Source organism: Triturus cristatus, chromosome 2_2 (assembly GCF_964204655.1).
Source record: "Triturus cristatus chromosome 2_2, aTriCri1.1, whole genome shotgun sequence".
Classification (NCBI taxonomy): domain Eukaryota; kingdom Metazoa; phylum Chordata; class Amphibia; order Caudata; family Salamandridae; genus Triturus; species Triturus cristatus.
In genome coordinates, this window is record NC_140582.1 from 1045534691 (window position 1) to 1045606779 (window position 72089).

A 72089-nucleotide genomic window follows, 5' to 3' on the forward strand; every position below is an offset into this window, starting at 1 on the left:
TCAAGCTATGCAGGGCCATGCAAGGTGGCCTTGCGTGGCTTGATAAATCTTACTTTAGTGTTGCGTCGCCCTTACGCCCCATTTGCGTGGTGCAAGGGCAACGCAACACATTGATAAACATGCCGCAGAATGTTTACTTACATGGTAGCCATAAAAAACTGGATGTTCAACTTGTTTAACACCAGTATTCCACTGCCGTTTAACACCAGTATGCCACTGCCTGATGGAATCGGGCCCTCCCCTAAACCTGTCAGTTGTAAATAAAATTTGGGAGTGATCTTTGAGCCAAACTTGTTTACAACTCCTATTATGTCAGTGATCAAAGCCACTCATTTACACTCATTCACACAATTCAAACACAAAATAGCATTTGCTCAAGCGATCATGTCCTCAATACTCAACTAGTCAATCAATTTACTTCAATCTCTCAGACAAATAAACTGTAAGATGTGGAAAATAGAGGTATTAGAGTAGTCTTCAATTTGTTGAATTTGATCACACCTCCAGGCTGCAGAGGTCAGTATACAATAGATGTGCAGGTACAGTGTGGAACGCATTACACTGTCTGACTCCTGAACATATTCCAAGTGTTTTCAATTTGCTTCTACTCAGAGAACACTGCTCTCATCAATGGGCCCCAAACGTTTGGTCCCCAAGTGGCACTACTTCAAACTGGGTCAAAGTGGTTGGTAGGAGCTTTTTCCATTTGTCGCACCAGCTTTCTGATTCTCTGTGTGTTATGATGACTCTTCATGGGTTCAAGAAAGATTTGGAAATGTTTTATTTAAATTTAGAATGAAGTGATATCCTGGAGTGCTGGTATGCTAATCTACGTGTACGTGGAACATCATGTTTGTTGTTGTGCTGCTATATTTGATTGTGTATATTTACAATATCAAGAAAAAGATGGGTTAAGGCCAACCATGTTGAGTGTGCAATAAGAAATATATTTCAATTTAATCTAATTAAATACTCAGGTTTCAATGCCCAAATATCGGGGATCTTGGGTATGAGTTTCAATTTGAGATGGTCAGGCATGTGCACACATGATGAGTGGTATAATCCTAAAGTGAAATATGAGGCGAGAGGCTAAGCAAGGGGCGTAACGAAGACTATGGAGCAGAATCCCCCAGGTAGGTGTATCCACTTGCATACTAACTACTAGTGCTTAGTTTGTAAAACATTAAGGTCTGGGGTCCAGCGTTTTACTCAGAGGCCCTTGGCCAATAATACGAATATTGGAGGTGCCAAATATCAAGGATGCTTAGACCTGATTCCACCTCATGCCTCTTTCATCCACCACAGACACTCCATGTGCCCTTAATTCACTCTTGCAGGTTCTTTTTAATCTCTGTTTTCTTCTTTTGTCACTGTTTTTACGTCTTTTTCTTCCTCTTTTTTCCCCTTTTGTGTTTTTCTTTCACTTGCTCTGAAGGAAAGCCTGAGTGGGACAAATAAGTGCCCGCCTCAAGAACAAGTGTAGGAGGGCTCCACCTGCAACCACTGGCTCAAAATAAGCACTGTTAATTACCCTCTTTGCATGGGTGTTGATTCACCAAAATGCCGGAAGTGACTTCACATGTCTTTTGGCCTTTGTGACATCACAGGAAGTGACATCATGTGGCCCTTGACCCTGATTTTTTTTTACCAGAATGCATGTCACTCGACCCTAACATCAACACAGTTCACATCGCTGAAGTACCATAATAACTGCATGGTTAGTATAACTGCATAAAACAGACAAATGTCTATTTTAGATACCATCTATACTATGGCGCTGACTTGATCTTATAAAGTTCTTGTCCTGAATTGTAGTGAGCAGGCAAAGCGATTAATCCAGACCTCCTCTTGTGTGTTTCTATCCTTAGAGAATGGAGTGAAATCCTCAGTTTTCAGTTTAATAAAGGTTTATTAAAGTAAATAGCAAAAGGTACAACTTACAACAACGATTAGAAGAAAACTACAAATTTAGTGTAAAATATATATGTCCATAGTGAAATCAATACCTAATACAATGACTATTATTTAACAATAAAATAAGAACAGTAATAAAAACGTAGGTACCTTAGTAAAATAGCATTTTATGTTTTATAAATAAAAGGGAGAAAGAGAGGAGAGAAGAAAAGAAAAGAAGGAAAGAATAATCAACATCTGTACTAGATATAATCAGTACTGAAATCCATTAACTAACATCATAAATGTTCGGACAACAAAATGGCAATATTATAATATCCTGATATGAACAATATACAAAGAGTAAATCGCAAAAACTAATGGCGGCTGAAAAGCAAAAGTATTGACCTTGCTACACAACACAGGTGAGGATAAATAACTAGTAAGTGTATACCAAAAGGCCTCATTTCGAAGAAATTGGTGAGAGGTGGTGGCAGAAGCTCTATGCAGCCTATGATGATAACAGAGAAGGTTTCACCAGCCAGAAAAGGTGACCTTAGTTGCATCTTTCTAGTTAGAAGTGATAACTTGAAAGCCAAAGGCAAGTAATAAATCCACCAATAACCCCAACTTATGTGCACCAAACCAATTTGCAGAGGTACTTCCCAAAAATATAGAGTGAATCTCAAAAGGAAAAGTAATAAAATAGATGGAGGAGATTGATTCTCAAACCTTTATCCAAAAAGAGGTAAAGTTAGGACAAAGAAAAAAGGAATGTAAATAGGTGTCATGGATGTTAGTGCAGGTCCTTTAATCAGGAGATCAATTAGGACTGTATTTGGAGGGAGACAATGGGGTTAAATACAACCTCTGATAGAAATAATATAAAGTCTGAGTAGTGCTAGCATTACATTATGTGCATTGTATCTGTGTCCAGATAGAATTCCAAGTATGTAATGAAAATGTGTGCTGCAAATCCAATTCCCATAAAAGTTCAACCTTACTCTTGGGGCGGTTAGGAAGAGAAGAATGAAGATATTTGTATATATGGGAGGCCCAAACGTAAGGGGAGGGTAGACAATGGCTCTAATAAAGGATCCAATGAAGGAGAGGAAGATTGAGAAAGAAGAGAATACTGTTGAGTTAAAACCATTCTTAAAGAGAAGGGAGGTAGCGGATAGGCCAAATTTGGATTGGACTTCGTGAGAAGAAAGAAATGTTTAACTTGGACTATCCCTTTGGTAATCCAGTACTTCCAAGAAATAGTACAGCTACAAAGTTTAATAGATTTTTTATGCCATAAAGAAGAATCAAGGAACACTTGCAGAGATGAAAGGGATTTGGTGAGGACTGGGTAAATAGTCGATATAGATTGTAAAATGGTGGGAGATTTAAATAAAGGAGGGGGATGCGAAAGATAAGCTAACAAAGGAAAAGGAAAGGGGTGAATCAAGGAGTCCTCCAGTTTACGTCAAACAGATATAGGAGTATCTTCAGAAGGAGAGAGATGTAGTAAAACTTGACATATTAGAAAAGAAGAGTGGTACTGTCAGAAGTTCGGAAAATTAACACCATCCCTATCCTAGGGGAGAAAAAGAAGATAAAGAGATACGGGCTTTCCGACTATTCCATAGGAATTTACTTAAGGAACTATTAAGAGTTTTAAAAATTGTCAATGGAAGATTCACTCATAACATGGACATAAAATTGATAACAGGGAGCATCATCACTTTGATTGCGTCCAACCTACCCCGCCAAGATAAGTATAAGGGTGACCATTTCCCTGACATATGAACAACTTTCAGTGGGACATCATCCAAATTGAGTTGAACAGTTTTAGCGATTGAGGAAGAGTATTTAACTTCCATCCAAGTAATTTGGTTGGCGTTCCATTTAAAACCCACATCTGCAAACATGTTTTCTAAGCAATATTTGTTTAAAGGGAGATCCTCAGATTTTATCAAGTTTAACTTATAACCTGATAAGGTAGCATAAGTACATAAAAGGTCAGTAAAAGCAGATAGAAAAACTGGGGGATCAGGGATGTATAGCAAAATGTTATCAGCATAAGCTGTGAATTTGATTTCAGTGGTTTTGTGAATGAAACCCCAGAAAAGGGGAGAGTGTCGTAAAGAGTGAAGAAAAGGTTCAGGAGATAATATAAAAAGCAAAGGAGAAAGAGGACAACCTTGACGAGTGCCCCTTTGAAGGGTAAAATATGAGGATTGGAATCCATTAACAAAAACCGAGGTAGTAGGGGAGGAATAAAGCAGCTTATAAAAGACATAATAACAGGGCCAAAACCATGCCATTTAAGAGCCCACATCATAAAAAGCCAATGGAGGCGATTAAAGGCTTTTTCGGCATTCAGGGTGATGGCTGCCAAGGGTGAGGAACACTTAGAGGCAAGATGTATAATGTTGAGAAAGGATCTGGAGTTATCAGCCAAAGTTCTACCCCTAACAAATCCGTTTTTTTCAAAACTGATCAGATCGGGAATCCCCTGATTAAGGCGTAGGGCCAACACCTTAGCAAAGATTAAAGATTTTGCAATCTAGATTTATTGGAGGAAAAGGTCGATAATTAGCACAGGAGGAATGGTTTTTGTCCTTCTTTTGGATTAAACAGATCATTGCTTCCAGAAATGTGCCACGGGCCTCGTTGTGAGAAATAAAGTGTTGAAAGAGAAAAAGGAAAAGTGGGAGAAGAGTCTGAGAAAAGCAAGAACAAAATTCAGCAGTAAAGCCACCATGGTCAGGAGCCTTATCCTTAGGTAGCTGAGCTAAAGCTACCTTAACCTTGGAAAGAGATAAGTCCTGATCCAGAAAGGAATGGTCAGGAGAGGGGGAAGAACGGGGAGGTAGAGAGTAAAAAAACAAAGCAAGGCAATGTCCAAAGGAGAGGACTCAGGGGTGTATACATTTTTATAGAAATCTGTGACACACTGTAATATCTCTTCATCTTTGAAATGATTAATACCTTTATCATATATGATATTAACTATTTTGGATTTTTGAGATTTGACTTTCAAGTAATTTGCTAGCAGTTTACCAGCTCTATTGCATCCACCGTAAAATTTAGAATTGAGCTTTAGTAACGTCCCAGAGGCTTCCTCTGTCGATTTCTTATTAAAGTTAAACTTAGCCTGAACTAATTGTTTAAAGGTATCTTCATTATTGGAAGTGTAGTAAGCATGCTCAGGTTTCTTAATAGATGAAAATAGGGATGAGGACTCCTTAAGAAGTTTTTTCCTCTTGACAGCCATGTACTCAATGGCATCCCATACAGTGTGGAATGGTATGTCTGGGCTAATGTTGGTAAGAAAAAATTCTGATAGAAAATGTTTAAATTGTTCTATAAAAATAGGCTCTTTAAGTAGATAATTGTTAAAGCGCCATCTACGGGGTTTAGAGGGTTCAAAAGAGAGATCTAGATCAATAAAGACTGGTGTGTGATCAGATATAAGTATGGATCCAATTTTGGCATGAGTTAAATTGGTGAGAAGATGAGGAGTCACAGAAATGTAATCGATTCTAGATTTTGAATTGTATGTGGGAGAATAGAAGGTGCATTCCAAATTATCAGGGTTATGTATCCTCCATGCATCTACCAAACCTCTTGAATGGATAGTGTTTGCGAAAGGTTTTTGTATTTTATTTGGGATATATCTAGAGGAAGATTTCCTGTCAATGAAAGGGACCACAATCTGATTACAGTCTCCACCCACCAAGAGATTGGAGTTGGAACAGGAATGTAAGGTATGAGACATGGACTGTCAAAACTGTGCATCCATTGTTAAGGAGGGAAAGAGGGGTACCATTAATAACATGGTGAAGAAAAAGCCATCTGCCATCAACATCCCTCTCCTCCTTTTCTATAGTTAAGGAAAGAGACTTGTGAAATGATGTCACCACTCCATTCTTTCTCTCCTTAGCAGGAGAACAATAAACATGACCCACCCGATGCTTTTTAAGAGAGCTTATATAATCTTCAGTAAGATGGGTTTCTTGTGACATTGCGATTTTATACGGTAATCTAGATTAATGAGTAAGCACTCTTTGTTTCTTAGTGGGATTGCGTAGACCTTTAACATTTCAAGATACAATATGAACATTACCAGTCATAGTGGGAAGGAAAGATTATTAGGAGCAACCATGAGTATTCGAAAATTGATAACAATAAGAATTTAGCATGCAAAAATATTGAACCAACATGGAAACAATGTGCAATAAAAATAAGTATGAAATACAGATGTTTAAAGGGTAAAAAACAAGGAGAGAGAAATGAATATAGAAGATAAGAGAGACATAAAGAGATAAAGAGGAGTGAAAAGAACTACAATCCAAAATATAGAAGACTAGAAAAAGAGACCAAGGATAAAAAAGTAAAAGAAAGAGGAAAGAAAAGAAGGTAAGAATAGTAGAAAAAGAGATGTTGACAAAAAGCCAAGAGACTTCAGTCAAAGAAGACAAAGTACACTTCCAGTGAGAAGGAAATAACATGCAGAGTGGGAATACTCGAGAGGAAGACAGGCAGCAGAATCAGCAAAGTCGAAGAGAAGCAACAGAGGCCACTAAGAAAAACAATGAATATATTTAAAATAAGAAACAGCAGTTACAAATTAATAGTATGTGGAATTAAGCCAAATGGTACAAAACAGGAAATGTGCATATTTAATGAAGGAAGTAACACTTACCAACAAATGAAGAGGAACTATACACATTGGGACTAGGAAGGGAGGCACAGGGAGGAGGACACATCAAGGAACGTAATCTGTGCTAGACATAAGACATGTGTAAAGGAGAAACAGCAGAGTTATTTAGGCAGGAACAGCTCAAAAAAAGCAAACAAGCAACAACCACCAAGTTAAAACAAGAGAGTGAAGGCAGTAACTATCAGTTCCTGAAAAATAAAGATATGTTATGAGAATAAGAGCTGAGACATATTAAGAAAGTCTATATTCAGGATTTCCCGAAGTCCATCTCTTCACCTTTGTGACGAAAAATAAACGGCTTTTAATCTTCTGGGCGGTCAAATGAGTAAGTCTTTTCTTTGTAGGTGACTTTAAAAAAACAGGGATGTACCTGACCATATCTAGCAATCATTGAACGAAGGGCAGGATGAAAGGAAAGGAACTCCTTACGACGAGAGGCAGTAGCACGGGCCACATCCTGGAAGAAGAAAACCTTCTGGCCAAACCATAACATTTGCTTTCTCTGCTTGGCCGCAGAAATTACCATTAACATTTCACTATATTCCCAAAAAAGGATAATTATCCCTCTGGAGGGACTGGCTGATGATGGAAAAGATGACCCGCCAGGTTTGGGGCCAATGCGGTGCGTATGCTACAAGTTAAGACTTGTACCTTCCTTAAGGCCAACTATTTTGGGAATATGAATCCTAAGAAAGGCTAGCATATAAGATCCCACCGCCCCTTCCGGAATACCATAAATTCTGAGATTATTGCGTCTGTTGCGGTTCTCCTAATCTTCCGTTTGTTGTTTAAGAAGAACTATTTCTTTGGACACCGCATCAATTTTACTGGTCACATCTTGAACATCACTAATCTTTTGCTCTACGACCGACACTCTAGATTCTAAACTAGACCATTTCTCCTCTAGTCTCTGAAGAGTAGCGTCAGTGTTGATAACAAAAGGTTTCAAAAGCTTTATTTCCTCCATAAGGTCATCCAGAGTTAGAGGCAATGGAGATTTTGTAGGAGAACAGGGCTCCTTCTTTTGAGGCAGTAATGGTGGAATCTTTACCGACAGAGGACATGTTCGTAGATGTAACAGTGTCAAAGAACAGCTTATTTGGATCCAAAAAGGAGCGTTCGGGTGCGCAAACTCTCCAATTCATTCTGTGGAACCGCGTGTACTGCTGCACCGAGTACACAATAGGTCCTGGTCCAGGTGCGGAGCTTCACGAAACCGCAGCCATCTTGCGGGCAGATAAGCCACGTCCCCCAAAATCCTCAGTTTTAAAGCACAATTCTCACATATATATGCCAATGGCTCTTAAAGGGCACTCAATAAATAATCAAATCATTTCATGGTGTGCCATTCCAATGTGGCCTGACATACTCCAGGAGTTGATTCCATTTCTTTTTTAAAAATGTGGTTAGGGTGCCCTCGTATGTCAAACATTACTTCCATTTTGCCCAGGTCAGCATTTATTCATGGGTGTCCCCTTATTCCATGGGTGCCACCTTTTACTAAAAATGACATAAAATATACCAGTGGCAGAATTTTGCCATTTATGCTGTCCGTATGCCATAGGTCAAAAATGACCTCAGTATGTAATGGCCAGCATTTTGTCATGGTTGGCGTCCTCTCACATGCCAGTTTGTCCACCTTTACGCCAAGAATTGTCTTAATTGTGTTAGTACTCGCATTCTGCCACTGGTGTGCATAGGCAAACAATTTCCTCAAGTATTCCAGTATTTTCCAACAGGTGCCCTATTTGCCATGAATTACGTCTAGTATGCTAGTACCAGCAATATGCCATTGGTGCTTTTAATGCCAATAATTTCCCCCAGTCTCCGTATTTTATCACAGGTGTCTGTCATACTAAGAAATTACACATGTATGTCACTGCCAGTATGTTTCCTTGGGTGTCTCTGTAAGACCATATTTACCGTCAGTATGCCAGGGCCAACAACAAACTCACAAGCATCACATTCTTTCTCACACTCATGTTCACTCACACACACTGATTCTCACTCACAACCTCTTACACCCCTCTTTCACTTATTCTTATTCGTTCTTACTCATTCACATGCATTGACTCTTAGTCTCACTCATTCATGCTTTCTTACATCCTGGTCCAGGTTTACTAATGTTTTGCACCGGGTTCATGTGACTTTCATGGTGCAAACCCAACACAAAGGTGCCGATTCTGATCCGTTAAAAAAATTCCCCGTACGAATCGTATCCGGATTTTTTTACGTACGAATCGTACAAGTCCCGTACAAACTGGCAAGTACGATTCGTATGTTAAAAAATCCATACGAATCGCATTGGGAAAATTCCCCGACACATCCTCGGGTCGCAAAAAGTGTCCGACACGTCCCCGGACAGTTTTACGTACGGATCGGGAAACTGAAGTCCGAGCGCGCAAGTACGATCCGTCCCGTCCGTCAGAATGCACAACCATATGGAAAAAACACCATACGGAGCGAACTCCCATGGCAACCATGGAGACGTCCGAACATGTGCCCGCATACGCGCCGAACACCCCCCCAGCCCACCCCCCAAGTACGCGCCATACCCCCAGCCCCCCATGTACGCGCCATACCCTAGCCCCCCATAGGTACGGAGCGTACCCCCACCCCCGTAGGTATGGTGCGGACCCCCACCCCCATAGGTACGGTGCGGACACCCACCCCCGAAGGTACGGTGCGGACCCCCACCCCCGTAGGTACGGTGCAAACCCCCACCCCCGTAGGTACGGTGCGGACCCCCAGCGCATATGTACGGTGCGGACCCCCACCCCCGTAGGTACGGTGCGGACACCCAGCGCATAGGTATGGTGCGGGCACCCACCCCCGTAGGTACGGTGCGGACCCCCACCCCCGTAGGTACGGTGCGGACCCCCAGCGCGTAGGTACGGTGCGGACCCCCACCCCCGTAGGTACAGTGCGGACCGCACCCCCGTAGGTATGGTGCGGACCCCCACCCCCGTAGGTACGGTGCGGACCCCCAGCGCGTAGGTACGGTGAGGACCCCCACACCTGTAGGTACGGTGCTGACCCCCACCCCCGTAGGTACAGTGCAGACCCCCACCCCCGTAGGTACGGTGCGGACCCCCAGCGCTACACTAGTACTCGCTGGGGTTCCGCACCGTACCTACGGGGGTGGGGGTCCGCACCGTACATACGGGGGTGGGGGTCCGCACCGTACCTACGGGGGGCTGGGGGTACGCTCCAGACGTACAGGGGGGCTGGGGGTACGCTCCGGATGTACGGGGGGCTGGGGGTACGGTGCAGACGTACGGGGGCTGGAGGTACGGTGCGGACGTGTAGGGATGGGGGTACGGTGCGTACCGGGCCCCCTTTTCGTCGTGCATCGCGGTGTACTTAGCTTTTCCGCCACTTTTTGGGTCCCGTAAAAATTTTGCCGTGCGAAGTGCTGTGGGTACGAATCGTACTTGCTGATCCGCAAAACGCTGCCTGACTCCGTGCGAATGTCGCGTACGCGGTGTGCCGGATCCGATTTGTGGTTATCTTTTAGCCAGTCGGTGTTTTTTACGATTCGTACGGAAATGGTGTTTCCGTACGAATCGTACTTGCGGGTTTGTAAGGTGTTTTTCCCGGGTACGAGTCGGACGGAGAAAACGCTCCGTCCGACGGTTCGTACCCGGGTTTTACAGGATCGGAATCGGCCCCAAAGTGTGAGGGTGGGATTTACTATCCGGGACAAATCAAAATTTGTATTGGATAGTATCCCACAGTAACGCAAAGTTATGCTATGCACTGCTTTCGGTTATTTTGTATCAAGGGGCATTTCATGGGTGGTGCATGAGTTCCCATGCAACCACCCATGGGTTTAGACACAAATCCCTTTCTATAAACATTGATAGAGGGGAATTTGGTCTAAAATCTGACGCCTCCTTGAGAAAGACGTAACAAGGAGAAACATTTTAATTTCTCTTTGTTTTTCTAACTTTGCATGCGTGCATGTGTGCACTACATTGTACAACACACATACAAGGTGTGAAAAGCCTACAAACATACATTTTGGACGGTAGGGACTCCTTTCAGTATACAGCCTATGCTCAGACAACGCACACAGCCCTGCACTATGATACAAAGGTGTGTGCTTAGGCGCATGGCTGCTGAAAGTGTGCTATTGCACAGAAAGAGAAAAAAGACACCACATTTTAGTATATATGGCACATTTTTTCTTCTTGTCCTTTGACGAAAGGCAGCTAAGCAGCTTCGGTGCAGCATTGCTGTGCATCAAAGAATAATAAATCTGGACCTCAATCTCACACAGTCTCACTCAATCTGACTCACTGTCATTGATTCTCACTCACTTTCACTCACTCACACATGCTTGCACATACAGACACTCTAGCTAACACATACTCACAATTTCTCTCACTTACACACTCTCACCCGCAAGCACGCACACAACATAAATTTAAAACCATTTTTACACAGCTGCCACCAATGGTCCTAAGTGTACTCCACTTTTTATTATACTAATAGTGAATAAATGAATTCACTATTAGTATAATAAAAAGTAGAATATTATTGACTATTAGTATAATGAAAAACAGACAATAAGGAATGCGCAGATGCTCCTGTGTTCTTGGCACTGATTTTGCCGTCTTTGAGGCCAGGGATCGCGAAGCAAGTGCCAGAGGTTGCAAGGGGCGAGCCTTGGGTCACAGATTCAATCCCTGGTGACCCCTAAATGACGTCCATGCATCTTTGGTACTCTTTCAGGCGCTCAGTATTTGGCTGCTTTATGCTCATGGCCCTCTTCTCTTCTTTATCCTTGTCACTATGACCTTCAGCACAGACAGGACGTGTCATCAGCACACGGTGACCTAGATGGTGTGGATAGCACAGAGGTAGTACTTGTACCAAAGACACAACAAAAAATGCAAATAAAAGGATGTCTAGAGTGGTCACCCTCAGTAAGTGTGATGTCCCACTCAATCCCTTCTAAAGTGAATGTTGTAGTGGCATCCAGTAGAGGCTATTTCTAGACTTGGCCTTTTCATCCTACAAATTACTGCTTTGAGGCACGTTAGTGTAATTTGTTCAACAGAAGTAAAGCATAACTACAGAATCCACTCAGGTATCACACAAAAACAGAGGGCTGAAGACAGTATCGATGATGATGTGGAGTGATGTGGTCAACCTACAGGTAAACAATAAGTGAAAAGGAGACACACCTAGGCGCCTGTTATGAGGCTTTCACCTCCCAGCACCCATCTCCACAATGGCCCCATCAGGATACAAATTCACGTTGTCGAGGCCTCTCTTATAGAGTTTCTCAGTGGTCAATTTTTTGGCATCTGCAATTTAATTTTTCATTGTTAAGGGATTTTGTATTGTACTACCTTTTGGTTTATTTAGTTCACTTTGCACTTATCCTCTTACCAGAGTTATCAACTTTTATGACTTCAGTGCAGACTGACTATGATTATTAGATTGCTATCATGTCCTCTTTCTGCTTGTACGTTAGCATTAGTTCAAAAACATTTAAAAGGAGCGTTCTTTTTAGGTCAAGCCTGAGCAGTGCATGCGCTGCTCTGCGAGGCATGCCGTATTCAGGTAGGGACTTGAAGCTCCGCCCACTCTCCGCCCATATTTGTAATTGGCTTGTGTCATTGTCCGCTGTAAACTGTGGCTGTTCATTAGTCAATAGGCTTAGTAGTCCCTCCTAAGTACCGCCTTGTCTCATATTGTAACCTGCCATGGCGACACCCCCTGTTACGTGTGTTGTTACTCGGTAGGCTTTAATTACAGCCTCTAATTTTTCTCAAATAGCTTTGTCCTACCTGCTGTTGCAGGCAGGACACCCTCTCTCCTAATATTTAAAAAAAAAAATTTATAGCACGGGCACCAAACGCATTTGCGAGAGTTTAAGCTATTGGCATTGTAAATGACAATGCCTTTTATTTATCAGTTTTAAAAACAACACATAAATATAAGACATGGGCCATATGTAGGAAGGCAAATTGCGATAGCAAATGCTGAAATTCGCTGAATTTCGGCGTTTGCGATCGCAATTTGGGCAGTGTGCTATGTAGCACACAAAAACCACATGCAAAATAAGGAATCACAAAATTTGCGATTCCTTATTTTGTTAATGCATTTAAGCAATCCCAAATTGCGATTCCTTAAATGCAATGTAGGAAGCACCCAAGTTGTGCAATTTTGGCTTAAGGAATCGCATATTACCACCAACCTCAGGTTGGTGGTAATTTGCGATTTCCTTGAAAAATGCACTTTTTTGTATTTTTCAAAGTGCCATGTGGCGCACATACATGCCCTTAGCGCATGTATGTGCGCCACATGTGCACACATGTTTATTTCAGGGGTGCAAAAGGGTGCCCTATTGACACCCTTGCAACCTTGAAATTGCATTCTCAATTTGCAATTCTCTAATTGAGAATCGCAAATTGAGAATGTCTTCCTATTCATTCCTATGGGCCTTCTAGCCCATAGGAATGAATGGCAAGGTATTCCTTATTAGCGAATCTCAATTTGGGATTCGCAAATAAGGAATAGATGGGAATCGCAAAATATTTTGCTAATACTACCTACATTCCGTTTTGCAATTCTCTAATTGCGATTCCCTAAAATTGCAATTAGAGAATCGCAAAACACGTTGTACCTACATATGGCCCATGGTAATTTACAATGCCAATAGCTCAAATCTTGCAAATGCGAGACCTATTGTATTGCAAATGCTTGTTTGGTTCTGCTACAGAGAGGTTTTAAGGCATGGGCAAAGTGGGCTCTGGCCCAGGACCCCACCTTTGAAGTGGGCCCCTTGTTAATTGGTCGGGTCAGCGTCCCTCATTAATCTTATCCCAATAGTCAAGCTATAACAACCACTTTTAAAAATAGTTACTTCCTTCTTTCGTTTTTTGTATTGTCTAGCAACTCAGCTAGCTCCAGCTCACTTAGATTAAAGCTAGGTGATGTTTTTGCTTGAAAACTAATTGTGGCTTGCCATGAGGTGGGCCTGGGGGTCCAGCCAGTCTCGTCCACTGAGATGCTGTCCGTCCCACATGCTATGTTGATGAGGGCATTATTTTAGCAGTGGCTGCTCTGCATCTTTCCCTGGCCTGATCTGTCCTTACTGAAAGCACCTAGAGATGAAGCATGAGTTTTATAGGCTAGGGTGAATTTAAATTAAGCCAGTGTTATTTTTGGAATTTCACATTATGCTTGTTATGCAAAAAAACTGAAATTATGCTATTAAGCCTCATTGCATAAATTTTTAGCAAAATTATTTTGTGAGAACAGCACGAAGAACCCGAACGCGAGGGGTTGTCATTCGCAGAACTTGTGCTTTTGGAGCTATCTTTTTTAGCATTAAATGCGTCCATGCATCCAAAATGGATGTGAGGACAGCTTTTTGCTAAAACATAGTGATAAATGCCTTATTTGCATAATTTCAAGTAATTCCCCGAAATATCACTGAATTACTCAAAAACAAATTACACAAATGCTGCACACCACTTGTATTTTCAAACTTAAACTATTCTCTCCGAGTTACCCTTGGTACTCAAGGGTTCTGTGCAAGAGCTCATCTGGCCTCTGGTCTTCAGAAATATTCATATCAATCTGTGCACTAGAGTGGGGCTAAGACGAAGGGTGTGAGACATGGCCACCTCAGTGTCAATGGAAATAATTGCAGGAGAGGGATGAGCTGGGGGTCGAAGAAGGGAACTGGAAGACTCTAAAACAGTCCATCAATGCAGTTCCCAACTAACTACAAACTATGACCACTTCTCGACATTTGGAAATGACAAGAGATTATTGTATTGCAGTCCATTCCAGCAGATGTCTTGACCATCTCCCCCTCCAACCTATGCTTGCCCAGTAGCTTAAACAAAAATATCATAATGGTGGTCTTTGCAGGACACATCCCATTATGTGTAGCCAATCACAAAGGGCCAAAAAAAGCGAGCTGTCTAACTCATATTTATTTAGTAGATTGTTCTGCAACACCCTGGGACTGGAGATCTTGCGATGAGACTTATTAGTTCATTGGCTGCTTTGAAAAATCAGAGATAGGTCGCAAAAAGTCACAGCGTAATTTGCGATCACATCTTTCAACCTTAATTTTAGTACATCAGGCTCTATGCGTGTAGTACATCAGGCCATTATGTATGTCCCTACCTAACCTTTGGGATTTAAGGGCCAAACTACTTGGTGTGCGCTGTTCATTTAAAAAGAAAACTGTTGTCAGATTTCCATACGGTAAGTAATATTGGAAACATTGCTTATTTATTCATTTTTAAACTGGTCTTGTAGCATCAAGTGTTGCTCCATCATAAAAAGTTCCTATTGCGAGCACTGGGTAGCTAAGATATTGATTTTCTTATTGCAAGCGTTGAGGACCGGGCATTGAGCTTAGGGCAACAATGATACTGGGCGCCGAGGATGATGATTTTGCAAGCACTGGGCCCTCAAGATATTGGGCACACATGATATTCCTACCCTTTTGAGAAATGCTTAGCACAGGAATGGGCAATGAGTTGGCAATGGGGCTGTCTGTGACTTTTGGATAAAACATGGAGGTAAATGGCTGTTGGTCATCATGACACAACAATGGTGGCGCAGTGGGATTGGAGACGTTTGATCTCATCCTTAGTACCTGGGCAAGGAGTATTGTGAAAAAGCCAAATGGCCATTATCAATGAATGGTTCTAAAAGTAAGAATTTCCAAAAGAGGAGATATGAAGATATAAACTGTACTCAATTGGTTTTGGGCATGCTCTGACGTTTGGAAAGTCAGATCTGGCGTACACCTTGAGACACATTTTGTAAACCTGGGATTAAAGGCATGTGTATAAGGTTGCACAAGACTGGAATTTTCCAAGGAGAATGAGGCAGTATAATTGTGCCAGAGAAAGTGGTTCCTACCATACAGAGTTTTATGGCTGGTAGATAGTGTGTAATAGCATTGCACAACTGCAGTGTTGTTATGTTTATAATCAGCAAATTGTACCAATCCAGTCCTACTGGAAATCTTTATGGGTTTCTGAGTAATACAACCGCCAGCAGAATTGCTGGGCTATTTGATCTAAAGGTAGAATAAATAGATATCCTGAATGATGCACATATTTATTCTGCTTAAAGATCAAAGGCTATAAATGCATACGTCTAGTTCTTTCTATAGTATTTCATGCGAGCATTTAGGGCTTCACTTAAAAAGCCATTTTGGGGGGTTCAAACCCTGCAACCTGCAAAATCACAGGTGTTGTGACCACAAAATGGCTTTGTGTACTAAACCTCTTTGGCAGTCCGGAAAAGCCTTTCTAGATCACTAAAGGGGTTTTGCTACTCATTCCAAATTGCCATTAGGAGAGTGCCTGAAAGGGGCTTCCCCATGTAATTGTGAATTGCAATGAGATGTATCAACGGTTTGTGACTGCATTTGTGGTTGCAAATCATTGAAAAGTTAGCAACACCTCATGGGGTGGCATATCACTGGCAAAGCACAAGATGCCCGTAAGGAACTGCGTTAGCATTCACAGGGCAGTAGTCAGTTGTCCAGGAACCACTGCATGCAACCCTTGATGTCTTCCCAAATGAGGAACATTTCTTTAGAGTTTCTTTACGGAGCACAGGCACCTAATGCCTGACCTATATATTTGCATATATATGTTATTCATCAACAAAGGTTTTCTAACTATATGTATTAATAAGTCAAGTATATCACACTATCTTTAGTATCATGGTTCTCGCAGTGAATTTTGGCTTCGGTAGACTATTCAAGCACGAGTATTCCTACATTGTTAAAAACTGTTTAAAATAGATATCCCTTTTAGACCTTTTATATCAATGCTTAAATATTACAGCCCAGTAGAGGATACAGAGTTATACTGCATTGCCTAGTGCAGTACTGGTCTAGGGTCAGTCCAGAGTGAACCAGTCTGGCACAGAATCCAATGCACACCCCATTTCTCGACTTAGAAGCCCAGAATCTTAGGTATTGTTAGAAGCAGAGCTCTGAGTGCCTTGGTTGTACTTAGGAGCAGAGCTCTGAATGTGTCTGATTATCATTAGTTCATTTGGAATGTTGTCAGGAATAGCTCTAGAAGTGTCTCTGAATATTACCAGGAGAAGAGACCTTAGTGTATCTGGTTGTTATTAGAAGTAGAGCAGGCACAGCGGAAGCAGTGAGTATGGGTATGTACAGAAACAGCTCTGTGTGAACCTAAGTGTTGTAAGAAACTGAACTCTGAGTACGTTTGGTATAAATCAATCAATCAGGGTTTGTAAAGCGCGGCTACTCACCCGTGAGGGTCTCAAAGCGCTGGGAGGGGATAGCTGCTGAACCGTCATAGCGCTGGGGTTCAGCTGAAAAGCCAGGTCTGGAGATCCTTCCTGAATTGGGTCAGCAACGGGGATTGTCTGAGGTGAAAAGTAGGGCTGTCCGTGAACGGGGTTCTTATCAGGAGCAGAGTTTGAATGGTGTGGGCTGGGGGGAATATCAAGTCACGGATTTCTACAGCACAGAATATTGCTACAAAATATCAAGGACAAAATATCAAAGGGTACGTTTCTGTACATTTTCTATACCTGACTCCTCATATACGTACATTGGTGATATATATACCTTGAAGGTACGTAGATGTGGAGTTGAGAACAGTCAAACCTTACCTCCCTCTATGCACTCTTACTCTTCCCTCTGCACTCTTACTCTTCCCTCTGCACTCTTACTCTTTCCTCTGCACTCTTACTCTTTCCTCTGCACTCTTACTCTTCCCTCTGCACTCTTACTCTTCCCTCTGCACTCTTACTCTTTCCTCTGCACTCTTACTCTTTCCTCTGCACTCTTACTCTTCCCTCTGCACTCTTACTCTTTCCTCTGCACTCTTACTCTTCCCTCTGCACTCTTACTCTTCCCTCTGCACTCTTACAAGCACATGCATCATCATAGGGTTTTGCGATTCCTTAATTGCGATTATTAAGGAATCGCAATTAAGGAATAGCAAAACCCTATGCATGTAGGAATCGCTAAAGAAATAGCGATTCCCACAAATTCCTTAATTGCGACTAGCAAATTGCTAGTCGCAATTAAGGAATGTCTTCCCATTCATTCCTATGGGCCTCCAGGCCCATAGGAATGAATTAGAGATTGCGGGAGCAATTTGCGAGTACCAGTAGGTACTCGCAAATTGCTCCTGCAATTTCGATGGTGCAAGGGTGTCAAAATGACACCCTATTGCACCCATGTATGTTAACTCTGCACATATGTTGCATACACACATGCTCTAAGGGCATGTGTGTGCGTAACATGAAACTTTGAAAAATGCAAATAAGTGCATTTTTCTAAGTTTTCGCAAATTACCAGTTTCATGGTAATTTGCTCACGCTAATAGCGAAATCGCTATTTTTAAAACTGTAATGCATTGCCTTTAAGGAATCTCAATTAGGGATTCCTTACATGCTATCGCTATTTAAGGAATCGCTATTTTGAGATTCCTTAAATAGCGATTTGTGCATTTGGGATGATACTGAGAATCTGCCTGTTTGCGACCGGTTTTGTGCTTGATGCATGTGCCTTTTACTCTTCCCTCTGCACTCTTACTCTTCCCTCTGCACTCTTACTCTTTCCTCTGCACTCTTACTCTTTCCTCTGCACTCTTACTCTTCCCTCTGCACTCTTACTCTTCCCTCTGCACTCTTACTCTTTCCTCTGCACTCTTACTCTTCCCTCTGCACTCTTACTCTTCCCTCTGCACTCTTACTCTTTCCTCTGCACTCTTACTCTTTCCTCTGCACTCTTACTCTTCCCTCTGCACTCTTACTCTTCCCTCTGCACTCTTACTCTTTCCTCTGCACTCTTACTCTTCCCTCTGCACTCTTACTCTTCCCTCTGCACTCTTACTCTTTGATATTTTGCCCCTCTATATTGCTGTAACGATATTCTGCCCCGTAGAGATTTGGGACTCAATAATCCCTACTAGAATTACTTGGATGTTATGAGAAGCAGAGCCCTGTGTGATTCTCTGTATTATCAGAGGCAGCACTTTGAGTGAGTCAGGGTATTATCAGGAACAGTTCTTGGAGACTCTGGGTATTAACATTATGTCGGAAACAAAGTGCGTTTTCTCTCCAGGGACCACTCACTTGGTATGAAATGTGTGTTGGTCAAATAGCTGAGAAGTACACAACCATGATTTCATCAAATGCAACACTCTCAACATGATGTCTTGTTCTTCAACTGTTTCATGCAGATATGATAATCATACTTAAACATATACATTCTTGATATTTAATCATTTCTGCTGAAGCATATCATTAGTAATTTCACTAGATACGGTGGTATAAGTAATAGGTTAAAGGTGCCTATAGGTAATTTCACCAGGTATCCTGTAAAGGACCTTATTAGTGACGGTGCTCAAGGGTTGGAGAGAACCACCTGCCTCCCTGGGTTATTGTGGCAAAAGCAACAAAATCACATCAACTGTATACCCAAGCACACGCACATTTCAGCTGATAATTTCAGAAGTTGATCACACGTGAAACACAATAAATCAGTCTTTTGTCTCTTTCTTTCTTCTTCCTTCTTTTTAATTGGTCTTCAAGTTATCCGTTAGTAAGTAGTTCCCAAGCCGACACGTGTTTCGTCACCCCAGTATAATTGTACATGCGACTTGTTCACGGCTGAACAGATTCACTGTATTGAGGTTTAAAGTAAGGCGATAATTCCAAGTCACACTACTCCTGTGGCGTGAGGGGAAATCCTAATATGGACTGTTAGGCTGTTTCCCGCAAATAATCTGTTACTTTGCAAGAAAAAAGAAAGAAACAAAAGATTGATTTATTGTGTTTCATGTGTGATCAACTTCTGAAATTATCAGCTGAAATTTACGTGTGCTTGGGTATACATTTGAGCATTTCATTAGTACCTATTATAAACAAACAGAGCGTCTAGAAGATGAGTGATTGTGTGTTCCTCTTTGTTTTCTCTTAACCCCTAGAGTGCCCCGCCCTTTCCCCGCCCTGTGCCGGCCCTTTCATTAGCGGGCGGGGTTCATGACGAGATAGTCTCGTCATGGGCACAGCGCAACCGCGGCCCATGACGAGACCATCTCGTCATGGGCACTCAAGAGGTTAAAGAACATTGTTTAATCATTTGAAATAGCTGTAAAAGTAAATGTAAAGAATTAGAAGTTAGCGAGATCTTCGCACCAGCGCTATCTAGACCGGACCGGCATGGCTTCAGCGCCCACTCTCATCGAAGGGTGCTGGGAGGTAAGTGGCCTTCACTGGTTGTCTCAATGGCATTGTGTTAATTCTCAGACACGCACAGCTGCTTTGTGACAAAAATAGCAGGATTGCAATTCAGACAGAACAATAGCCCTGTTGTTCTGAATCAGGTAGGCGAGTGCGCACCGCCTGGGATACTCATGATAGTCTTTTACGTACTAATCTGCTGGAAATAGCATAGTGCCTAGAAGTAGGAAATGTGATGCTGATAGAAATACAATAACCATAATTGCATATTTCCTGTTCTTCACACTGCTCATACATTTTCTCGCAGCTTTGTTGTTTATTTTCTAGTGTTGTCACAATCCATATTGTATGCACTAGGTTAGGCTTTTTAAAATGCATAATCTGTTATCTAGTGTTCCTTAAGTATATGATTCATTTATGAGAGAGGATGTGGGTTCCCACCAAGTATCCCTGTCTTGTCTAATGTGACTGATCAATACCAGAAACATGTCGGGCCCGATTCACAAAGGTAAACTGAGACGAAAGTCTAACTTTAAGACTTTTTGTATTCACAGAAGGCATTTACGAGTTGTAAAGTTAGACTTTTATCTCAGTTAAACTTAAGTTTTGGTCTTAAGTGTAACTGAGTTCAAAACTTCTGGTCTCAGTTACACTTAAGACCAAAACTTAAGTTTAACTGAGACAAAAGTCTAACTTTACTACTCGTAAATGCCTTTTGTAAATATCAAAAGTCGTAAAGTAAGACATTTGTCTCAGTTTACCTTTGTGAATTGGGCCCTTCATAGGCAAACATTGCTCAGTAGGTTGTGTATTGGCTGCAGTCTGACTGATTTTTCTGGTTCCAGTTGGCATATTAACTGTATCTTTAGTGCCAGGGAGCGGATAATCAAGTCCTGTTGTTGTGGAAGTCTCTAGAGAACGTGTATCATCACACCTGATGTGGGTGCAGATTTAATCTAGAGCTCTGAGTAACTTTATAAAACATATTCAAGAAACCAAGTGTTACAGTTAGTAGAGACGTATGTTGTAACATTGGATACCTCCGTTAGCTAGGTAAGTGCCTTCTATTGGCTGTAAGTTTGTTGGGTGCTTGACTTATAAAAGGTAAATCGGCATTTTTTTCTTATTTTTAATCTCATGTTAATTGGATCTGTTGGTTTGAAAATTGTGTAAATTCCTGTTCCGAAAGGAGTTCTATTCAGGGCCCCGCTCACACAATACCTCCTTAACAAGGGTGTCCCTAAAAGAGGGGGTGGGGTAACATTTGTTGTAGATACAAAAGCTGCATATCCCTTTGAAAAACTCTACTTTTACAAATACAGAGCAGCATAGGTACGCCCTAATTATCAGCCCTACTGGGACATAGAAAGGTATCTACCTTTGAGTTATCAAGAACACCAGACATTGTTTGGTAGCCAACTACCACATCCAGTGCAGAATGTTAGAATGTGTCTGCTAAGCAGTGACGGGGCCAGCTGGTCCGCGTTGTTTTGGGGAAACACCATACCCTGATCCAGGAAATCTAACCACTGAAAATATAGAAAGATGAATAAATCAAATTGTGCCTGGCAACTTCAACAGTATGTCTGAAAGACTTCCATGGTGGGACCAGCTCCTCCACCAGGGGCCATGCCAAGGTGGATCTTGCTTTGCATCGTGCCTGGTTGGATCTGTTTCAATTACGGGGGTAATGCCCACCCACTAAAGCTCAGTACTGTTTTTATTGGGACAGGTGTGCAAAAGCTGGATGGTAGGAGATTTGTGGATCCGTGCAGATTTTGAAACTTTTCCACACAGAAATGTAAGGAGAATATGCGGTTTTACACAAAGTTTTGGGTTTTCTCTAAGTAAAAACAATTATGAGATCCACACAAGTCACACTATCCTGGAAACCCTTGGGTGTCTAGTTTTAATAACTGTCTGGGTTTGGTAGGTTCCCTCGATGTTGGCTGAGCCCATGCCCAAAGTTCACACCTATCCACATTGCAAATAAAGGGTCAGTTAAGAGTGAAAAAATGTGATCTGTCCACTTTGCCTTTTGGGGTCTTTCCTGCATACATGCTACGCCCACCAATGCTAGTTGGGTACTGTATTTATTGGGACAAATGTGGGAACGCGGGGTGATAGGAAATTTGTGGATACCTACAGGTTCTGGAACTTTTCCTCACAGAAATGCAAGGAAATGTGTGTTTTTAGCAAACGTTTGAGGTCTGCTAGGGTTTCTGAGTAAAACAAACCTAGCTAAACCCATGCAAGTCACGCTATCCTGGACCCACCTTGGTGTCTGGTTTGCAGGACTTTCTGGGTTTGGGGGTTTTCCCTGGATGGCAGCTAAGCTAAAGCCCAAATCCCACAGCTACCCATGTTGTAATAAAAAACATTAATTTTGCTGGGTGAAATGTGATGTCTTCAGTTCGAGTTTTGAGGTGACTTACGAAGATGTCGCTAGGTCCAGCCACACAAGTTGAGTACTGGTTTTTTTTTCAGGAGATGTGTGGAAATACCGAATAGTAGAAAATGTGTTAATACCAATTGAATTTCTCTCCTTTTTTGGTTTACAAACATAAGCCAGTGTGCAAGAAAGAGTACATATTACAAAATGCCGTATGAATCACATGGCAGTTTGGCTAACACCAAATTGAGAGCTCTACAAATAACCAGTTTCTAAACTTACTAGACTGTGCACATTTCAGAAATGTTTAGGTCTGCTTCATACCTATTTTTCATTCATTGGATTTTACCATATGAATTGCTGTATGATCAGTACACAATGAATAATTATTATATGCTGCAGCAGAGCTCTTGGTGTCACGTGTTTTTGGAGAACATACACACCCTATATACCCTACGACCAGATAAGTAAATCAGACGCAATGCTGTATTACTTTTGTCAATTGTCCATCGTGACCAAAAATTACAGATGAAAATGTTATCACTAATGACTATTTTTCCCTACTTATTTTCAGCGGCGACTCCTCAATCAGTGTAGAGGAGTGATGACCCCTGCTGCCAGAACAGCAAGAGGTGAAAAATAAAATGGTAATAAAGTGAATTTATTATCATTTAATTTTTTCCATTCCCCAACCCGAGCTGCGTTTGGGGCCAGGGCCACTGCTGCTGGCAGGCTGCAGGGGAGTGGTGCTCACGCCACCAGTTTACACTGCGCATGTCACTTTGGCCGGCTGTCCTGCGACGGCCAGCCTGACATGCGCAGTGTAAACCTCTTCACCCAGCTGTCTAAGACAGCTAGGTGGAGAGCAGGCACAGGCCCCAAGTGCCTAGGGAAGCATTGAGACAGCCTGCTCTTATGCTGCTAGCATTATCAGCAGCATGAGGGCAGCGTTCGGATTCGTGTGGAGACTTGCTGCATCTTGCTTACCAGACCTGCACCAAGGAACTTAAGCAAGAGGCCCCGAGGCAAGCCAGCCCATGCAGTGGGTGAGTACATTTATTTTTATTATTCTTAACTCACTGATGCACTGTAAGACTCGCTCTGCCTTCAGCCTCAACGCCGGGGTTCTCAGTCATAGTTCATTATAAACTATGTTCATAACGAGCCATGACTGAGAGCTTTGCGTTCACCAGGCATTGCTGGCCAGTGGTTGCTCCTCCAAATATTTAGGGGTCCAGCAGCCACTGCTGATTTTCATTATTCTTTTATTTCAATAACTAGTTTCTTTAGGAAACCCCTTGAAGAATTCAGACGTTTGTCCATTGTTTAGAAACAGATGTGAAACATTAGGGGACACAAGGGTTTCACACCGGTTCAAAAACAAACTGCAGGTAGGTTGAAGCCACAAACAATAGGGGAAGTTGACTAGAAAATACAAAAACTGTGGTTCAAAAAATGTTTTTAATGCAACAGTGCTTGTTCCCAAAGATAGGAAGCTAGTGCTCTTGGAGCAGCAATCCTTTTGTTGATGCCATTTTTAAGTATAAAATATGATTACTTGTGAAGCACTGTTTTCTCCGTTTCTCTCCCAAAAACAAACTGTAGCTAAATTTAGCTATTTTCTCAGTTCTCTCTGCTGGAATCCACAAATCCAGGATATCTTTCGAAACCCCCAAAATGTGGGGGAAAAGGACACAAATGTGGGTTCTATACCTTAAGTGGAAACATCTTATGAAGCCATATGCACAAAGAATGGCAAAAAAGGGCTTTCACATCCTAGGGGGAAAAGGCTTAGTAGCCAAGTGGTTAAATTTTAACCAATGCGATATAAGGAAAGCATTTTCAACATATCCAATACAGTCAAATTTAATATTGAAGTTTATTGAGGCTGGGTGAGTTTCCAGAGAATCCATAATTAATCACAACATCCTGAGCCACTGCCACCATATTTTCTGCTACCTTCTCATCAATACAAGTGGCTTTATGTGGGTCTCCTCAGCGACTGCCCATTCCAACAAACCTTTTTTCCAGTTTGGAAATATAGGCGGTCGGTCAATTTTCCAGTGTCTAGCAACTCCACATTTGGCCAAGACAGTGCACAGTGACAGAAAGTTTCATTTCATCTTGTTTCTCTTTCTTGCAGGATACACACTCAGTACACAATGTATGCTATATTTACCCCTAAGAGCAGCAATACACCCAGTGTGTGTAGCTTCTTGGCACTATGATCCTATTAGAGCATTTGGCAAGTCAGATTAGAGCTATAATACATGCACTTCTCGTCAAGATACATAGAGAGTCCTAAAATGCTATATCATGACATATGGTTCCCTGAAGGCTTAGTGGATTCAAGGGCGGATCCTCTTAGTGGATCCTCTGGGTGATGCTCTAAGGGTTTTGTGCAAGAGGGCAACTACTTTCGCATTAAGTGAAAATGCCCTAAGTTGCGTGATATTTGGAGTTGGTTAGAAAAGAAACAGCCTCCTAACCGGGCTGTGTCTGTGGGCGCGACCAGGAGTTTTCCTTTTATGTGCTCCACCTCTTTTTGATTGTGCAAGATACTATGATTTTAGTCATTTGATATCAAGCCTTCTCTTGGCATCCAAGAAACCACTGCATTCTGTGAAGAACTTCGCACATCGTGGATCTACTGTCCTCGTTTAGTAGCGTAGCAAGGAGGACATGGGGGCTGGTGCAAGCAATAAAAATGTCCCCTTTGACTGCTGTTGGAGTATTAAATATAGCAATTATCGGGGTTCAAAAGGCCCTCACGATTCTGGGTCCCAGTGCTACTGCACCTGCTGCGCCAATGGTAGTTATGCCCCGCCCTCCTTGATCAAAACATATGAGAGAAACTGACTTTTGAAATTCATTAGTAAAGTGATCAATTAACGTGTTCTGGAGGTCCCTTAATGAAGTCTTAGACATGTTTTGTTTTGAACTTGCAAGATTTCTGTGAGTGTGATCGCTTGGCATAATTGATGGTATGTCAGTCTATTTTTCAGTACACTTACATGTTATCACTCCTGGATCCTATGGGTCAAGGATGGGTTTTGAGGGTCTGTTTGAAGATATGTGAAAAATACAGCATTCTTTAAAAAAGCTGTGCAAATGGTCAACTAGCATCTTTGCTTCCTCAAAACTTTGTCGTGCACATCAAAGTGCTCCTGAATCTTCTTTCCTGTAGCAATATCCATGGAATCATCGTGAACAGGGGGGAAGTCTCTAACCTTCATCCCTCATTGCAAGCATCAAACCGAAAGCATTCAGATCTGATCTCCAAAGGAAGTTCAGAGGAAGCTGAATTTTCACTTGAGAGGCAAAAGGTGTTTCTTGAATAGGCCTTGATCTCCTAGAGCAACAGAAGCAAAAAGGATCAAACTTCCACTTGCTGTAAATTGGCATCTTGAATTCCAAGCATTGATAACACTGAAGGAAACTAAATGACACCCCACTTTTACACAAATTATTTGATGGAGGCAATAATAGCATATATACTCCCAAGATCCGGCACCACGTAGGCGACTGATATTTGACAACAGAAATATTGTCCATGTGTTAAAGAATCAAGTAACCGCCTGTTTGTATTTTAGGCTCCAGAGAATTTATATATGAGAATTTCAGTGTGTAATTTGTGGCAGAGTATGCCCTTTTTGAATACTGGGACGTATGTTTGCAGTTACATGTAGGGAGGGTTCTGCTGTATTATACATATCCATTACTGGTTTTGAACTACATTTATGCAATACGTAAAATATATATAATGAATGTGTGACTTAAATTGCATTTTTAAATTCTCTTGCACAATTTTTCAAAACTGAAATAGACGTGGTGCAATGCAGGGTGGAAGGAGGCCTGTATAGGGTCCTGTCACGCCCCGAGGTAGGGTGACCACCTGATTGTTTTTTGTACCTGCATCACCTGTATTTTAATATCTCGGCTGGTACAAAAGGTAGAAAAAGCATCTAAATCCAGTATTTTTTCCTCTTCTCAGTACATACATAAAATAGCAAATATAAGCAGAAATCACGTTATATATGTTCTAGATCATAATTATCCAAGACTAATAATCAAAGTAAATAAAGCCAAGTTCAAAATTGTATATACAGTCCTATGTAAGTATTAAGTCCAGACCTTATCTCAATCTTAAAACATGAACAAATGGCTGGTAGTTTCCTCTGGGGAAGGTGGCAAAACTACCTCGATCGAGACACTAGCCCCCTTTGTAAGGTTTGTAGCCGGTAGTGGAAAGGGTTGGCTGTCCTTCTTTAGGGTACAGGTGCGGAGAGCCCAGGACATGCTATGCAAGCATGGAGAGCAGGGTAGTACTGGGACAGGAAAAAGGCCCAGGCATCAAAATTAAAGAAGCCCTCATTAGTGAATCAGATAGCTAAAAAAAGTGCAGTTTTGAACTTATAAACATGCGCTGTATAAGTGTTTTGCAAGTCATGGTGGACTGCATACATTTGTGCTTACTGCAGTATTGTTTGTGGTAATTTCAGGACAATAAACAGTAAGAAACGGCCCACAAGACCATAAAACAAACCCACAAACAGCCAACTAACCTGCCCAAACACTGACTTCTAAGACCTGCCCTTCGGGCATTGCCACATTGCCTTATAAACCAAACCCTTCCCCTCTGGGTCAAGATACAAGCCTTGTTCACATCTGCCTCAGTTCATACTGCTAACCCTGGCCTGCAGCCACAAAGGGGAAGTGTCTAGACCATATGCATAATCAGGCTTGCCTTCCCCCTCCCCCTCCCCCCCCCCACTCTTCTGGGCCTACCTGCAAGGCTGCCATTTGGCTGGAGACCCCTGAATTGCATATATGTGACTCATACAGATGGAAACTCGACATTATACAGCTGAGGTAGCCGTGCAACACACTTTCACATTCACAAAGTACTTTTACTACAGTGCATGAAGTAAGTGGGGCAACACTGGGGGTGGAAATGGTTGTTGCTCTTCCAATATATTGTATTCAGTGATATAAGAGAGAGAAAAGAAATTGAGGCGGAGGGGCTGTAAAATGGGTGTGGCCTATGAGCCAATAGTCAAGGAGGCATAGTTCTGGAATATCAAGGACTAAATATCATCTGACAAAGATATTGGCCCTTATTATGAGAAGTGACAATTACAGCATGCCAGGGTTAACCGCTCATGAATTTACAGACTCATCGGATTACAAGTTAAAAATCGCATGTGCTATTTACCACAGGTGCTAAATACCGCATATCTGTGGTCCACATGCGCCATTTACCACCTCTGATATTTACTGCATGTGATATTTACCACATACAGAAAATACCACCCAATTACAAAATTACCAGTATGTGAGGTCATTGAAAAGCAATGGAAAATACCACCTTAATCAGCCTTCAGCCAAAAATTGGTGGTAAAAATTGCTGAAAATGTAGGGAATTAAATGTAAGCTCTAAACCAGTCCAAAAAACAAAGACCAGCACTATAATGCAATAAAACATAATACATGTACTTTTTGACCTGAAATAATAAAATCACACACCTGCACACAGGGCCTGACCTACATATGCAGCCATGGACAGGTGAAGCTTTCACAGTAGCTCACACTTCCATTGCATAGTACACCACCATGTGTGCAGCATTGCCAGGTCACTATATTTTACTATGACAGATCCATGTTCTGTTACCATAAACCATACAGCATGAGGATTTAAACCAGGCCATCAATCAATAACCTCAAGCAAACTCAGCAACAAAGAATGAGAGACAGGATTGGCAGACTATTGTGGAATTCATCAACAAGAGTCAGCTTGAGATCCAGAGGATATACAGGTTCGATTTGAGATCCAGAAAAACATATTTTAATCATTACGGATACCCTGGAGCCCAACATGGTGATCCATTGACATCCTTCCTTCCTGAAAATGCTAGCAACGCTAGAGTTCTTCACAGCAGGCAGGACAGTAGGACTGGTACATGGCTGTTCTCAGTCACCCTTGAGCAAAATATTCTGTTAAGCAATGGACGCTTTGCAGAGATTGATTCAGAAGCATATACAGTTCCCCTTTGACACCGACACCCAATAGAGCGATGGTTTGGTAAACAACATATTCGTCCAACAATATTTTTGCTATCAGTATGCTGACATTCAACCATGTGAGAAACATATACAAGAAACGTCACCTATGTAACCAACGGCACACCCTAATACATGGGAAATAGAATCATGTGCCTGTCAAATTCATTAAAAGAGTCATAGTGGGGGAGGAGGAGCCTAGCGCGCATCCAAGATGGTCGCGTGAGCACAGGGCTCCCCGGACCCTCGCTGCTCCTCGGAATTTATCCTGACAATATCCTGATTTGGTTTATGGAATCTGGGAGATGACGACCGGCTGAGCACATATCTCCTTTCAGAAATTTAATCGGACCCGGGAATCCTGAGTTATCGTTGTTTGAACTTTTGGGACCCACCCGACGGAGGTGCCCGGGGCGAAGGTGAGCCGTGGGGCCGTGTCGCAGTTGAACAACAACGGCTGCGGCGCGGTGCCAGGGGCCGCTCGGCCACTTTCGGTTTCACTTTCAGACCTCGAGGGGCTGGCCGGTGGAGCGATTGAGGTGGCGGGGTGTTTCCCTGACCTCTGCACAAAGCTTTGTCACCACCTGCCACTAGAGTGCCTATCGCCTTGGGTCCCCCCGCACCGCCATACTGTGGCCTCGGGTGAGGCGCTGGTTTCCAGGGCCGGTATCCCAACTACTTTTGTTCGGCGGTCCCCCTCGGAGTCCGTGGCCGCATGGGGGGCAAGGGGGGCCCCGAGGGGCGCAAGACTAAATCCTCCCTCCGTGGAGGATCGGTCCAGACCAACAACATGGACCGCTATACTCAGGGCAGAGGCTCTCCTGGAACGGCCGGTCCCCCCTCAGACGTCGCCGGTGGTGGCACATCCGTCTCTTCGGAACTTTCCCTACAGGACATCATGGGCGCCATTGATGGCATCAGGGAGACCATCGCCACGCAATACGAGGCCCTGGCCCGCAAGATCGATACGGTGGCGATTGATGTCACCTTAATACGGGCGGACCTCTCCAAAACAAACGAGAGGGTTCAAACTCTCGATGCGCGGACCTCCACCCTGGGTGCGGATGTGGCGGACCTGCAGGCCGCGCTCGGCGACATCAAGGTGGTCAATGAGCAGATGGCCCGGCGGCTGGAGGACTTCGAGGGACGGGCCCGACGCAACAACATCCGTGTCATCGGCGTACCGGAGTCCTCCGACGACCGCCCGGTTGACCTCCTGGTCGAGGAACTCATCCTCCAACAGCTGACCCCTGCGGGCTTGAGTAAATTTTTTGCCGTTGAACGGGCTCATCGAGTTCCGGGCGGGCGGCCACGGCCGGGGGCCCCCCCGAGGCCTATCGTGGCCAAACTGTTTTACTACAGAGACCGGGATGCGATTCTGCAGGCCTCGCGGGTCCATGGCCCGGTTCGATATGAGAACTCATCCATTAACTTTTATCCGGACTTTACTCAACTTGTCCAGAAACAGCGGATGGGATTCCAGGGGGTGAAACGTCGTCTTCGTGAGCGGGGCCTAAAGTACTCTATGCTCTACCCTGCCAAACTCCGAGTGGAACATGAGGATCGGACTGCCTTCTTTGACTCTCCTGTGGCCGTGAGTGACTGGTTGGACTCGCTGCCGGACAGAGGTGGCCGTCCCGGGCCCTCTGCGGGTGCCAACGGTGACGGGTCCCCTTTGGAGTGACTCTTGGTCCTTGATTTTGCCAATTTGCACTGCTCAGCTGGGTTGTACTTCTTTGGTTCAGTGTGTTTTGCTAGTACCTGTATGGGGGGCGGGCGGGGACGGGTCCCTTTCCTCCTCCGGGGTCTTTTTGTAGACTGGGGTTAGTTGGGCGACAGGCACACTGCAATTTGGGGGGGTTTTTTGGCCCGCAGGGGTGCAGGGTGGGGGGAGTTGGGTGTTGGGGGGTGTGGGGGGGAAGGAGGGGTTGTTTTGTGGTGTGGTTTTTGTTTGCAGGGCGAGGTATTGATTTTCTGCCACCTTTGGGACTTGTGCTACTTGCGGGGGGACCTCTGATCTATTGGAGGGGATGGGGGGGGACGGGTTGAAGCTGATGTCATGGAACGTCAATGGGTTGGGGGACCGTATCAAACGGGGTGTAGTTCTGCAGTATTTGCGTCGTCTGACTCCTGATGTGGTGTTTATCCAGGAGACGCATTTGGTTGGCAATGTCTGCCATGCAATGAACAGGGGGGGATACCGCCTCGTGGCTCACTCTGGTTTCACAACTGGCTCCAGGGGGGTGGGCATTCTCCTGCGATCCTCACTTCCGTTGGAGATCACGAGGGTGGTCTCAGATGACAGAGGGCGTTATGTTTGTCTGACTGGGAGGTGGGAGGGGCATCCCCTTGCCCTGGTCTCAATTTACGTCCCACCGGGCCTCCAGAACTCCACCTTCGCGGACTTGGGTCGAATGCTGCTTGAACTTCCGGATGGCCTTTTGCTTATGGGCGGGGATTTTAACTCGGTGGTTTCGGGGGACCTGGATCGTCACCCACCCAGGGCCCTCCTCGCTGCCCAGGCTTGGCTAGGTGGTCTGTTGGAGACCTTCGGCCTGGTGGATAGTTGGCGATTAATGCATCCGACCCAATGTCAATACACCTTTCACTCTGGGGCACATGGGAGTCTTTCTAGGTTAGACTATTTCCTTATGCCCGCGGCGCAGACGGGTCGAATTCGAGAGGTCAGGCACCTGGCGAGGGGTATCTCCGATCATTCCCCGCTGTGGCTTCTCTTTGACACCGAGTCGCGGTCTGCAGGGCGGATCGCTCCCATTAACCCGTGGTACCTGCGAGACCCTACGACCCGCGAGAGTCTGGTTAAGGCTATGGACCAATACTTTCTTGAAAACGAGGGGTCTGTGTTGTCTGCAATGTCCCTGTGGGAAGCCTTTAAAACCGTAATCCGCGGACACGCCCTCTCCCAGATAGTGGTGGCCAAGAAGCTCAGGAGTGAGGCGATGGTGAAGCTGGAGACTGACATCTCGGGGCTGGAGTCGGCCTTGGAGGCGGGTGTCACTCCGGACGGGCTCCATGCCCTCAGCCTGAAACAGTTTGAATACAGATCTCTTGTCACCGACGCTGCCAAAACTATGTATAGGGAGCAGCAGGGTCGGTTGTATGATGCCGGGGACAAGGCGGGAAAGCTGATTGCGTGGCTGGACAAGAAGGAGAGAGTGAATCGTGTGGTCCCGGAGTTGCGTGTCTCGGATGGAGTGTGTGTGACTGAGCCTGGTGAGATTGTGGAATGTTTTGCCGACCACCTCCGGACTGTGTACTCCCCGGAGACTGATAGGGATGAGGAAGATTCTCGCCTTCTCCTGAGGGACATTGCTTTGCCTGGCCTTTCTGCCGAGGACCGTGAGCAGCTGGACGCTCCCTTGTCGGTGGATGAAATCGCGACTGCGATTCGGTCCCTTCGCTCGGGCAAGGCCATGGGTCCCAACGGTCTACCTATCGAATTATATAAGTTGCGCCCGGATAAACTAGCTCCCTTCCTCAGTCGTATGTTTCAGGAGTCCCTTGAGGCCGGTTCCCTTCCGGTCGACCAGCGACTGGCCACGATAGTCGTGATCCCCAAGGAAGGTAAGCCACGGGACCGCTGTGCCTCTTACAGGCCTATCTCACTGCTAAATGCAGAGCCTAAAATCCTGGCTAAAGTCCTTGCCAATCGTTTGTTGAGCGTTATCTGCGATCTGATTCATCCTGATCAATGCGGCTTCATCCCACATCGCAACACCGCCCTCAACTTGCGGCGTCTCCATGGCGCCCTCGCCAGGGCAGAGTACCTCTCCGAACCGGCCGTGCTGGTCTCTTTAGATGCCACGATGGCCTTTGACACCATCGAGTGGCCATTCCTCTGGGCTGTCTTGACCAAATTCGGCTTTGGGGAGGGATTTCTTGGCTGGGTGAAGCTTCTCTACACGGGACCCATGGCTCAGGTGGTGGTTAATGGGCGGGTCTCTCGGCCCTTCGCTCTCGGTAGGGGTACGAGGCAGGGGTGCCCGTTGTCCCCTCTGCTCTTTGCTCTCGCCCTGGAGCCACTCGCCGCTTGGCTCCGCTGGGAGCCCTCGATCAGGGGGATCCGGTGGGCCCCGGGCTTTGAGGATCGGGTCTCGTTATATGCTGACGATATCCTCCTGTATCTTACCTCGCCGCGGCAGTCGCTTAACGTTCTCTTCGATGTTCTGACTTCCTACGGGAGAAATTCGGGTCTCACGATTAACTGGTCTAAATCCTGTGTCTATCCTATCTCCGGTGGCCCCCCTCTCCTGCCGCCTCGGCTTCCGATCCAAATATCTCTGTCCGGCTTTAAATACCTGGGGATACACATCTCGCTGGACCCGGTAGCTCGCTATGAGCACAATCTCCTGCTTCCACTTCGGCGTTTGAGGGAAGACACGGCTCGGTGGTGTAGGCTGCCCCTGTCCCCACTGGGTCGGGCCGCATTGTTTAAAATGATGTCCCTTCCCAGGTTCCTCTATGCACTTCAGAACTCCTTCGACATCATTCCAGTGGCCTACTTTCGGGAAGTAGAGAGCCTGCAGAGGAGACTGGTGTGGGACGGACGGGCGCGTATCGCCCTGGCCAAACTCACTCTCCCCTGGTACGACGGGGGCATCGCGCTTCCCGACATTCGCAGGTATTATTGGGCCTCACAGCTATCAGCCATTAACCATGCCACGTATGCGCCTGGCTTGAACCCGGCGTATGAGATGGATAAATTCCTGCTTCCCGGCGGTAACTATAACAGGGCGCTTTACTCCCGCTCGGCTGGACGGACCCTGACGGGCCCCACTAAGATCGCGTTACGGATTTGGAAGGCGGCCAATGTAGCCATGGGCTGGAGTGAGCGACTGACATGCGCTACTCCTTTATTTGCCTCCGACCGACTGGGAAGCCTCTGGACAACGAAGGGGTTTGACCGTTGGGACACGATTGGCATCAGTAGAGTGGGAGACTTATGGATGAAGGGCGCGGTTAAGACCTTCGCGGCGCTCCAGAGCGAATACGAACTCACGGAAAAGGAGTTCTTCCGATACGCCCAGGTTCGGCATGCCCTGCTCTCTGTCTTTGGGGAGGGGACCAAGATCCCGGCCTCTTCGCCCCTCGAGGACCGCATACTTGATGGTCATGTTCCTGACAGTACTATCTCCTTAATCTATAAAAAACTCATTAATAATCGGGCTGACCTATTGGTGCGCCTTCGGGAGACGTGGACGGGGGACGGGGTGGAATTAGACGACGAGGACTGGCAGTCCGCACTATCGTCCCCCAAGGAAGTCGCCATTCCAGCCCGTCTCCGCCTGGTCCAGTTAAAGATTCTCCACCGGGTGTATGTGACGGGCCCCCGTCTGGTCTCGATGGGATTCTCGGAAGATGGGCTCTGCAAGCGGGGGTGTGGGCTCAGTGCCACCTTTCTCCATATCCTTTGGGAGTGCCGGGAGGTGGCGGAATACTGGCGTCGGGTTCATGGGGTCATGGGACAAGTCACCGGGGTGGCGCTGCTGCCGGAGGTGCGTCGCTGTGTCTTGAATGTGTGGGAGCCCAATGATTATAACGCGGCGCAGACTCGGTGGGCGGCCCTGGGCTACATGATTGCTAAGAGGGATATAGCGCAGCTTTGGGGCTCCCAGCGGCCACCCACCGTGTCAGTATGGAAGGAAAACATGGACTGGTGTATGTTCAGGGAGAAGACGGTATATGTGGCCCGCGGTAAACCCGGGGCATGGGGTAGAATTTGGGGGCAATGGAACGTGTATCGTGGGGGTATCTGTACGCCCCCCCTAGTGGACACCGATATTGCCTTGTCCCCCTGACCCTTGATGGTTCCTTGCAACTGATTGTAATAATCGAATATAGATGTTCCTTTCCCGTTACCCCCCCCCGATCTTTCAGTACTCCCTCCTGTTGATAGTTAATTGAAGGTTTGGAGTAAAAGTCCCCCGGATGTAGCCTGACCCACGCTTTTTGCCCGTATGCCTCGCCTTTTGTTTTTTGGTTGTTATTTATGTTAAATGTATGTCTCCTGCTTCTCTCGAGCTATCCTGAGCCATTTACGGGGCTGGGCCCCAGGTGTCGCCTACTGCTTTAACTAATGTACGATCCTTTCTGAGTCTAGCGGCCGGCCCTGGTGGTTGTAGGCCCATGCTTGTAACTGCTTTATTGTTTTAATAAAAAATTTTGGAAAAAAAAAAAAAAAAAAAAAGAGTCATAGTGCATAAAAACATAACAGAAAGCAGGTGGCAATAAGATATGTTTAACTTATATTGCACCGTTATCATGGTTCATAAGCAATACAAATAAGATCGGCGGCGATAACTTGGTTATTCAATTGGAATGCAATGGTACCTGGGCCCTGGGTCATTTTGACTCCGTGTCATAATGTAGACTAACAGTGGCATTACTTTGCAGCTGTCTCTTGTAGCAAGCAGGAGCCATTATTTTTTTATGTCAAATCTACTACACAGCACATGTGCTTCCTGTTCCAAGCATATTGTGGCTTCCCAGTACACAGAGAGGCTTGGAGCCCATCCATTGTTTATCATTGGTTGGCTTTCCTGTCACTCTCATTTGCCTGCTTCTTATTCGTGTCTCACCTTGTCAATCTTGTGGTTGTTACTCTCATAGAGCATTGCCGCTTTACTGTTGCTTTGATTGGGTGGCATATCTGCTTTTACAGGTTGCTTTTCAAGCACTAATTTGTTTTTTTATAAGTACCTCATGAGAGTGCAAGTGTTTTCGAACTGTCGTCCTTGTGTACCTTTCCCCACTGCACTTGTATTGCTCTCTGTCGTCCAAGTGCTTCTTCCCATAGCCCTCCCTGTTGCGCTCACCCATTTGCTTCTCCCTATTGCTTCCTTACAACCTCCGTGTTGCTTCCCCCACTTGTGCTATCCATATTGCTTTATACCACATATTACTTTGACTTACCCTCACCCCAGCCGTCCCGTGTTGCTTTGGCTTAGCCCCATAATTCCGTATGTTGCTTTGACTCCCCCTGTTGCTTCCATTCCATTCCCTTTGCTTACTTTGTTTTATTTTCAGTTACCAATCCAACTTGGATCAGTAATTAAAAATTAAAAAATTCCTACATCCTTTTGTAGGAGCGTGCATGCATTTTGAGCGTGCCTACAAAATAACGCATCACTCGCTTCAATAGCTTTTTAAAAAATGTATTCTTTAGCCAATCTGCACAGCATCAGAAATTTGCCAATGCTTGTGCCTTTCAATGGTGAAGGACATAAATAGGGTCTTTAGTTCATAGCCTGTTTCTTAGGACTGGCAAGAGGTCTTGTCAATAGTACATCAAAAAGAAGTAAAAGGAAGAGTATAGACAGAGAGCAAGCTTTGGGTGAGCCATCAATAGCCATTGTCTAGCAAGAGAGTAAAAAACACACAACGAGGAAAGAGAGGAACAGAAAGGCGGAAAAACCATCACAAAGGGAGAAAGAAGGCACCTGTAATAGTATAGTAAAGGGGGGGCATCTGGTAGTGGATTTAAAGAGGCCTGTTGTGAACTGAAGACTACACAGCTTTGGTATTCGCCGCACTGACAATTAATTACACTGGACGCGGGCTTCTGAGCAGAGCTTTGGGCACCGGCACTCATTCATTTACAAATTAAGCACTTGAAGCAATGTTGCCGTCCTTCCCATTTCATCAGAATACTTGTTTCCATTCAAAAGTACAAAGATTGCCCAATCCAAGAAGGTAGAAGAGGACATCCAGGTCAAGTGGGGTTGAGGCAGGATTTAACCTAGCACTACAGATAACACCTTGCCTGACAAGTGTTTGTGTTTGTTGAGTTTCTTTGCTTTCGTACCAGTTCACACCCGGCCATATGCACCTCTGTTGTTCTGTTTGCTGCTTAGGCTCTGCTCTTCATTGTTTCAATTCACTACTGCTATGAACCAGCACCAGGGGTCCCTCTCCTACTACCTCCTGCTCTCCTCAGACCTGCTACTGAAGTGTTTAATCATGCTGTGGGTGACACCTTACCCTTAGCCTAAAGTGGTGAGTACTACCAATTAACTTGCTGTACCAAGAGTATTCTTTTACCAATTGATATCCACTCATAATATAGTGTGTCTTGCCATTGGTGTTGGACAACTAGAGAACAAGTGCAGCACCCTAAGAAGACTGTGGGACTATTCCAGTGTGGTTCCCTTCCCTTACCCTTTCCCTCAGAGTCTTCTTTGTAGTGATTGTTCTATTGAGTACTTAGACTCACGGGGTGCATAGGGTTGGCATCACCATCCACACCACAGAATCCTGACACATGGATGTTGTGTACTCACTCCTAGTTTGGAATCTCAAGAAAAAGATTGAAACTTAACCATAACTACCCTAACACATCTGTGTTATGTTCCTAGCACACCTGATCTCTCATTCCTTCCCAACTTCTTATGTGCCATACTGACTTACCATAGCTACTTACTTGTTATTCCTAGCAAACCATGCCTACTTATCACGGCTAACACACCTACCTACATAACTATTGTACCAACCTACTGTTAATAACAATCTACCATTCCTAGCATACGTAACATACTTTACACACCATACTCAGTGTCCCATGGCTTCTATATCTACCATATCTAGCCAATCAAACCTAATCTTGTACTCTGTCAGCACCAACCCAATTCATAGTCAGAAGCTGGGGCCCTTTTTAGGTCTCGCCTAGGCAGCGCGCATGCGCTGCACTGGCGAGACTTCTTGTAAGGGGTTCAGAAAGCTCACCACACGCTCGTGCGTGTGTTTTTTTTGTTGATAGGCAATTGGCCTTTGCGTGCGTCTTTCTGAGAAAGACAGCACGCAATTGGGCAAAGGTGGGTTCATGTCCCGGCTTTGCTCCGCCCACAGCCTATTGCTTGCAGTTACCCGCACGGGCGCCATGTGTTTAAAATTATCGTGCCCAGACGCGTGCGCGATAATTGAAAACACATGGCCTGATGCTCGCTCTCGCGCGCACCACTCGCGGGCTTGGCCTTTTTTTTCCAGTGCTGGTTTACTTTATTTCGGAGCGCGGCGCCCGATTTTGGGTCACCGCGCTCTGTTTATTTATTTATTTTTTATATTTAGCAGCACTCGCGGGATGCCTGAACTTGTTGCCAGCTGCCCTCCTTTCGAGTGAGAGGGCGCAGTACAAGTACCTTTGGGTGTTGCTTGTTAATCCTGGTAGTCCATTGCAACCATGAGGACCTTGCACAAAATGCTCCTGCTTTTGCTGGCCGTCCCTGTCTCTGTGGTGAAAGGTAAGTGCAGACTCTGCTCTGCACGCTGTAGGGAGAAGGTGTGTGTGTCTTTCGAGATGGTGGAGCTTTGCAATCTCGTCTTGTAGCGAAGGTTCTGACTAACGACTTCCATTAGAACTTTAATTTAAAGATTCGTGTCCTTTCCTGGCATCTGTCTCACCAAGAACCCGATGGCTCTCTTTGGGAAGCATCCTATGAAAATGTCTTGCTTGCTTTACCTGTAGTGGAATGAGATATTTTGAAGGGACATTTTATTTAAATCAAAGGTGAATCATGTTTTTGCAGAAGTGAAAAGGGTGACAATGAGGACTATTTTGTTGGAACCAGTTGTCGCCTTGTGTTTACTTGTCATGATGAACGGGCTCCTTTTCTGCATTTTCGCGGTGCCACCTCCTGCCTCAGAGGTGGGGTCTCTTTGTTTACATTGGTTATTGTTGTGGGTTGGTCGTTTGTAGGCGGTTTTCTTTGAGCTGTGCTCTCTTGTGGCTTGCACGCAGGCAGCTATTTGTCTCTTCAACCCGTGGCTGAGCTGACAATGGTGCTGTTTTGGAACCAGGTGGAATATACCTGTCGGTCGCTGAATGCTGATCAGGTAGGCACCTCTGCGGCTTGTGTTTTAAGTGCTCTTAATACAGACTGTTGTTCGGTGCCGCTTCTCTTTGCGTTTAGTGTAAACGAGGAATAAGGGAAACAAGGACATGAAGAGGTTTGCCGATTATCACACTACGGTCAGGTGGGGATGCCGGGATAAGAATACAATACACGGTGGTTCCACACCTGAACTGCTGCGGCTGCTATTTATCCGCTGGAAAAACTTAGTTTGCTGCTATGTAAGACTCAAACAACTGTGTTCATCTCTATGATCGCAAAAATTACTTAAGCGTATTTTTGGTGTGTGCGCTTCAGCTGCCTTGGCTGTTAAACAGGTTTAGAAGGAACTGATAGAAAAACGAACATTTCAGTCAGTTTGTTTATTTCATGCCGGGGCACTGAGTAGAAAAGTAAGTTGTTTACAAGCGGTGCAGGTACTGCTGCTATGAACACACCTTTTTCTATGAGACAAAATGGCAGGTGGAAATACATTACATTTACTTTATTGGTAAAGCATAGGGCATAGTACGCCCGATTTAAAGTTTGCTTGTGAATCTACAGAGTTTGAGGCCCTCCTCAACGTTGCTGTGCTTTATGGACAGTGTATTTGGAGGTGGGAGGTTTCCCTGCCTACTGGCTTCGCAGCTCTGGGGGTGGGAGGGAGGGCGGAGAACGCATCTCCCTGTGTTCGGAGATCTGCAAAATGAGACGTTTAAACCTGCACCCAGTGTTTCAACATAGACCGTCCCCTCCCCAGGCTGATTGTAACATTGAGGAAGAGCCTGCTGGCTTGTGTTGGCGAACACGTCTACCACATTGTGTCCTTACAAATGTTCTTTTTTTACAGTTTAAAAGTTTGCATGCCCTTTTGTAAGTGGGCCTATGAGATGATAGATTTTGTGTCTGCACAGGGAACCTGTGAAAACATTACCATGTAATACAAAATAAGCGCCTGATGTGTTATGCAACCAATGCTGTGTGTCTTGGTGTTGCTGCGTTCTGTGTTTGTCAAGTCTTTTGAAGCCTGTATTTGTGTATAATGTTGTGTGTTTTCACTAAGCATTTAGAGCGGGGTACGTTCGCATGTGTCTGCATAGACGCGTGTGTTGTCTATAGAGGCTTCTGCCTTCTGTGTTTTTAGACTGCCATCTCCTGTCTCCGCTAAGGCATGCGTGGTATGTCTTCTCACTCCAATAAGTATTGAACCATTTGGGGACTTTACCTTCAGAACCGTTTGTTGTCCGTGTTTTTAGATGTTCTACCTCTGTGTGTTTAGACACTGTACCCCTAGACAGCTGTTTTGAGTTTTTAGACTACTGTGTTCAATTCCTTCTCTATGTCTCTCGATGCCCGTGGGCAGATTGTCCTTTTTAGGTCTCGCCTGGCTATCGCGTAAGCGATCGCACAGCGAGACTTATGTAGGGGCTTCCGAAAATGCTCCCAAAGGCTTTCCAGGCGGATCGGGTGGCGGTTACGCGCACAACCACGCGCATTCCATTTGCCACCAGCTACTTCCTGCGCGTGCGCCGCCTCACGCATTCAGAGAGATTTAGTAAGGGGCACAAGACCGTAGGAATACGGTTTATGGCCAGTGCATGTGAGGCATTCAAGCGCGAAGCTGGCATCTGGCATCGGACTTGAAAGCAGCAGACTGCTTTCGCCAGCGCGCGCTCGGCCTCACTTCCTGCATCCCCTCTTACAACAAATAACTTTCGTTATAACTCACACCCCATATGCTCGTTCCCTTCCACCCTTCCTTTGATGTCCGCTTTTCTTGTTGTTTACAAACCACGCCACACACTGCTGCACGCCACACACTGCTGCACGCCGCACACTGCTGCATGCCGCACACTACCGCACGCCACACACTGCTGCGCACACTGCTGCATTACTGTAACGTCCTGGCTTTCTCGGGGTTGGGACAAACAGACGACGGACCAGAGAAATGGAGGTTTAAGGATGATTTAATAAACAGATAAACAACTACAGACAACAAAGAATACCAGTACTGGAATCACCAGTTAAAGTACGATACCCATTCACAGCTCGTCTAACCGTCCTCCGCATGCACACCGGACCCGGTATGCTCCAACGGAGGGCACAGTGCTAAGCAGTGGCCGACAATGCCACTCGACCGCTGTGAAGGGTAGTTCCAAGGTTGTGGAATCTATGGGGGGCACGTGGGAGTCACCCGGCCGGGCTCTCTACCACCTGGGAACAGCCGCTCTACCAGTATCCCCCAGAGTACTGCCACAACACAAAGACGCTGGGAACACCTCCTAGTGTGCGTCTCTTGTATCCGGGTTTAAGTGATGATACCCAAGGTGGCGCAGAGAATGGATGGGAGCAGCCGCTCTACCTATCCCAGTTCTCCTACGAGTGTCGATGGCTAAGACGCGGAAACACCTCCTAGATAGCGTCTTAGCTCTAAGCGTGTGTTTACCCAAGGAACGAGGGTTGGGAGCTTCGGCTCGCACCAACCTCGTTTTCTCCAAATTGTCAGGCCGTTGGGAGCTTCGGCTCTACCAACGGGACTTGTGCCCAATGACGTTGAATACGGCTCTCAGAACGGGACAGGACACGGGCAGGAAGCACACGCCAGCACCTCTCCTCCGCTCCTTAGAATGTTCCTTCCGCCGCTCAACTCACCAACGGGTCCGTGTACCTCAACCAGGTACTCCGGCAAAGATCAGAATATCCGACGCCGAGTCCCAGTGATCTTCTCCTTAAGTAGTACTCTCGGCGTTGTATAACCATGACTCTTGAGTTGCATAACATGAAAACTAGGCGTTCCCCTTGGTGTTATGCAACCAGAACTCTTGAGTTGCATAACATGAAAACTAGGCGTTACCCTTGGTGTTATGTAACCAGAACTCTTGAGTTGCATAACATGAAAACTAGGCGTTTCCCTTGGTGTTATGTAACCAGAACTCTTGAGTGGCATAAGGCAATTGTTGCCGGAGGGCATTCTGGGAGTTGTAGTCCGCTCTCCTCCATGCGCACCAGGTTCACGGAAGTGGCATCGTGGGAGGGAATCCATGTGCGGGAGGGGATTCCTGACAATTACACACTGCTGCATTACACACTGCTGCACGCCGCACACTGCTGCACGCCGCACACTGCTGCACGCCTCACACTGCTACATGAAACACTGCTGCACGCCTCACACTGCTGCACGCCACACACTGCTGCACGCCACACACTGCTGCACGCCTCACACTGCTGCACGCCTCACACTGCTGCACGCCGCACACTGCTGCATGCCGCACACTGCTGCATGTCGCACACTGCTACACACCACACACTGCTGCACGCCACACACTGATGCACGCCACACACTGCTGCACGCCACACACTGCTGCATGCCGCACACTGCTGCACGCCGCACACTGCTACATGAAACACTGCTGCACGCCACACACTGCTGCCCGCCACACAATGCTGCACGCCACACACTGCTGCACGCCACACACTGCTGCATGCCGCACAATGCTACATGAAACACTGCTGTACGGCACACACTGCTGCACGGCACACACTGCTGCATGCCGCACACTACTGCACGCCACACACTGCTGCACGCCGCACAATGCTACATGAAACACTGCTGCACGGCACACACTGCTGCACGACACACACTGCTGCATGCCGCACACTGCTGCATGCCACACACTGCTGCACACTGTTGCATTACTCACTGTTGCATGCTGCACGACACTGCTGCACGCAGCACACTGCTGCACGCCGCACACTGCTGCACGCTGCACACTGCACACTGCTGCACGCCTCATACTGCTGCACGCCGCACACTGCTGCATGCCGCTGCACACCACACAGTGCTGCATGCCTCACACTGCTACACGAAACACTGCTGCACGCCACACACTGCTGCACGCCGCACACTGCTGCACGCCACACACTGCTGCACGCCTCACACTGCTGCACGCCACACACTGCTGCACGCCGCACACTGCTGCACGCCTCACACTGCTGCACGCCACACACTGCTGCACGCCGCACACTGCTGCACGCCGCACACTGCTGCACTCCACACACTGCTTTTATGCGAGTTTATGCTACTGACATTGTAAATGACAATGCCTTTTATTTGTTTTAAAACCAAAACATAAATAAAAGGCATTGTAATTTTACAATGCCAATAGCTCAAACTCTTATAAATGCATTGCTAATGCTTGTTTCTCAGATTGTGATCTGTGTCCTCAGAAACCCTTTGTATTTTGTTGTCAGATTTCATGCAGAGGACCGCCTCCGCTAGAGAAACCTGCAGAGAGGCTGCTAAGGATTGGTCTTTCCCAAATCTTCTTGGTAACGTGCAAGTTAACGAGGCTGCTGGCCTCTCCTCTAGGGGGTCAGTTACACAGTTATGTTAATTTGTGCTGATCGAGACGGCCAAGCGTGCTACAGTATATTTACCTGCATCCGCCAGACGACGAAGCTTGATTTCCATAGAGAATAGGAGTCTGACATAACCAGTTGTAAATATTTGCCTTTTTTTTATGCTAAGTCATACCTAACTCGTTCAGGGATGGCGGACGCACATTAGTGCGTTTCTGTTATGTTAATTGCTGCCTATCTGCTGTAAGTGAAAGACATTCTGTTATATTGAAGAAAGAGGCACCAGACACAAGGTGAGTAGTGACTCCGTTTATTCCAGTCATCCGCTCTCCTAACATAGAACACTTCGTTGTCAACATTCTACAGTAGGCTCTCTTCCCAGCCGTACCAACAGGGCAGGCAGGGAGGGAGACATGGACAGTACCATTACGAAATACAGCATAAGAGATTACAACACATCTCCTTATATGGGGAACAAAAGAAAAACAGATCATTAAGGTTGAGATGAGACCACTACTCTGTCCTTACTCCAAGTCTGTCCATTATCTAGGCGAACTACATTCCTTCCATACTTTCCACACGTTGGTGTGCATGGTACTTGCTTAAACCCGGTTGCACATATGTGGGCTTCTTAACCACCACTGTGGTACCAACCTTGTACTCCTGAGCTTTGACCCCATGTCTCTGGTCATACCAACCTTTGTACTTCCGTTGATGTTGAGAAATCATCTCTTTGCTCTTCACCAGATCAGGAACTACCCTTTTTTCCCCTCCCAACCAGTGTGGGTTCATTTTAGTACAGGGTTCCCTACCTCTCAAGCAAACAAAGGGAGACACTCCTGTGAGGAGATTGGAAGTGGTATGGTATGCCCAGATGCACTCTCTCAAGGAATCTTCAACATTGAACCCACTGGTGATGGCCAATTGAATGTGTTCTTTAATTAACCGATTTGCCCTTTCTACCAACCCATTAACTCTGGGGCAATAGAGTGCGGTTTTTTCATGCTTTATGTTTAGATCCCCCAAGAATGTATTCATAGTCTCTGAGGTAAACTGCACCCCATTGTCTGTCACCAATGTGGCTGGAATACCTTCATACACAAAAACATTCTTCAAAAATTAGATTAGGTTGCTCGTTGTAGTATGTGATGTGAATTTAAAATTTACCCAATGGGAGGTGTAATCTACTAGAACGAACATAAACCTCTTTTGAGCACCTAGGACATCCATGGGACCAATAATGTCAACCGCTAATTTGGTCCATGGAACCTCCGGAACCTCAACAGGGGATAAGGGAGCATTGCGTGTAATTTTGCTTTTGTCACTATTTGCACAGCTAATGCATTCCTTGACTTTGAGTTCAATCATGGAGCCAGAAGCAGCTCCTGACCTTGTTTTTCGTGAGGCTCCTACCCAAGTGACCCTGATGGGCCAGGTCGATTATTTTGTTCCTCAGATTCTTGGGGGGAACTGCTCTGTTCCCTCGATGTATCACATCTGACATTAACGACAGTTCGTACCTCACCTCCCAAAAGTCTTTGACCACATCTGGAACTTGTGAACGGCTCTCAGGCCAGCAATTGAGGATGAACTGTTTGAGGATACCCATCTCTTTATCTTCCTTCACACCCGCGTCCCATTCTTCCTTCGTTAATGAAGGGAGATGCATGGCTAAAATGGGAACATCTAGCTGCTCCTCGCTCGAATACTCCAAGAGTGGAGACCTGGACAGGTAATCAGCAATTACATTCTCCGGACCTGGGAGGTATTCCACCTTGAAGCAGTAGTTTTCTAGGCCCAGAACCCATTTGGAAATGTGTGGAGAATTGTCATGTACACTTTTTGACGAGAACATGAAAGTCAAAGGCTTGTGGTCAGTATGTATGACAAATTGTATCCCCCACAAGAAAAATTTAAAATGGTTCACGGCCCAGAAGCACGCCAACGCCTCCCTCTCGATGACTGAATAGTTCTTTTCCGCCGAGTTGAGGGACCGTGACGCAAATGCTATAATTGTATCTTGGCCCTGGTCTTTTTGGGAAAGCATCGCACCCAAACCTTTGTTGGATGCATCCGTAGTAAGGATGTTTTTTTTCCGTGGGTCGAACGATCCTAACGCAGGTGAATCTAGGATACGTTCCTTTATTGACTTTACCATCATGCTGTGTCTCTCCTCCCACACAAACTCTTTGTCTTTTTTTAAAAGCTCACGCAGAGCGTCACACAGATCTGCAAAAATTTTTACATACTTGGACATGTACTCCACTAGTCCTAGAAATGATTTCAGCTCCTCTTTGTTTGAGGGGTTCTGAGCATCCTTGACGGCTTGAATCAGGCTATACTTTGGTTTGAAACCATCTTTCGATATGGTGTGACCCAAGTAATCAACCGAGGTCACTTTGATCTTGCCTTTGTCGAGTTTCACAGTTAATCCTGCTCTGGACAACCTTTGGCACACTGTGTTGAGAATGACATCATGTTCTTCCTCCGTTGACCCGTGCATAAGTATGTCGTCCTGAAAACAGAGGGTGTTTTTGATGCCTTCCAACACCTGTTGCATTACTTTTTGAAAAATAGAAGCCGCTGATGCAAGGCCGAACGGCATCCTAATGAACATGTAGGCCCCAAATGGTGATGAAAATGCCGTCAGAGGTCTAGAATCAGGGTGCAACTCGACCTGGCAGTAGGCCATCGACAAGTCAATGACCGAGAAAAAACACCCTTTACCCATAGTGCTCAACATTTCGTTTATATTAGGCAGGGGAAACCTCTCCACCCAGATGTTGTCGTTGAGGCTGCGCAAGTCCACGCAGACGCGGATACCCTTACCATTGGCTTTAGAAGCTAGAACAAGGGGGGCCAACCATTCGGATGCGTCTATGGGTTGGATGACGCCCATGTCACACAATTTATCCAGTTCACTTTTGAGGATTTCTCTCAGACACAAAGGCACAGGACGTGCTCTGTGAACCACAGGTTTAGCACCTTTCCTCACTTTAATTTTGTTTTGAAAATCTTTTAATTTTCCCAACCTCTCTGCAAAAAGGTCAGGAAAGGCGTCTTGTAGGTGTTTGTTGCTAGTGGGAATGTCTACTAAAATGACTTGGTTCTTGTCATTTGGGTCTAAGATGATACCCAGTTCCTTCTGGTGTTGCCATCCCAAAAGGTTTGCGCCCTTCTCTACCACATACACTCTGCCTACAATAGATCTACCTTTGAAGTCTCTGTGACTACTCACCATCCCCACCAAGGGAATGGGGTCTCTGGTGTACCCTTCAGGAGATATATCAGGGGGAACCAGCATTCCCTTATTGCACCCCAGGAATTTCTCAAAGTCTGCAAGGTTTATTAACGTAAAAGGTGAACAAGAGTCCGCATACACCTCTAGGGGTTTGTTGTCAATGTGTATGACACATTTGGGATAGTTGGGGCTGGATGCTTCTTGGTTGTCTTTCACTTGAAAAATGAATCTTGCCTGTGGTTCCCCACTAGTATGGACAACCCTAGTAGAGCTACTTGACCCATCCCTGCATACTCTGGCCAAATGTCCTCTTCTATTGCATTTCTTACACAAAACACCACGTGCCGAACAAAAGGGACTGTTGGCCAAGTGGTTATTGCTGCCACACCTGAAGCATTTCAAACTCTGGCCCTCCTTACTGGTGGGTATACTTTTAACGCCTTCTCTATTGTTCACTTTGAATACCTCGCCTTCAAACCCTTCACACTGAATGGACGCCACTACCTCCTCTTTAATTTTCATCTCTCTAACACATTTAGCGGTATGCTCAATGGATTGCGCAATTGAAATGGCATCCTTCAAGGATGGGTTTTTAGCCAGCAACTTTTCTTGTACCTTCCCACTGTTCGTACACCTAACGAGTTGATCTCTTATCAGGGAATCGTTGAGGTCACCAAAATCACACAATTGTGTTAGGCCTCTAAGGGCAGCTATGTAATTATTAATCGATTCACCCTTCCCTTGCACACGGCTAAAGAATTTGTGGCGTTCAAGCACCACATTGACCTTGTCTCCAAAATGTAACTCCAACTTCATCAGAGTGATGTCGTACACATCAGCGTCATCCTCCTCATCCAACTCAGGCTCAGGTAAAGTTTCGTAGACTTTGCGTCCATGAACACCCAAATTGTGTAACAGGATATGTTGTTTGCGCAGCGGAGAGAACCTTTCTCCCCCATAGCAATTAAATAAGATTCAAACAGCTTTGATCCCATCCTCGTCGCCAGTGTTATATTGAAGAAACAGGCACCAGACACGAGGATCCTTTGTCTCACTCTTAATGTGGTGAGTGCAGACAGGGAGGTCTTTTACAGTCTGCTTGTCTTTGGGGCTGTTGGGGTTGGATAGGTCTCATAGTGTCTCGTTCTCATTCTGTAGGCTCATCCACTACCTGCCTCGTCCGCAGAACCATTAGCCTGTTTGTGGGAACTGGTAATTATTTGACTTGGGCTCTGTGTGTGGTTTTTTTCTCGGTGTATGCCTGCGGCGGTGCCTAAATCTTGCATACAGTCAGAACATATGTGGCTGTTTACTAAGATGGCTGCCGCCGCTCCAGCAGATGTCATTCCATACACAATGATATGTTGTGTTGTTTACTGGAGTGTTTGGCATTCCTACACACTTTCTCGTGGCATTCGTTGCCATAGCAGCTCAAGTGCAAGCATCTCCAAACGGTTAATTCAGCACGTTCTGCGTGTGGCCTTTGGGAAGCATTTTCTTTTTTACTAAAACTTATAACATCCCAAAGGCGAGACCTATTGGCTATGCCAATGCTTGTTCAAAGAAACCAGAGCCATAACATTTTCCTAATCCTGCTGCTCCATTCCACAATCCAACAAGTTTTCTGGTGGCCTAATGGAAGAAAGTGATGGCTGTGCCATAATTATGCCCCAAGCTATTGTGCTTCATCTGTAGTTCCCCATCACAGTTCCACTGCCCCAGAGAAATGTCAGGCTTTTGGTCTATCCCGTGTTCTGCAGCGACTCCTCCCAATAGTTTAAGGAGAGCACCCTCAATCACTCCTCTCACACACACCACTGAAATGGAACTCATGGGGCTGTATACACAAGTATACTCACACAGACTCTTACCCACTCTCTCTCTGCAGTTCTCTCACTCACTGTCTGCTATTGTCACTCACCCTCTCACGTATTTTCATACTCACTCTCTGTTACTCTGTCATTCTCACTCACACAAAGAAAATGAAAGCCCTGTGTACTCTTTAAGATATTCTGAATGCTTTAATTTGCATCGGACTTTGCCATTTTAGCCAGTATTTTCTATTTGGCTTTTGTAGTCATGTTCAGCCAATCGTTTTCCTAACAGCAAAATATAAGCTGTTGTGCCGAGTGGATTTACTCGTTTTCTGTAAACAATTAAGAGGGAAGCTTGATCAAAGAACGCTCCCTTTTGTTGTGCCAAAAAAAAGATTAACATTTAATAATATTTATATGTAATGTGATTGGCTCTCTGTTGAAGTATAAACATTGTTTCCAGACAAATCACTCTCATTAAGCAATAGATTGATTTTGTTAATGTTTGAAATGTTTTTGCAATACATATACCTCTCTTTCATTTTTGCAGACATTTATGGCTTTTGGGAAATGCTTGAAGGCCTCAACAAAACCGTGAGTCTTTTTGGTTTATTGCACCACAGGTTAGGATAAGCCTTAGCGTGCTTATACCGCCGTGGTGCGCTTTTTTGGGCCCTGAAGAAAGCTTCATGTAATACGTCCAGAAGCTGAAACATGTCGACCACTACTGAATAGGATGTATCTGGTCAATTAAAACCAGTGGGGAACATCCAATTTCACCTGTTTTTACCTAGTGCCAGGTTTTCCGCCATTAAAATTACCTTGGTTAAAACCTTTGCACTTTTTAAATTTGCACTTTATGCACTCATCACACCACTTTTTTGATTGGTACACAACCAGCATTTAGCTCAGCTGTAACTGTAATGTGATATAAACGAGCTAAGGGCCATTACCCGCACTTTTATATTGAGTTGAAAGAATGCCTATCAAACACTGGAATGAATTTGCGGTTATGCCCGGTCCCACATGCAGGAGTACTGTTGAAGAATTACTCCGGACACTTCAGTGGATGAATAGGAGTAGTTTATTGCAGAGCACAGCAAGAACAACCCAACGCCTGCTGATCAAACTACCAACTGACTACAATGGAACATGAACATGGAATAGAGAATACACGCAGGTATTCTGGAAGGGTGGGAGGGAGGAAACATAGAGAAAGGTAAATGGATAAACAGTAGACATGTTGCAAGAGAAAACATTTACAACACAGCTTCCTCCTTTAGGGAAGGAAAAAGAAAGAACCTAAAAGAGTCAGAAGCATCACCCCCACCTGCACACCGTCTATCAACCGGGGAAGAAAGCAAAGTAGCGCCTTCCATGGTAGACAACATGTAACCACTATTCCCACTGTTGCAAGAGGAATAATGAGACTCATGGGAAACTCCATCTTTGCAGACCGAAGATTTCCTTTGGTATAAAGCAACTCTGCGAAGATTCCACTTTTCACCATTGGTCAAGACAACATAATGAGGAAATACTTCTCTGACACAAAACGGACCTTTGAATTTAGATAAACCTTTGGAAATTCTTCCAGGTTTTACTTTGACATAATCACCTTTGGAAATATGCAAGCCAGAAATGATTTTGGTACTGGTGACGGGTAAAGAGACAAAATGACCCCCTTTAGAAACCCACTCTTTGATCCACGAAGGGGTAAGCTTTGTGCCAGGAAATCTGCCACGCATAAGTTCAAAAGGTGACTTTTCGGTAGCACCATGTATTGTAGTGCGATAAGCACAGACCATATCTTGAACCATGTCATGGGCAAAAACACCACTCGAGCAAGCCATCTGAATTGTACCTTTAACAAGTCTGTTAACCCTTTACCCTGTGGGTTATATAAAGATGTACGATGATGTGTGATGCCACAACTAGATAGAAAAGAGCACGTGTCATGGGAAACAAGTTGTGTGCCATTGTCTGTGATCAGAACATTAGGATAACCCTCTTCTTGAAAGAGCGTTTTCAAAAACTTTATGGTGCTTTCAGTAGTCATGTCCTTGACAAAAGTAACAGTAAGCCATTTAGAAAAAACATCAATGGATACAATGGCAAAACGTTGACACAGGGGTAGCTCTTCCATAGGTCCAATAAAATCCAGACAACTACTGTGCCACGGACCATTGGGACTAGCTAATTGACCTGTGGATGAACCAACAGCAACCTTAAGCCTTTTCTCCCCCTCCTTACATGTTGAACACTTTTCAATCCATGAAGACACCTGGGAGTCCATTCCCGGTCACCAGAAATTAGCTTTAAGTCTGTGCTGGGTCAAAGTTTGTCCCAGATGTCCTTCATGGGCAATGTTATTTTGATCTCAAGTTAGAAGGGGGAATAAATTTGTCACCACGCATGAGAATATTATCCCCACAAGTTGATAATTCGTCAAGCACTTTTAAAAATGGACAAGCAGAGATATGTACACAGCTTTCTCGTCTGGAACCCAATTTAACCAGAAGAATGACCTCTTGAAGCACATGATCATTGACCATTGCTTTACAACATTCGTCATGCGTGAAAGTGCCTTCACTGTCTGCCAAAACGTCTTGAACTGAAGCAATAGCTTCTTCTTCGTTTTCCAGATTAAGAGAAACATCATCAAGATCTTCCCATTTGATTGAAAGTCTGGATAGACAATCTGCTTGAACATTACGCCAACCTTGGACATGGGAGATCTCATATTGATATTCTTGAAGTTTGGCCGCTAACCTGGCTAACCTGGGGGAACCCTTGCCTGCACCACCTGGAGACAAAATGCGAACTAAGTGTTTGTGATCTGTTTTGAAAAGAAATTTGGTGCCCCACAGATACGTGCGGAAATACTGGATACCCCAAGCAGCCGTCAGCGCTTCTTTTTCGATAACAGAATAATTCTGTTCAGAAGACGTGAGGGTACGAGAGGCAAAGGCCATTGCCGCCTCTCCATCGGTGTGTCTCTGCAAAAGGACAGCACCTAGTCCAGTAGCACTAGCGTCGACCATTACAACAGAAGTACGCTTTGTGTCAAATGGAGCTAGGACGTTGGCTTCGCAGATTTCTTTTTTGATCTGACTGAAACAAGAATTTTGATCATTACCCCACACACATTTTACACCTTATTTAAGCAAAAGTCTTAGTTGTAAAGTCTTGTCTGAGAAATTCTTCACAAATTTGGAGTAGTACTATATCAAACCCATAAACGACCTAAGCTGATCTTTATCGGTAGGACATAGGGCAGAGTGAATAGCTTCCAAAAGATTTTTCTTGGGCTTGACTCCTAGTGCTGATATTTCATAACCAAGATACTCTATTTGTTGCACCAGAAAAGAACACTTTTCCTTACGCAGGGTAAGTCCAGTGTCCATAATTCTGTGCAAAACATCCTTGAGTACAAGATTGTGATCAGCTATAAAGTCACCAAACATAAGAATGTCATCCTGGAAAAATACTGCCTTTTGGATTCCTTTGAAAATTTCTGTAACCATGCGTTGAAACACACTGGCTGCTGAAATTAAGCCAAAAGGAAGTCACATGAACTGAAAAGTACCCTCTGTAGTTATAAAGGCAGTGAGGTGTTTAGAGTCATCATGGAGTTTAATCTGATGGTAGGCGCTCTTTAGATCTAATTTGGAGAAGAACTTAGCGCCCTGCAAGGTAGATACCAATTCTCCAATGTTTGGTAGAGGAAAGGTATCCGCAACCACACCTTTGTTGAGTGATCTTAAGTCAAAACAGAACCTCAGGCCCGTCAGGCCGAGGCCCCTTCCTGTGAGGCCTCGCGCGACCTGCATGTGGTGCAGACGAAGTACAAGGAGCACCTGAGTGAGCGTGTCAGACAGCGCCTAGAGGCCTCGAGGCACATAGTCTACGATGTAGGCGATAAAACTGGTAGGCTTCTCGCGTGGCTTGACAGACGTGACGACGGCTCCCGAAGCATTGCGCGGCTGGACACTACAGAAGGGCTGACAACGACGGACCCACGGGCCATAGTGTGCGCCCTGGCGGAGCACTTTCGGGGAGTGTACTCCTCCACCTCCTCCATGTCAGAGGAGGTGGCACTGACTTATATCCAAGACCTGCAGATGCCCAAGCTCTCCCCGGAGGCCCGGGAGACTCTGGAGGCCGAGCTCACGCTGGAGGAGCTACAGGCGGCTATTGGCGCATTACAGCCCGGTAAGGCGTTGGGGCCTAATGGTGTTCCGATAGAGCTTTATCAGCGGCTGCCGGAGACACTGGCCCCGCACTTGCTAAACATGTTCACGCACAGCTTGGAGTTGGGAGAACTCCCCGTTGACCAACGGACGGCCACTATTGTGGTGCTACCGAAACCGGGTAAGCCGCCAGATCAATGTACCTCTTATCGTCCCATCTCGCTGATCAACGCAGAGGCCAAGATCTTTGCGAAATTGTTGGCCATCCGGCTCACACCCCACTTAGTTGACATAGTGCACCCGGACCAGTCAGGTTTTATGCCCGGGAGAAGTACATCCCATAATCTGAGACGGCTGCATGGTGTGCTGGCCCGGGTGGAGCGGTTACAGGAACCGGCTGTCATTCTCTCCCTTGACGCGCGCATGGCGTTCGACATGGTGGAATGGCCCTTTCTCTTTGCGGTGCTGGCGCACCTGGGGTTTGGACCGAAATTTTGTGCCTGGGTCCGGCTCCTCTACACTAAACCGCTGGCCCATGTCGCGGCCAACGGACACATGTCGGAGGATTTTCCTCTGGCGCGTGGCACGCGTCAGGGCTGCCCACTGTCGCCATTGCTTTTTGCCCTGGTGCTGGAACCGCTCGCGGCTTGGATACGGTGGGAGCCCATGATGAGGGGCCTTCGGTGGTCCGCCGACTGGGAGGACCGTGTCTCCCTCTATGCGGACGACATACTGCTTTACCTGTCTTCCCCTAGATGTTCCATCTTGACATTACTGAACATCTGCGACATATTTGGCCGGGCATCGGGCTATACGATAAACTGGTCGAAATCGATCCTCCTGGTGCTACGAGGCCCCCCTCCAAGGCTACCGGCGGGATGCCGGCTACAGGTGGTGGAGGGGTCGTTCAAATACCTGGGGGTGCATGTGACGCTGGATCAGGCAGAGTTTTTCAGGCGTAACCTAAGCCCCCAGATGGACCGTCTCAGGCGTGATGTGCAGCACTGGGGAGCATTGCCTCTGACTCTGGTGGGGAGGGCCGCGCTCTTCGAAATGATGGCCCTGCCGCGGTTTCTGTATGTGTTGGAGAATACCCCGTACCCGGAAGTGTGGCTCAATGATTAGAGCGGCAGACCCTGATGCAGAGGTCTAGCCCGGGACCAGGGTTCAATTCCCCGCCTCGGCGGGTCTTGGGCTCAAAATTCCACGGACCTGATAATTCTCGCCTCGGTGCCATTCCAATCATGGAGTCCCACTCTGCAACTCTGGGCAATAGCTTGCTTAATCTCCACAACGGCCCCCACAACGCTAAGGATGCCTGGCCTCCACCTTGGGGGTGCCCAGGAGTGGACGCCTCACAGGGAAAGCCAGGATGGGTTCCACAGCGGTATTCGTACAAGCGCCTTGAGACCCTTGCGGGTGAGTAGTGCGCTATAGAAGTATCAATTTACATTTACCCGGTGCCGCCGACCTACTTCCGCACGATAGCAGCGCAGGTTTCCAGCTTACTCTGGGGAAATAAACCGGCGCGCATTGCGCAATCAAAATTGGTTCGCGGGTGGTACGATGGGGGAATTGCGCTCCCAGATATCCAACTCTATTACTGGGCGGCGCAGCTTAAGGGGATCAACCAGTGGCTTCACGCGCCTCAGTCTGATCCCGCATTTAAGGCGGACAGGGAAGTGTTGGGGGAGAAGGGTATGCTCTCCCCTCTATATGATGCCCGACGGGCCTCGCAGCTGATTGGCCCCCTTAGGCAAACTGTAGCTATCTGGCATGCGGTGCGGGCCAGGTTGGGGTGGCGGGGGGTCCTGACTCAACTTACGCCCCTTTGGGACGCCAGGCAGCTGGGCCGTTTAAGGGACAGCAAAGGTTTCGACGCTTGGGACAATATCGGAATCTCGGTGGTGGGCGACGTGTGGCAAAAAGGGGCGATCGTCCAGTTCTCATATTTACAACAGCACTATGAGCTGGCTCCCTCAGAGTGGTTCAGATAGCTCCAGATGAAACATGCACTGATGGCGCAACTGACTCCTGGCGCCCAGGTTCCGGAGGCGTCCCCGTTAGAGGATAGACTGTTGATGGAGTACATGCCAAAGAAGGCTACGTTCTTCACGTACCGCAAGCTGATTAACAACTTGCCAGACCACATGGGGCTCCTGAGGGAACGGTGGGCTGCGGAGATCGGTGACTTTGATGAACCGGAGTGGCGTGAGGCGCTGGCCTCGCCACGTGAGGCAGGTATATCATCGCGACTGCGGCTGGTGCAGCTGCGTATTTTACATTGCTCATACTTCACCAGACGCTTGTTGCACAAGATGGGTAGAGCGACTCACCCCTTCTGCCTGCGGGGATGTGGGGAGGAGGGAACTTTTTACCACACTGTCTGGGAGTGTCCCATCCTTCAGGTGTTCTGGAAGCGGGTGCTGCGCACAATGTCACAGGTGTGTAGGATATCGCTGGTGCCGGAGCCCCGGCGCTGTTTGCTGAATGTGTGGGAACCCAATGATCTTGATCGTCAGGCGCAGGGCTGGGTGTCGCTGGGGATCATGACGGCCAAACGGAATATAGCCGAGAGGTGGGGAGCGGTGGAGGCGCCGTTGCTGTCTGTATGGAAGAGGGAGATGGACGCAGCCATGTTTGCTGAGCGGTCAGTGTTTGTCAAGCGGGGATGCCCTCGCAAGTGGGCCAAGGTTTGGGGGGCATGGAACAGGTACAGGGGAGGAATATGTGATCCGCCGCCTGTGTCTGATGAAGACTCCTCTGATTCCGATGGTTGAGTTGGTCTGTGGGGTGATGGGGAGCGGGGGAGACGTGGTCCTTATCTCTGCATTAGCGGTGGGATTGATTGTGGCATTATGCATTTGGGTGGGAATTTGTCATAAGATTTCTGAGCAAGATCTGTCTCGATGTCCTCATGTTCTAACTGTTGTGAAAACAATAAAAATTTTACACAAAAAAAAAAAAAAAAAAACCAGAACCTCAATTTTCCGTACGATTTCTTCGTGATAACAACCGGAGACACCCATGAGGATGCCTCAACTGGCTCAATCACCCCACTTTGCAACATTTCATTTAACAAGGATTTAACATCATTTCTAACTGAGGGATTCTTCTTAGTTTGTGTTGAATGGGTAAGCTATTTTTTTTCAACTGAATAAAATGTGAATAGCCTTTCAGTTCACCTAACTCATCTTTAAATACTGCGCTAGATTCACGTAAGATGTCATCTAAGGAGTGATCATCTACAACCATGACCTGAGAGTGTGCTCTTGGATTAATGATAATATGAAGATCATATTGATGAACCCATCCTAGTAAAGGAGGTCCAGCAACAGAGACATATATTTTACCATAAATAGATCTGTTTTTAAAGAGAATATCAGATTCAAAATAACCCAAAATGTCAATGGTTTCGGCCTGAAAACCTCTTGGAGAGATGTCACTTTTGCATAAGGATTTACTACCCCATTGACCTTCCAGCAGAGATTGTGGAATAATGGTGGGACACTTCGCGAACATCATTTATAAAAAGTGCTTCTGGTCTGTTTTGCCTCTTATCATCCTCAGAAACCACATCAATGTCATCAATCACTAGTAATCTGTCTTTCTCTTGTTTGGTTTCTTCTGTAGAATCTTGAATGACTGCTATTTTTGGACGTTTTTTTGTTTTACACATTTTAGAGAAATGTCCAAGCCGACCACATTTTAGACATTCTTTGTTAGAAGTAAAACAGAATCTAGCTTCTGACGTGTGTCCACTGCTACCACAACATGAGCAAAACTTGTGTGAAAGGGAATTCTTCTTGTTAGTTGGTCTGATTTTGCTCTTTACAACAGCAACTGATTCCTCATTAGGTAACTCGCTTTCACCACCAGAACTTTTCTCAGAGACCTCAGACACTTCGTGTTGAGTGTTGTTTTTCTTTTTTATTTCTTTCATACAACTCTCTGATGTTTCTATTACTTTGGCCAGGTCAATGGCTACTTTCAATGTAGGATTCTTTGCGGCCCATAACCTTTCCTGAATCTTTTTGTTGGTACATTGTGCTATTAGTTGGTCTCTAATGAGTTCATCGTTCTTGGCTCCAAATTTACACTTCACAGATAGTTCTCTTAGGCGAGCAACAAAATCATCTATTGATTCATCACTCCATTGGCGATGAGTGTAAAATTTGTATCGATTCATAAAGAGATTTTCCTCTTTGGAAAATCGTACCTCCAATCTACAAATAGCTTCCTTGTATTCATCAGGCATGGACTGCCCGTTGGCCTGTAAAGCTTGAGGAAGAAATCTCAACACTCGTTGTCCTCCCTTTCCCAAAGTGCTAAGAAGTGACGCTTTTTTCCGGTTGCCTGAAAATTCCTGACCGTCCAGAGCCTCCAAATAGTTATCAAATATGATGATCCAATCTTCCCATGGTATTGAGGGAGTACCAGGTTCATTTAGGAATGGTGGTGGGAGAGTGACTGTTATTTGTTGTCCCATGACTGTAGACTGTAGATTGTGCAGCAGATAAAATCTGACAATAATTGATCGCTGATGATTACAGCAGTGGATATGTATATTAATGTAAATGTACCAAACGTATTAAATTGGGAAATATAAACATAAATGTCACACAATACTGAGAGATGTGCGTATCTTCGTAAGATAAGCACACAAAAAAAAATACCTGCTGCTGGCTGAAAGTGAGCGTATCACTGAGAAGTTACTAAGATCAGGAAACAAGTGTGCGTATCAGCGCATTTGAGTCGTGTGATACGCTGAAGGAAGAAGTGTTGAATACTGTTCGTGAGGACGCGGAGATTTGCTGACACTATTGATAGACTTAAGATGGCCGCTTGCGTCTTTACGTGCCGGGAGCGAGGCGTGAAACGCAGCGTTGTAGTTCTGCGTGCTGTCCCTGGCCGTGCAAGCGGATGACGCACTAGGACATTGTTAGGCAGTAGCTAAGCAACCTTGAGATGACGCTGCAGCTAACGATTGGGGAGCGTTGCTTAATGGTGCTTAGGGGTAACCTTGGAGACATGCTCGGAAACGAAGACACGTAGTGGGTTACACGCCCTGGCAGCTTTGGACTCACGGTTAGGTTGATGACGTCAGCAAAATTTTCTCTTAGTTTTGACTGAATTTCTTCCAAAATGTTCTCCTCCGCGGACTGCAGGGTTGCTGGACATAGGGAAAGCGACCTCGATGTTGGTGGTTTCGTTTGGCGAAGTGTTGTTCTTGAAGCTGTGGCTGGAAATAGAATGAAAAACAGCGGTCTCTGTGGTCTGGTCAGCTGCTATCCCGGGATCGTCGCCAAATTGTTGAAGAATTACTCCAGACACTTCAGTGGATGAATAGGAGTAGTTTATTGCAGAGCACAGCAAGAACAACCCAACGCCTGCTGATCAAACTACCAACTGACTACAATGGAACATGAACATGGAATAGAGAATACACGCAGGTATTCTGGAAGGGTGGGAAGGAGGAAACATAGAGAAAGGTAAATGGATAAAAGTAGACATGTTGCAAGAGAAAACATTTACAACAAGTACCATCGGTGTCACATTGAGGGGCCGATTCCGATGTCGAACGGACTCAGGTCCATCCGACATCGGTCAAGAGTAGTAACCGACCGACCTGCTGTCGTCGGTTACGGCCCTGCTAGTACGATGTGTTCGGTCGCACTCGTATACAAGACAATGCAGGCATGCATTCTAAGCGGAATGCATGCCTGCATCCTTGAAAGCAGGGGTGCAGTTCATCCCTGCACCCTGTGGGCGGCACCCCAATGTGCCTGCCACCGGGTGCAGGGATCCACAGAGGGGCACCATAGGTGCCCCCAGGCTGCCATTTGGCAGCCTCGCACCCATGGGGGCCCTACTCGGGGCCCCCAAAGACAGTTTCCGACTGCCATTGCACTCCCTCGGTCGCAAAGAGGCGGCCAGGGGAGTACAGAGGGATTTCCGGACGGTGGACAGGCTCTCCGAGCCTGTCGTCCGCAATCTGGAAATCCGTGTAGGATTCCTTTACAACCGAGCCCATCAGAATGGCTCGGTCGGAAAGGAATCCGGCCGACATGATCCGAATCGGTCGGAAAGGCTCCGACCGTCGGTCGGAGCCCTTCCACCCAAAATCGGAATCGGACCCTTAATAGGAAAACCAGAACCATCCTAAAACGGTAGATTGCAGAGTTGCTAGTTGGGCCGATGTCATCTGGGACGTGTTCATCCAGTACTGACTTTTTAACTTTTTAACCTACTGTAAATTGCATGTATGTAGTTTTGCTTTTATCGTTTTACGCATAGGATAAAACTCCCAGCATGCAGAGTGATGACGGCTCGAACAGCAGATCTGGGTGTATGCATGTTAAAGACATGGACCACTTGGATTACGGTTTCACATATCTTTGGGTGCAGGACGATATCCCCTCCCCATACGTTGCCAGAATGGGAGGAATTATAACTGATACTGTATGCCGAACCCATCCTCTTGGCCCGCTGCCCTGCTTGCTAATGCCTCGTGATCTTCAGCTTTATCCATCCTTGTTAAGTGCTGTTATACCGGGTCCACCCTAGGTTAATATACATTTATCTAGGCTTTTTGTGTTTTCTGCACAGGCACCCTGGTTTTTATGTCGAGCCTGGGCAGTGCATGCTTAGTGGGCTTAGTAGTCCCTCCTTAGTACTGCCTTGTCTCATTTTGTAATCTCCCATGGCAACACCCATTGTTACGTGTGTTGTTACTCATTAGGCTTTAATTACAGCCTCCGAGGACTATTTACTCAAATAGCTTTGTCCTGCCTGTTGCAAGCAGGACAGCTCTCTCCTAATGCTTTGTTTAAAAAATTATAGCGCAGGCGCCAAACGCATTTGCAATTCAATAGGTTTCGCATTTGCAAGAGTTTGAGCTATTGGCATAGTAAATGAAAATTCCTTATATTCATGTTTTAAAAACAGCACATAAATAAAAGGCATTGTCATTTACAATGCCAATAGCTCAAACTCTCGTAAATGTGAGACCTATTGCATTGCAAATACTTGTTCTTTATATCCCACCAATTAAAAAAAAGTTGATTATAAACTCAGTTTCTGGCCTAGGTGGAAGGCACCAGCTTCTATATATAGGCAGGAAGATGAAAGATGCAGAAAGGAATCCCACTTTCTCTGCTTAACATCCTGATGTTTCCTCATTTTTAGGACATGTTTTACCACCCATTGGCCACCACTGCAGCTATGGTGAGAATAAGAGGACAACTGCAAAGGTCAATCCCATTTTCCTCATATTTCCCCATGTATATCGCAGTTGAAACAGTTATAAATGAAGGTGTCAGAGTGAGAGTGACATCAAGAGATGTGCAATTAAATTACGCATGTTTCTTATGACCAACAATTGAGACCTGAAAGGAGTTTAAAATCAAACTTTACAGTGGTCTTCAAGATTCAATATGTGCAGTTAATTTCAGATTATTTTAGTAATCTTTGCAGTGCAAATCACAATGAGAGCCTCTGTGAACCAGAAAGTTGTTGCAGTGACTCTTAACTCTGCAGTTCTTTTAAATGAAGGAAAGAAGAGCTAACGGCAGGCAGCAATGGAAATTCACCCAGGCTCAATTCACTGGCACTGCATGCCCATATCTCAATAATACAGCGAGAGATCTTACCTTCTGCAGGCATCAGGATTTCTCACGTCTTCTGTAATCAACAGAGGGCCTGCAAGCAGTGGCGGCTCCTCCGCTGAGGTGAGGAGCGTCGCCCCACTGCCAGGAAGCAGCAAAAGAAAGGAAAAAATAAAATGATAACATAATGTTATCATTTTATTTTGTCCTCCTGCTGCGGCAGTGTGTGTGAAGTGGCAGGGCAGGCCAGCAGAGCAGCGGAGGAGTGGCAGAACACTCCTGTGCGTAATGCCTGTATGGTTGGCCCTCTCGGGCCGCCCTAAACAGTCATGCACACTTCCCTGCTCTCCATGCAGACTGCATTACAGCCTGCATGGAAAACATGCGCACCCATCGAGCCCCTGGCTGAGCGCCGTGTCACGGCTCTCAGACCAATCACAACGCTGCATTGAAGCATTGTGATTGGCTGCTGGGAGCATAAGAGCCTTGGTGATTCCTGTTTCTAACAAGAAACCAGGAAGAGGATGGGACGGGACACAGGAGAGGCGGTGGCGGCCGGCCCGGAGCTAAGTGATTTTTTTTGTTTATCCGATTCCCCCTTCCCCCGCCCCTTAGCCCTCACCCACCCCACTGCTACTTCTAGGCAGCAGCCTAGACTGCCTGCAAGTGAAGTTTAAAGGACAGCAGCAGAAAGAAACTGAAACTAGCCATGCTGGTTGTAGACAGCCCTGATAAGGAAGGTCTTAAGGATTAGTTAATGGTAGACAGCTCAAGTTGTCTCATGAGCTGGTGGAATTGAAACAATCTGAAACAATTTAGTGATCCAGTGAGCTCAGCCTGAGGAAGTTGTCCTTTAAGCTTCTGTGTATTTTTTTGGCACTGTAAAAAGTTCTGAGCCCCCTGTTTCTTGCCTTTGTGACCTTCGAGCTAGGGGTGGCAAGGGATGTGCCAGGGGAGGAAGAGGGCAAGCCAGTAGCCACAAAGTCCCCTGGCGACCTCTAAATGACATCCATGGTTGTATTGTTTACCATGAACACAGATTGGTCCAAGTATTCCAATACAATGCTGAGCAACAATGGGCTCAAAATATCAACTGGCTGCCGTGGCTCCAAAAGGGGACATTTCCTGCAGCAATCGCAATTTTGGCAAAAACTCCTCAGGGAAAGTCCAGATACAGCAGTCTGCTTGTTCCCTGACCTCAGCCCAGTCATGCTGGCACTTTTAGAGATATATAACAAGTTAGGTAAGGACTTACAGACATTAGAGATTCCCACATCAGGCAGTTACACAGACAAGCATTGGCATAGCCAATAGGTCTCGCCTTTGGGACCTTATAAGTGTTTAGTTATGCAGCACAATATCCTTGGTGCAAGAACATCAACTGTTGCATGGCTAAACACTTATAAGGTCCCAAAGGCAAGACCTATTGGCTATGCCAATGCTTGTTCATTTAAGATGTGTGCATTATATTTCATATCAGTTACCTGTAGGTGAAAGGCTAACAAAAGAAGTTACCACAAATGTTGTTGCTTTCAGCCATATATCTAACTCTGCCCCCTTTGCAGCTAGTATCACAGGTCCCATGCTTTTCGTTTTCTTCCACCGCTGATTAAAACTCAGTTAGCTTTAATGAGCTGAAATTCAGTATCGGGTTAATCCCCTGTGCGTGATCAGTGTTATTGGAATCCCAGCCTCGCTGTAAATTACTTTCTGCTCACTTTGCTAATCCTATTGCACTTCCAAAGTTGTATGTCTCGGCGTTCTTCCACCTTGACCATGGCGTTCGTCTGCTGAGTCGGCTTGCAATAGTCTACCGCAGGGGCTGGAGCAATGAACTCGCCTGAACAGTGCCCGTGTGACCTGCTGGAGAGGCAGATGCAAGGATCAGAAACCTCCAGCAAACCACGTGTTGTGCCACAAATAACAGGGATGGACGCTGGTTGATGGTGGTAACAGCTTGTATATTTATTTGCGTTAATACAACATGTATGTTCCGTTTTAGGGCCCACGAGGAGCGGCGATCGTAAGCTCGCCGCCAACGCTCTCCTTCGAGTGTCTCCGCCCCCCTCCGCGTCACGGAGCCGCCCATCCCGATTGGACGGGGCGTCACGCGACACAGAGGGAACGAGACACTAGAACGTACAACACCTCCCCTTCAACAATATAAACAGCAAAACATTAATCATGTCATGACAAAGTCTTCAAAGCGCTTGGGCGCCCTAACAGATCTGGTAGGCCTCCTAGGAGTCACAAACCGAGGTTGCCCCTCGGCGCATGGCGTGCTACTATATCTGGTACCCTCCTGGACACCCTGGTTGCCTTCGCACTCTCGCACAGATTTCGTTCCACCACGCCCACCGGCACCACTTGTCTCAATTCGCACCTCCTCGTGACATGCTGATTCTCCTTTACTAGCTCTGTCAACAAGCGGGGTGTGCAACCAACCATTATCCGCCCGTTCACTCCTGCTCACAACCTCGTACTCTTGCCACTCAGGTACACTATCGTCATTCCTGGGCCCACTCGCACGGCCTCCATTCATAATGATGTTTTCCTGGCCTGCTTTGAGCTTGACGATGTCATCTTTGCTTCTCCATCCTCCACTTTCCAAACACACTGCCCCTTTCCTAACCTCCCGCACACGTACAGGAGTTTGAAAGACTGACTCCCCCTTCATCACCTTATGAGGCTTCTTTACTAGCACCCAATCTCCCTGTTCCACATCCTTCGCTTTGGCTCTATTCACGGTATCAGCGTACCTTTTTGCACACTCTTGCTTAGCCATGATTCGCTCCCTGACTCTCAGCGAGTTCTCTTGTACACCCTCAGTGTCTTCCCGTACATCATACCACTCGTTGTATTTGGGGGTAAGCTCACTGGTGCACCGTCTCCCCCTCATCAAATAGAAAGGCGTGTGGCCTGTAACGGCATTTGGAGTGTTGTGGTAAGTGTGCACCTTGTCCGCGAGAAACTGCTTTACATCCAAATTGGACGCCAGTGCTAGCTGAATTCCCTCCTTGAGGAACCTGTTCATTCTCTCCACCTGCCCATTGCTCTTCGGGCTGTACAATGGGGTCTTCTCCTGCTTGATCCCCGAGTGGGCGAGAAAATCCACCATCTTCTTGGATACCAGCTGGGTGCCGTTATCGGATACCATGACCTTCGGTTGCCCTTCTTGAGCGAAGAGTTTTCGTAGCACTTGAATCACCCGGTCCGTGGTAACCTCTCGGACGAACTTGTACTGTATCCACTTGGAGTAATAGTCGGTGATCACGATGAGAAATCTGCAGTCCTCCGGCAGCAGCGAGAACGGACCCGCGAAGTCGATGGCAATCTTGCTCCATGGGCCAGCCGGAATCTCCACCCTCTGCAGCTCCCCTCTGCTGGTCTTCCAATGCTTGTCCGCCTTCAGACACTGCTCGCACCTGTCTATGAAGTCGCAGACGTCGCTGGACATCCCCGGCCACCAGTAGTACATTTTCAATATATTCTTGGTCGCGGTGCCGCCGGGGTGACCTTTGTGGGCAATCCTTATCAGTTTGCCTCTGAGACCTTCCGGAGGGACGAACAGCTCATGCCGTTTCAAGAAGCCATTCTCGAGGGTGAGTTCCGCACTCACTTGCTGGAAGCTCCGGAGGGAACCGTGTAGATTCCGGACAGGAGGCCAATAAGATGTCATGTGGCCCATCACGGTGCGGAGAACCACGTCCTTCTCCTGAGAAGCGAGCCACTCCTCTTCAGAGATGGAACCTTCGCACATCGTCGTGGCATCCACCAGAGCCACCACACACTCCGTATCGTCAAGGGACCCACCAACGTCCCCTGTCACGGGCAAGCGGGACAGGCAATCCGCTCTGCAGTTGAGGCCACCCTTGATGTGCCTGATCGTGAAGTGGTATTCCTGCAGCTTGGACAGTAGGCGCAGCAGCCGCGAACTGGCCTTCCCATTACCACGGCCCTCGCCGGCCATCATGTAGATCAGGGGTTTGTGATCCGTGACGATTTCGAACACCTTGCCCCACAAGTAGTTCTTCAGTTTCTCCACCGCCCAGACACAGGCGAGCGTCTCGCGCTCAATGGTGCTGTAGTGCTTCTCGGCATCGCTCAAAGAGCGGGATATGAAGGCGATGGTGTTCTCCTTCTGCCCGTGGAACTGGCAGAAAACCGCCCCAATGCCCTTTGCACTTGCATCGACCGTGACCACATTCCGCGAGTCCTTGTTGTAAGGCTGCAGCACCGGAGCCTCTGCGATACCCCTCTTGACGGCCTCGAAAGCCGCGTCCTGCTCCGCTGCCCACGCGTACTTGACATTCTTCCTCAACAAGGCCCTCAGTGGCTCCACAGTGGTCGCGTACCCTTGCAGGAACTTCGAATAGTACTCACTGAGCCCCAGGAAAGACCGCAGTGCGTCCTTGTCGCCAGGGCACGGAGCTTCTCTGATCGCCTTCACCAGGTCTTCTTTGGGAGCAATCCCATCCGGGGTCAACACATGCCCCAAGTATTCGATCTTGGACTCCATAAATTTGCATTTGTCCTTGGAGACTGTCATCCCCTTCTCACGCAAAACCTCCAACACCTTGCCCAACACCACCAGGTGCTCTGCTTCGTCCTTAGTGTGAATCAAGATATCGTCCTGGAACGCTTCAACCCCCTCCATGTCACAGAACAAGAGATCCATCAACTTTTGAAACACCCCCGAAGCAGAGGCGAGTCCGAAAGGCAGCCGGACATACCTGTACGCCCCAAACGGAGTGACAAACGTGGTCAGCTTCTTAGAGCCTTCGGTGAGGCAGACCTGGTGGTACGCGGACTTCAGATCAATCAGGGTAAATAGGCGGGACCCGGACGTCGACGCCAAAATGTCCTGAATGTTGGGCAGCGGGTGACAATTGACTAGGATGTTGTTATTGAGGGAACGCAGGTCCACGCACAGACGGATGTCTCCAGTTCTTTTCTTCTTCGATACGACGATCGCGGACACCCATTCCGAAGCACCGGCACCTTCAATTACCCCTTCATTCTCCAACTTGTCCAGCACAGACTTGAGTTCCGCCCTGACAGATAGGGGCACAGTCCTGACCTTGTGCTTGATTGGCATCGCCCCCTCCTTCAGCTGTATGTCGTGCACAAAGCCTTTCACGCATCCTACTTCATTTGCGAAGACTGAGCTGAATTTTGCAAGAACTCCGGACAACCCACCCGGTTCATCGTCCGCCTGAATAGAATTGACCCAGTCAGCTCTGAGAACTATGGGATCCGCTGCCCCCGGGATTAGCATCACTCCCAACTTTGCCAGATCCTTCCATCCCACAAGGCTTCTCCCTTTCTCGGCCACGTAAATCTTGGTATTGATGGCCCTCCCTTTGAAAGTGAGGGTATCGGGAAAGTACCCTTTCATCACTATATCCTGCTCCCCAAACGCTTTCGGGTTTACATCCGTCACACGCAATTGCACATCGTGCCACATCGCATCAAACGTAGTGTTGGAAATCAGGGTAATAGGGGAACCTGAATCAGCAGTGAACGGAAGCTCAACAGAGCCAATCATTACGGAGCCTATGGGCCCCTTCACTCGCCCATCCTCAGCATCAATAGATAGCACTATATCCCCTAGCGCCTCGAGATCACCTTCGCTCACAGAACTCACTTTCACACTGCTAGCTGGCTTCCTGGTCTTGCATACAGCAGCAAAGTGGCCCACCCTCTTGCACTTAGTACATTTCCTGCCCAGCGCAGGGCAAGCCTTACTGTCCGCCAAGTGATCTAGCGCTCCGCACCTGAAGCAAGCGAACGGCTTCCTAACCGCCCCCTTATCATTCGCCCCTCTGTCAGGAGGCTTCTGGGCGGATTTGCTACTGTCCTGCACATAAAACACATTGGCAGCGTGGCTAGTCTTGGCAAGTTCCTCTGCGGACACCAGGGATCTCTCGATGGCCTTCGCAATGGCCACCACCTCCTGAAGCGTAGGATCGCGGCATGTCAGTAATCGTTCCTGCACTTTCTTGGAGTGGCAGTAGAACACCACCTGGTCTCTGATGTAAGTGTCCGTCATGCCCGCAAATTCACAGTCTTGGGCCAGAACGCGCAAGCAGGCAATGTATTCCTCAATAGACTCCCCCTCTTCCTGCTTCCTAAGCGCGAACTTGTGGCGCCCCACCATGATGTTAGTCTCTTCAGCATACTGCAGCTCCAACCTCCTCACCGCCTCCTGGTACGCGTTGAGCTGAGTGGTAACACCAGGCGGATTCACGAACACAGGCAAACTGTCGAAGACCTCTTGCCCAGCCTTCCCCAGCAGTCCGAACAGCAGCGCCTTCTTCCGCTCCGCCGAGTACCCCGTGCCATCAATGGAAACAATATAGTTCTCGAAAGCCCTCAACCAGCTTTTCCACTTCATGCATGGCTTGCCGGGAACCTCCAAGAAGAGAGGCGGGACACAGATGTTGCCTCCGTGCGCCATTTCGAGCACGCCCGGCACACGAGGCGCGGTCGGCAGACTCCCCCACGCAGCGGCAGGACCCCAAGCCTTGACAGGACGTGAGCACGAGGAATGGGAACCAAGCAAGGCGCAGACACCGCCAGGCGAGACCCCACGGCAACAGAAAGTACCTGGCACTCAGGGCCGGAGACAGCAGCAACAGGCAGAAGCACGAGGCAAGGAGGCAGGCAAGGCAGGCAGCAAAGCAGGTACTAGATGCAGCAGGGACGGACTTCAGCAGCAGACGCCCACGTGGGAGGACTCCGCTTCAATCAGCAAGGACAGCAGGGCATGGAGAGACACTCGTGGGCCCAGCTTCCAGAACCCTCGTCGCCATTTGTTGTGCCACAAATAACAGGGATGGACGCTGGTTGATGGTGGTAACAGCTTGTATATTTATTTGCGTTAATACAACATGTATGTTCCGTTTTAGGGCCCACGAGGAGCGGCGATCGTTAGCTCACCGCCAACGCTCTCCTTCGAGTGTCTCCGCCCCCCTCCACGTCACGGAGCCGCCCGTCCCGATTGGACGGGGCGTCACGCGACACAGAGGGAACGAGACACTAGAACGTACAACACCACGGGCGCTAAAACGTCAAGGGAACTCTGAAGGGAGAGCCGAGAATAAAACGCTGCCTGTTACGATGCTGCCCTTCAAAAACTTGTGGAGCCGGAAGTCTGGATTTATTTTCCTCCCCAATACGAGAGCGCCCATAGTTCAAGAAAGGGAGACACACTTCCCACACCAGTGTGGGCCAGTAAATCTAGTGACTGTAGATGCCGACCTTGAATCACTGGCGCACAAAGGTTCGAATCCCGACTTCAGCTCAGCAGCATGTGATTTTGGGCAAAACACGTATTCTCTTTGTGCCCAGGAAATAATGTTAACGTAAACCGGTTCTGTTGTAAAACGTTCCAGTGCCCTAGGCTCGCGCTATAAATAAAATTATGTAACTAAAGAAAAATATGGGGGAATAGATCACAGCAGCGATTTTCTACAAAAAAGTAGATTCATATATGCTTGTGCTCAGAAGGAAGCGCACTCTTAAAAAGCGAAAACTAAATGCTTCAAGTTAGGCTATTTTAAGAAATCCTACTTCTGATGTGGCACAAAAGGGGAAAGTAATCCCACTTCAAGCCACAGCGGTAGAAATAATAAAAGAAATGTGTAAAGAACATAACAGTAACAAGCTTTAAATTGTTTTGGGTAATGTGCTCTGTAATTGACTAGCTTTCCAATGCAGAATCTTTCAAAAGCTAGGAAAGCTTAGAGCAGAATACTAAATGATTTAAACATGGTTGTCAGAGGGTTGCACAGTGTGGAAAGGCTTCGGGGGAGCTATGAGGAATGCTTCCCCGTCGCCTATCAGAAGGAATATTTTTTGCACCAGACGTCAAAACAGACATTGCTCTCCAAGAGCAGAAGCACGCATGACAGGCGCTGCATTTACTCCCCATAAAAAAGTAATTGTGAATAATTAAAGGAGATGTGAATCAGGGCATTAAGGGGAAAAGGACCCTGCACTGAGCAGTCTATTCTACCAGCAAATGTGAGGTCAATAGGGGCGAGCGACATACGGCAGTAGAAAGCGATATTGGCTATTAATGAGGCTTTCTTCCTCCGTTCGCAGCACTATGTACTGTATTGCAGTGTGTGCACGATTTAAAAGAGCCTGACTGAGTAGTGAGGAGTGTGTGAGGGCAGGATGGAGGAAGCAGTGAGGCAGCGGGGAGAGACGGATGAAATGGAAAGCAGATAGTAATCAAGGTCAGAGGACAGACAGATTTTGAAGAAGAAAGGGGGGGCGAAGGGGGCCGCGGCCGCGAACGGGAGTGCGTGCGCGCGCGCGCCCTAAAATGGAGATCTGTGGTCGGGGAGGGGGAGGGAATTGAAGCGCGGAGTGAGGCACGCAAAGCGCGCGCCCGCGCACATGCACTCAAACTCTAGGCCGAACATGGCAGCATCTGGTAGCACTTTTTTTTACCCCTTTACTAAAAGTCGAGCAAGCAGCGCATGCGCTGCTCTAGGCTTGACCTAAAAAACTAGACTCACACACAAAGGCAAAATGTTCATAATTGCATAGAAGGAGCCCAGTTGGCACTTTTTGGAAGAAGCACAGAACATGGGCATGGGATTAGGCATATTTGTATATTCAGGAATAGAATTGCCCGCCATGCCCTTCGGTGGGAGTCGGCTGAGCTGACATCGAACCCTACAAGGTATGCACTTCTTATAGCTTGTTATTTACTGAGAATAGTGAGATGTTTGAGAATTGAAATGTGTTTCTTCCTATTGCCGTAGTCGAGACTGCAGGTGATGAGGCCCTGGGTGACTGTGCGTCTTGTGTGTGTGGGAAGCCATTTGAAGATTTTGCAAGCATTCTGAGAATAGAGCAGCAGTACGAGATCACGGTGTTGACTTGTTTGTTCATCAAGAGCTTGTTGTCAAGGATGGTGCAGAGGGTTCTGGCATGGTCGAAGATCAGGCCCTCTGTTTTGTCTGTGTTTAGCTGGAGGCAGTTTTCTCGCATCCAGTTTGCTATGTTGGACATGCAGATGGTGAATTTGTTCCTTGTGGTGGTGTTCGTGTTTGTGAGGGAGAGGATGGGCTGAGTGTCATCGGTGTAGGAAATGATGTTGATGTTGTGTGTTCTTATGATGCTGGCAAGAGGTGCCATGTAAACGTTGATCAGGGAGGAGTGTTGTGAATGGATATGTATGTTTGCGTGTGTGTGAATGCATGGGTGTGAGTGTGTTTGTGGACATGTGGCCCCATGCCCCCTCTCTGCTAAAATTGTAGGCCGCCACTGTTAACATGTCACCCAAACTGTACAGACCTTTTATTTATACATGTACCTATTTAGCACTGGCATGTAGGGTTTGGATGATAATTTAAATCCTTTTATGAGAATATCGCTTTTTTCTGAAGTGGTATTAACTGTCAGCCTGTAGTGGCAGTGGTGACATGGTTTACACTCTGAACTTCTTAATATGCAGCCAGTATTGGAATCAATACTCAGATGGCCTTATGAGTAGGACAAAAACATATTTTGACATATATATTCTTTTTGTTTAGTTGAAAGTGATAGGAAACTGTTTGTGGTCAATTAACACTATTAAATACATTCTATTGCAATTATTTATTGGCAACATGCTCAAGTCAATAAGTGCATAATTGTACTCAGTGGTAGAAAGAGATCAGTATGCAAAAGAAGCAGGACCGTATTATGTAAGAATTGCCATTGGTGGTAAATGACGCGCTGCTGATATTACCCCAGGTCTGATTATTGCCTTCCTGTATAGGGTTAGAGCCTGGGGTTAATGCCTCCAGTCATAATCACTGCCCACCGGGAAACAAGACAGCCGTACACAGCGCATAGTGTCAGGCTTCTGACAAAGTTTGACATCTAGACTTTGAAATTTACTACGGCATGGGAAAGTTACAGTATACTTTGCTTACATGGTGAAGTCTGTATTGGACAAAACCCTCATACATTGTTGCGACTACCGTAGGTGGTAATTCCCCTTGGTTGAGGTTAAGTAAAGTGCACATTTCTGTTGTCGGGTTACATTACCTTTTGAAGCACAGAAGAAAGAGGTTTAGTAAGACGTCCTCTGACTAACGCTGACTCCACAGAGGTAATGCCGGGCCTTTCACCCTCGCCAGCCCCTTCGCTCGGTGGAGCCTCCGGTGACGCAGCGGTCGTGGGTTTTCTGTTTCCCGCTGTGATGGGATACGGAGGCTGACGCCAAGGAATGTACAGTGCAGTAAACACGAACAGGAAGCAATCCAGAACAAGCACAGGAAACGGAAGACTCCCATTTGTAAAGTTTGTGAACTTTTGGGAGAAAACCCTATGAAATGGACCAGTGTTTTCACCCATCCTCAACGGCAAAGGAAGTAAGGACGCCACGCAAGGGTCACTTTGTGTTCCTTTCCTTGTATACCAGTATGCCTGCATCACGAAGGCAACGTTTTTTTAAAGGGCTTTAATTTTGCCAGACGCGGTCTTCGTTGTTTAATGTTTTGAAAAACTGTCTGTGGCGCTGACACTTATAACACGTGTGTGTGGCATCTACCTGCACTTTTTGCTATGGACAATTTAAGACATATGGGGGTAGATCATGTCCTAAGCCTTTTTGCGGTTGGAACACCTGCAATTCACAAAAGAATAGGCTTTACGACTACAGAAAAGTCATGTCACTATATACACAGGAGACATTTGTAAGTTGTAAATGACTTTCTCACTTGCAGTACGCCCTTTGTGATTGCGTACACTTCTGCAGAGAGAGGGGATATGGAAGGGACCCCCCCTCCTCCACCTCCAAATCAGAATGGAATATATCGACGGTTTGTGACCGACTCCCTAAAGAGAATGGTATCCCATTTGCTGAGTGGACGCTAATCTCCGTGACACAGATGTCATCATGCGAAAATCAACGTTTGCAACTTTTTTTTTTTTTTTAAATCTCAGCATTTTTCATGAATGAGAATGTAGGGACAGAGATCTGCTTTCTCTCGCAGGCCTCAATTCTGCATTCTCAGGCAGTGGCAAAAAGTCTCTGGCCCCATAAATGTTAATGGAGCTGGATTTTTTGCAACTGCTTTGAAGGGTAACTTTGCGATGCAATGGATTAATACACCCGTCACAGGGCCACACGAGGGTGGGGTTGCAAAGCAGTCAGTGTGCAAAACACACTGACTTCTTTCTGACCTCCACCTTAATACGTCAGACCCATAGCACCGTGAAGCCATGCCATACGGAATGTGCGCGACAGAAACGCCACATAACATAAGAAAATGTAAGATAACACTGTGATAAATGTGAACAGGTCAGGTGTGAGTGAACAGCCTGTTTAAATGAAGAATCGAAAGACTACGCTGGGGGTGAAGGGATCAGGGTTTCAGAGGAAGGCACCACTTTGTACTTTTAGCAGAATCTGTGAAAATGATGTGGAAAGGGAGAGGCGATGAACATCCGCACCTGGCATGGAATCGGACATTGGGCTGTCAGACAGTTCACCAGTCACTTGCAATAACAAACAGTGTATAAATGTAGCCCCAAAATGTATGGATTTTAGCATTATAGGCTGCAACCGATCAGAGGCGGAGCTCTGGACTGTTGATTAGGTAACTGTCCTGTTTATTTTGAGTGCTTGCTGTAAGTAAGTGTTTGCTTGTCTCTCCTGTGGTGACCATCGCATGCGACTCTGTACGGCCCCCTCTCAAAGAGGGCTGTCCTGCAGCCGTACCCCAGGGGTCAATCTGTAAAAAAGAATAAGAGCCGGGGTTCTCGTCGGGAGGCAGCTTGCACCAGCCCTTTTCTCCTCTTAGCACCGCCCAAAACTGGATTAACTACTAACTAAGGGGCATATCAACAACAACCGGCGATAATTATCGCAAAGCGCACTTAGCGCTAGGATAATTATCGCCGGCTAGCGTGGATTTTTATCGCTGAGATAGCGTGCTATTAGCAACGCTTATCTCAATAGCGATAAAAATCCTCACGCTAAGTGGCTAACGTGAGATTATCCCTGGAAACCCAGCGATAATCTCATGTTACCTTGTTGATAGGGACTCACAAACTTAGCCATGATATCCTCCTTCCATAGGATATCATGGCTAAGTCAGAAAAATACCAGACGTAAAAAAGCAGCGTTAACTGCGGTTAGCGCTGCTTTTTTTGTCTCTAACAGGGTTAGTGATATTCTTGATAATAGGAGAAATGTCGCTTAGCGACATTTCTCCTATTATTTTACTTTGGAACGCCCCCTTTGCATCTCATTAGAGATGCAAGGGGAAGCGTAGAGTAAAAGGGTGCTAACATGCGAATTTGCATGTTAGCACCCTGTTGTTGATAGGGTGCTAGTTTTATCTCTGCTTTTTTGGCTTTTAAAGCCAAAAAAGCAGAGATAAAGCCCTTGTTGATATGCCCCCATGAAAGTTGGAAGAGGATGTAGTGTAATGGTCAAAGCTGCCGATTTCGGAGCCGGGGAAGCAGGCTCGAGGCTGGGCGTCGGCTCAACATTCGGTGATTCTGGGCATATCACTTAATCCACCCGTAAATGAATGTGTCCTTAACTGGTGCTCATGAAAAGCGCGGGTGTTGATGATTAAGTGCCGGTGCTGAGCACCGGAAAACCCCGATCACTGCCATCCCACTCCACAGGCGTCACCAGTCGGGTGACGCCGCCAATGAGAGTTAGGCGTGTGTGCCCTTACTCCAGTTGTACCATCTACAGAGTCCTTGAAGCTGTTGGCGCAT